This window comes from Budorcas taxicolor, chromosome 25 (genome assembly GCF_023091745.1).
Source record: "Budorcas taxicolor isolate Tak-1 chromosome 25, Takin1.1, whole genome shotgun sequence".
Classification (NCBI taxonomy): domain Eukaryota; kingdom Metazoa; phylum Chordata; class Mammalia; order Artiodactyla; family Bovidae; genus Budorcas; species Budorcas taxicolor.
The window spans coordinates 40,819,488-40,887,076 of record NC_068934.1 but is presented as its reverse complement, the minus strand read 5'-3'; the positions used below and the strand labels follow the sequence as shown (position 1 = coordinate 40,887,076).

At 59.9% G+C, this 67,589-nt stretch overlaps 1 protein-coding gene across 1 annotated transcript; it reads right to left on the bottom strand.

Annotated features, from left to right (window-relative positions):
- Nucleotides 1-7,056: 7,056 nt before the first annotated feature.
- Nucleotides 7,057-65,311, bottom strand: DAGLA (diacylglycerol lipase alpha). Its single transcript, XM_052661853.1, has 21 exons — nucleotides 65,281-65,311; nucleotides 64,781-64,824; nucleotides 33,677-33,815; nucleotides 33,115-33,326; nucleotides 31,488-31,589; nucleotides 30,499-30,637; nucleotides 27,143-27,230; nucleotides 24,995-25,129; nucleotides 24,371-24,448; nucleotides 22,453-22,577; nucleotides 16,272-16,425; nucleotides 15,669-15,752; nucleotides 15,481-15,558; nucleotides 14,918-14,998; nucleotides 13,773-13,915; nucleotides 13,149-13,217; nucleotides 12,732-12,804; nucleotides 11,338-11,534; nucleotides 10,492-10,621; nucleotides 9,778-9,965; nucleotides 7,057-8,188 (listed from the first exon to the last, which is right to left on the bottom strand). The coding sequence occupies exons 3-21, from the start codon at nucleotides 33,769-33,771 to the stop codon at nucleotides 7,234-7,236; spliced, it is 3,126 nt and encodes a 1,041-aa protein (XP_052517813.1). The 5' UTR covers nucleotides 33,772-33,815; nucleotides 64,781-64,824; nucleotides 65,281-65,311; the 3' UTR covers nucleotides 7,057-7,233.
- Between the last annotated feature and the right edge of the window lie 2,278 nt (nucleotides 65,312-67,589).

The following is a 67,589-nucleotide window of genomic DNA, read 5'->3' as shown; positions in this document are numbered from 1 at the left end:
AAAACCTGGGCTTTCCCTTTGCACTCAAAACAATATCTAGGCCCATCCATGTAGCTGCAAATGGCGTTATATTTGTGGATGTATAACTGATAGACTTCCTAGTTGGTGCTAGTGATAAAGAGCCCGCCTGTCAACGCAGGAGACTTAAGAGACACGGGTTCGATCCCTGGGTTGGGAAGATCCCCTGGAAGAGGAAATGGCAACCCACTCCAGTATTCTTGCCTGGAGAATCCCATGGACAGAGGGTGCTGGTGGGCTAGGGTCCACAGGGTCGCAAAGAGTCAGACATGACTAAAACGACTTAGCACACACACACAAGTATACAGCAGAAACCAACACAACATTGTAAATCATACTCCGATAAAAATTTAAAAAACAAAAACAATATCTAAACTCCCGCCCTGGTTTTCCAAGGCCACATATGACCTGCTCCTGCCTGTAACGCTGACCTCATCTCCTACTTTTCTCTCCATTGCTAAGTCACAGCCACCAAAAGTCCTCTTTGCCATCACTCAAACATGCCAGACTCACACCTGCCACAGGGCCTTGGCACATGCTGTTCCATCTGTCTGCAACATTGGTTCCCCTGAGCTGGTTCCTTCGGAGTAGTTAGTCTCAGCTCATTCATCACCTCACTGGCCATCCTATTGAAAGCAATTCCCCCTGTGTGCATAAGTGCTAAGTTGCTCAATTGTGTCCAACTCTTTGCAACTCCATGGACTGTAGCCCACAGGTTCCTCTGTCCATGGGATTCTCCAGTCAAGAATACTGGAGTGAGTTGCCACGCCCCCTTTCAGGGGATCTTCCCAAGCCAGGGATCGAAGCCTGCTCTCTTAAAGTCTCCTGCATTGGCAGGCGGGTTCTCTACTACTAGGACCACCTGGGAAGCCCAGTTCCCCCTACCTAGCCTTCCTTTCTCACCACAAAAAGAGATTTGTATCTGCTCTTTGTTATCATTCTCCTCGGTCAAGAATGAAAGCTCTATGAGGGCAAGGGTATTTTCTGGCTTGGTCAGTGCTCTAACTTCAGCACCAAGAATGCTACTTGGCACACAGTAGATGCTCAAAATAGTAATAGATGTGATGAATGAATGACTAGGGTGGTATCTTCAAACTGCAGAATCTTAGAACTCTGAAACCTCGGAAGCAGGGATTTCTGGAATCCTGGACCCAGAGAATCATCTCACTACAGAGTGGCTCCGCTCACAGCCTCCCTGGGTCCTCAGACACAGCACGGGGGCTGGAAAAAAATCCACTCGACTCTTGTTGTTGTTCAGTCGCTAAGTTGTGCTCTACTCTCTAGGACCCCATGGACTGCAGCACACCAGGCTTCCCTGTCTTTCACTATTTTCCGGAGCTTGCTCAAACTCGTGTCCATTGAGTCGATGACGCCATCCAACCATGTCACCCCCTGTCACCCCCTTCTTCTCCTGCCTTCTATCTTTCCCAACATCCGGGGCTTTTCCAGGAAGTCAGTTCGTTGCATCAGGTGGCCACTGTATTGGAGCTTCACCCTCAGCATCAGTCCTTGCAGTGACTATTCAGGCTTTGTTTCCTCGGGATTGATTGACAGATGACAAAACTGAAACAGCGGCCAAGGAGGGGGTGGTGGGAGGACTCACTGGCAGATCAAGATGCCAGTCTAGCCAGCCCACCGGTGGCCCCTCAGAGGACAGTGGGGGGTGGGGGGCGAGCTGGGCTACCAGGTGGACGTGGCAGTGAGAACCTGCAAAGCGGTTTCCACCTGGGCCAGCCTCCTCCTCCTCCCCAGTGGCCAGCCTTGGTGGGGGTGGGGGGGACAGCCGGGGCCTGAGCCCCAGATGTGGCCCAGTCAGCAGGCCCGTGGTGGCCCGCCGAGGAGGGTCAATGCCACGACAGTTCTGGGGCTGGGGGAGGGGGTGCCCAGGCCGGCGGGCGCCTCACAATGAGGTTTTGTCCCCCGGGGGCCGATCTCGGAGCTGTTGCTCTTAGATATATAGAAATGGATTTTGCTGGAGGCCCCAGCTGTGTGTGCTGGCCGGCGCTCCCCCCGCAGGGGCCCGACTGAGGGAGGGAGAGGGCCACACTGAGACGCCTATTCTTTTCCAGCTGATACACCCCAGAGGTTTTTCCCCCTCTGCAGCCTCCCTTAAGACAATTGTTATTCTCTGCTCTGCCCCCTCCCCCACCCGGGTCAGGCCCGCCCTGTGGACAAAGTAGACACCCGCCTACACCGAGTGATTTTTTTAAATGAATTTATTTTAGGAGTTGCCCAGGACCGCCTGGAAAATCAGCTTCTTTATAAGCCTCCCCCATCCACAGGTCTTCCTGCCACATCCCACGTGGTGCCCAAAAAGTCTACCGTTAGAAGACGGTCCCCATCCGTGAGCGATGCCTTGCCCTGGCAGTGGGTGGATGGGGCTATGTGAATTTTGTCCCCAGCACCCAAGTCCTCAGGCTGGGTTGTTGGGCCTTGAAGATGCATGCGGTGGGGTGGGGCTTCCTGTTCATCTCATGGGAGCTGGCCTCGCTCAGGGGGTTCTCGTCCAGCTGACTCCACTAAACCACTGAGCGAGGGAGCAGTGGTCCCCCGAGATCTTCGTCTCTCTGCTGGGGGAGTAGGGTGGCTGAAAGGTCCCTGACTCCAGGGCTCAGCGAAGAGTCAAGACTGCCACCCTCCAACTCCATAATGAAGGAGGTTGAGGCTGGTGAGGGAGCCCCAAAGAGCCTTGCGTAAGCAGGACCTTGAGGGAACCCATCCGTGGAGAGGAGTCCCTGCCAGTACCCCCTCCTCACCATGCCACATGAGTGAGGAACCGAGATTTCTGTACTGGCCGGGCAGACATAGCTGTCCCTGGGGCTGGCTCAGCCATTCTACAAGGCCTGTCCTCTGTACCTTCATCTCTGAGTCAACCCATTATTCCCACCTCACGGTGTAGGTAAAGTACCAGGGAGGTGATTGATAAATGAGGCTTTCTCTGATTCCAGGTCAGTTCCCAGAGCCCAGTGCTGGCCCTTGAGGGGGCAGTCGGGTTAGGAAGAGGCGGCCACTCAGCAGGCAACCCTGGGGAAAGGGAGGCAGGGACATGAGGGTTAATGAGTAACGGGCTGGAGGCTGGCCCAGGGGAGGGTGGAGCGCTGTGGACAGAACCCTCCCTACTGCAGCCTGCAGGACTCTGGGCCTCCTGTGGACCCACACAGCCCTTGGCACCTGCCCACTTTGCAGAGGAAGAGAGGAGGGCCCAAAGGGTAGTAAGCGTGAACCCAGGGAGTCAGCAAGTGAGGGGCCCCTCGCGAGCAAGCAGGGTCACCTCTCTCCCGCCTCCCTCCTAGCTGAGACGGGACAGGCCACCTGGGGGGCCAGGTGGGGTCTGGGAGGCAAGGCACTGCTCCAGTCCGTCCCCCATCGCTCCTCATGAGAGCCTCTCCCCGTTCCACACTCTGGCTGTGTGAGTGACCTCAGGCAAGTCACAGAACCTCTCTGATCCTCAGCTTCTGCTTCTGCTCCCCTGATAGGATAATTTGCAAACCAAATGAGACCACAAGGTGTGAAGAACCTCTGGAAACCATTAGGCGAGTGTGGAGGCAGGCCACCGTCCAGGGCTGGGAAGGCCTGGATTTTAGTCCTAGATCTGCCCCTGGGCCTGAGTGCCCTCGAGAAAGTTTCCACCTGTATGCAGCCTCAGTTTCCTCTGTTCAAAGAGGCCTGGAGGAAGGCAGAACCACTCTGTCACCCTCCCCAGCCCCTCAGTCTGCACTCAGAGCTGGGAGGGTGGGCAGTGTGGGGAGGGAAAGGTCCAGGTCTGGTCAGACCTTGGCTGGTTCAGTGTCTGGGCGGCACTGGTGCAGGTCCCCTCGGGACTGGCTGGAGGAACAGCGCCATCTGCTGTGTGGAGGGGGCAGACCTGGGCACCGGGCTGGCAGGAGGCCTGGCCACCTGCCCACCCTGGCCTTGTAGCTGCTCCTCAGGCCTCACTGGCCTGGGGCCAGGCTGGAAGGGGGTTCCTGGGCCTGACCAGGTCTTTTGCACTCTCCCTAGGGAGGGTGGGCTAGGAGGTCTCCATGATGGTAGACCCTGAGTTCCAGCCTGAGTGCTGCCAAGACGGGCTTCCCTGGTGGCTCAGACAGTAAAGAACTTGCCTGCAACATGGGAGACCCGGGTTTGATCCCTGGGTCGGGAAGATCCTCTGGAGAAGGGAATGGCTACCCACTTGCCTGGAGAATCCCATGGACGGGGGAGCCTGGCAGGCTACAGTCCATGGCATCACAGAGTCAGACATGACTGAGCGACTAGACACTTTCACAGGGAAGCCCTCCGCAAAGACTTCCAGTGGCCCCTGCACTCCAGCGCTCCACCAACCGGCCACCCCCTACCCTTGGCTCACGGCAGTCAGGGTTGGGGGAAGGGCAGGCACTGTCAGACCTGCCTGGTTCCCCATCCTCTCTGGTGTTGGGCAGTTTCCTTACCCTCTCTGGGTCTCAGACCCCTCAGGGGGAAGAAAGGGCCCTAAAGTGGTCAGACAGATCCCCTGGCACGTGTCTGACACAGGCAGGGCCCAACAAGGAGCTGCCCCCATTCAAATGGGGCTTCAGGGGTTTTCCGGTCTCTCACTGAGACTCCGAGGGTGGTCCTGGACCAGGGCATTGACAGTGGTGACAGCCGACCTCAGGGGGATCCCTCCTGCCACTCTGCCACTGAGACCCACCCCACCCAGCCTGCAGGGAAGAGAGGTCACTCCAGGCGGCCAGCATGCTTCTACATCCAGTTTATACACAGCTCTATACAATATACAGAAACCTTTATATACAGACATATTTATAGAATAAGCTATATTAATGTCTCTTTTTTACAGCAATATTAGTTTGGATCTTTCATACATTAGGTACAAAAAAAGTCATGGGAGGATGGCACGAACAGTGCATGAGTGTCTGTGGGGCCCAGCTCTCACTACTGATTGCATATGGAGGTCGCCCAGGCCCCTGGGAGGACGGGCCGGTGCCGTCCGGGAGACCTTGTGCTGCGGGTCTGGGGGACAGAGTGGGGGGTCGGTCTGAGCCGAGCTGGGCTGAGGGGGGTGGCTCAGACCCCCCCAAGTGTGGTGCGTGGAGGAAGGGAGACACACGCAGCAGGCCCATCCTCCAGGGGCGAGGTGGGGAGGGGTGGGCTGACCCGGGGGCGTCCAGGGCTGAGTCCGAGCCTGCCCCAGCCCCAAGCCTGCAACCCTGTGCGGCTGCAGCCTTGGGGGTGGGGAGTCTGTCCCTGATGGCTCAGTCCTGGGCATGGTGGGCACCACGCCCCCTCAGAAGTCCCAGGCCCACCCTGGTGGAGGAGGAATTAAAAGGCCAGATCCCAAGCCCCCCTGCTATTGGCTGGGTTGCTAGTTGGAACTTTACTCTGATTTATGATTTGTCTTTTTTTTTTTTAAACTCTTACAGCCACTGATTCCATCTTGCTTCTGTGCAGGGTGGGTGGGGGCCAGCCAGCAGGGGCAGGAGATTGATGGTGGGTAAAGGAGATTGATGCAGGTGGGAGTCACAGAGGCCAAGGGAGGCCCAGCTCCCAGGTCTCTGTCCCCATGTGGCAGGGTGGGCAGGGGTCCCAGATACCAGTGGTTGTGAAATGGGGGTCTTGGTGAGGGAAGCCCTAGGCGACCCAGGGAGGCCATGGGTGGGCCCAGAGTAGGGGGGACCATGCCTCCGAGGAGATGAAGGCACAAGCAGGCGGTCAACGCCTCGGCACATGCCTGTCTTCCAAACCAGGGGTTGGAGTGGCCGGCGAGACAAGAGGGACGATGTATCAGAAGCTGAGCTCGTCCCGTGGCCCCTGCTGCATGGCGCCTCTCGTGTTTGCCGCCTGTTGTTTCGGCAGGCTGGGGCGGGGGGCAGCAGGCAGGGCGGGGAGGGCGGGGAGGGCGCCCCAGCCACCCCCGGCCCTGTCCTCAGGGACGGCGCACACTCATGCACGTGCACACACACGCCCCCCCCCCCAGCATGCACCACCCCCTGCTGGGCCTCCAGGGACAGGCAGGGTCTCCACCCCATCCCCCATGCTTCCCCAACCCAGCAGGGAAGGAGCCCCTCCAGTGGAGGCTGTACAGGCCTCAGGTTAAGCCCCTCGCCCTCCCGGGTGTCTAGCCAGGTCCCACAATACCCTACTCTTGGCCCCACTTCCTGACAACAGGACATGGCAGGTGGGAGAGGAGAGAGCCCAGCTCCCAGGGGAGAGCCCAGGGTGGGGGCCAAGGAGAGGGAGCTGCGGGGAGCAGAGGCTTGTTTGGTTTCAGATCCCAGGGCCTGGGGTGCCGAGGCCTGGGGGAGGTGATTAAAAGGGGCGGCGGGGGTTGGTGGGGCCTTTCTCTGCCCAGGGCACTGGCTCTGTAGCCAGGGCTTGTCATACCTGTGCCCTCCACCCTTTAAGTGGCCAGGATCCTGGGGGTAGAGGGCAGACCAGGAAGGAACGGGCTGGCGGGGCAGGCAGGCCTGGGTACCCGGGACCCATCGACGGAGGGATCACCGTGAGGGACATCAAGCAGAGACGGGTGGGCCACCTCCAGGCCCCATGGCTGCCTTGGGCCCTGTGGAGGCTGGCCCCTGCCTGCTTAGAAAGGGGCGGCTGAACATACGATTGCAAGGGCAAGGGGGGCTTGTAAGCCCAGGACACTTCCTGAGCCCAGCCCAGCAGCTTCTGTAAACATACATGGCACTGCAGGCCACCTTGGTGGGGGGTGGTCACCCCACGGGGCTGGCCAGCAGGCACCAGATCTCGGGGTGGCCAGGGCAGATGCCAGCCTGGACCACAGATGAGAATATGTGGGGAGGGGGCCGCTCTCCATCTCGGCCCTGGGAGAGCAGCCAGAGGGCAGTGATGGGGAGTCAGCATACTCACGGCCTGTCCTGGAATAGGGGGTGCCAGGATGCCCCTGTTGGGGGGCAGTCAGGCTGGGAGGGCAGAGTATGGCCCTGCCCCGCCCCCCTTTGGCAGGCTGTCCCTGCAGCCTCCTCCCTGCTCCACGGCCCTCCCTGTCATTCCCTATCTGGAGGGCCCAGATCCCAGCTGCCTTGGCTCCGGGGGGGTCCTAAGCTGAGGTAGGGAGGCGGACCCCCCAGCTCAGCAGCAGTGCTCAACGCCTGAGGCGACACTGGCCCGGGAGCGGCCTCTCCCCAAAGCTGCCCGGCCCGAGGGGCAGCCACCAGGAGCCTGAAGGAGCCACCTGCTCTGGCCCAGGCCACGGTCGGTAGCCACTCCTGGGTGCTGCTAGCGTGCCGAGATGACCAGGTCGTCCTGCTTGGTGGGGCTGGCCCCGCGGCCAGCCGGGGTAGAAGTCCGGACCTTGTCCACTGCCAGGCACTCCTGGCTGCTGAGGCCTGTGGGGGTCAGGTCCATGAGCTCGCCCGAGGAGCTGAGTGGGAAGGAGGGTGACAGCGAGATGCCCGAGGAGGGGTCGGCTGAGCCAGCGAAGAGCCGTGGGGGCTTGGGCACCAGATTGGGCTCGAACTGGGCTCGGAGCAGGATCTCCTGCTGGCTGGGGGACTTGGGGCCCTCGGCGTAGTCGCTGGTGGGGCTCTCAGGCACCACCATGCAGTAGAGGTCCTGGAAGGAACTGCTCTTGCTGTCCAAGTTGAAGAGGCTGTCGATGAACTCGGCAAACTCCAGCACCTGCGGGCTGGGCGAGTCCCCCAGGCGCCCCTCCTGCAGCGCCAGCTCTCCACTGCGGGGGGCTGCCCCTCCGCCCGCTTCCTCCGGCTCCTCGTTGGCCGCGGCGCTGGGGGGCCGCTCGGGAGTGACGCCCCCGCTGCCCAGGGCAGCCTCCAGGGGCTGCGTGTCCTGCGAGTGTTTGGACAGGCTGTCGGCTGCCAGCAGCTCGGTGCGCGAGCTCAGGGATGGGTTCTCCTCGGGGATGGCCGGGTCGATGTAGAAGAGGTGGCCCTCGTCGCGCTCCAGCACGGCATGGAGGCTAGGCGAGCCGCGGATGCTGCGGAAGCCGGAGGAGCGGCGCGAGTCGAAGCTGTACAGAGACTCCGTGTCCGACAGACTCTCCATGGTGGCCAGTGGTGCCCGCCGCGCCTGCAGCTCGGCTGCCAGCCGCTCCTGGGTAGACAGCAGCAGCAGCTCCACCGGGTCCTGGCGGGCCGCCGAGGCCGCGGCCACGGGAGAGAGCAGCCGCCCCTCCGAGAAGCCCTCCAGGCTCATCTCAGACTGGGACTTGCTCCTGCAGGTGGGGCAGGGAAGGGTGAGACTCAGAGGGGTGGGGAGACCCACCCCCAGCTCCTCTGGCTGGAGGGAACTTGGGGAGGGGAGGAGGAGAAGGTAGTTAAATGGTCTGGGGACAGGGAACCCTCATTTTTAAAACCAGCTCAGGAGACCCCAAGATAGAAGACAGGAGGGTTGATGCAGGGCCAAGCGGGGCAGCGGTGGTGGGGGGGGCACTGGTGCCCGTCTCACGGTACCGACAGGAGACGGAGGCCCAGAGAGACTGGCTGCCCCAGGTCCCTGGGGGCAGAGGTGAAGGAGAGAGAGGGAAGGAGGGAAGGCAGGGAGGGAGGCGGCACAGCTGAGAGCCGCATCCACTGGGTCCAGCACGCTCCGGGCCAGCACCTAGAGGGGGTCCTTTCTGAGCTGCTGTCACTTCCTTCCTCACCCTGGGGTCCCTCCCACCTTTCCCAGGGGGTGTAGTCCTTTGCTGGATGGGGCCCCGGAGCCCCAGGCTCCACACACCGGCCTGCAGGGAGTGACTGAAGGACCAGGGATGGGGAGGCAGCGGTTACTGTGGCTGCACGGACACTGGCTCCCCCGTCTACTCAGCAGCAGGGAGAGATGTCCAGGTGTGCCCACCAAGGGCCGGGAAGCCGCCAGCACCCTTCTCAACAGCCTTGGGGCCAGATTTGCCACCTGGGAAGGAAGGGTCCCAGAGGGGAAAGAGGAGCCCCACCCGCCTCAAGAGCTACTGCCTCAGAGCTCCCAAAAAGTGCGCATGAAAGCGGAGTGTGTGCACACACCTCTGTTTCTGTGTGCAGCGTGCATACCAGGCAGTCGCGTGTCAGCCGGTCCAGGTATCTGAGTGGCTGGGTCTGGGCACAGTGCATCCCTCACTTACACGCATGGCTGCCTGTGCAAGTGTAGCCGTGTGTACACAGCAGTGTGTTGGCTGTCTTGATGTGTCCTATATGTGAGTCTGTCTGTATGCAGCTCTGTACACTCAGAGCTACTATCCGTGAACACAAGTATATGCACATGGCAGCTTTAATACATGATGCAAAGAGCCACCTCACTGAAAAAGACCCTAATGCTGGGAAGGATTGAAGGTAGGAGGAGAAGGGGACGACAGAAGATGAGATGGTCGGATGGCATCACTGACTCAATGGACATGAGGTTGAGCAAGCTCCAGGAGATGGTAAAGGACAGGGAAGCCTGGCGTGCTGCGGTCCAGGGAGTCACAGAGTCAGACACGACTGAGTGACTGAACAACGACAAATGTGTGTGTTTCTGTGTAGGTGCATGGGTGTCCACCTGTTTGGGTCTAAACGGCTAATGAGTGAATCTGTGTTTGTGACCAGGGGTGTATGCATCCCTAGACACCCACTGGCCCATGTGGGCTTCAGTGGTGGCAGGCTGAGGGGCAGTGGAGGGCAGAGCAGGAGCGACCCCAAACAGGGGGGCAATCCTTCCTATGCACACGGACAGAGCTGTGTGAACATACGAGGGCCCAGGGTGTGTATACGAAGGTCCACAAGCATTCACGCTCTGAAGGCGCGTTTGGGGCCCCTGCACGCACTCTCTGGGCTGGGGGACAGTGCTGACCTGATGCTGCTGTCTCGGCGGTCTGCGGCGGGCAGCTCCAGGGCCAGGCCGGCAGGCACGGGTGGCCCCGTGGGCAGCGGCTGCTGCTGGAAGATGAGCTCGGGGGTCAGGTCCACCTCTGTGGGGCTCACCATGACCTTCGCAGCGGACAGCAGGGCGGTCTTCCCCTTGTTGTAGTTCTCCAGCACCTGGGGATGGGACGGGGAAGCGGACAGTGGCTGAGGCGTGACAATCATGTGTGGGCGCAGGGTGGCAGGCCAGGCTTCTCAGGCCCAACAGACCTTCATGGGGTCAGCTGGGCCCACTCTCCTTCCTACCAGGTCCCTGCTCCTCCAGGAAGGCCAGAGACGGGCCCTGTGATGGAGCCTCGCCCCACACATGGGCCAGATTGGAGCCTCCCTGCGGTCGGCCGTTCCATGGCTGGGAGATGGCCAAGGCGGCCCCTGCTTGGCTGTGTATCCGCCCAGCGCCAGGTGGCTTTGGGGTTTCTGAGCCCAGCCTGCTTCAGGGACAGGTCCTCACGCATCTTCTAGACCCTTCCACCTCAGGACCACACGGTGGTGTAGACAGAGCTGGGTGTGGGGGCCAGGACACGAAGGGGCTCCCTGGCCCACTGGGTGTCCAGGGAGTGCACACTTCTGAGTGTTGCCACCCCCTTGTGTGTGATGCGGGGACGGCCCGGCCAGCGGGGGGTGGGGGTGGGCGGCAGCTCACCTTGTTGAGCCCCTCCATGACCACGTAGGGGAGGTGCTCGTGCAGCATGGCCGGCGAGATGATCACCTCGTTGAAGGCCTTGTTGTCGCCCCAGATGGCGAAGTATGTGGGCTCCTCCTGCTCACAGCAGCTGAGGGGTACAGGGGCCAGAGGGAAGCCAGGGGCGTGGGCGGCAGCCTGGCCTTGGCCCCCAGGCCCCTGGCCCTGCTCTCGGCCCTGGGTGAATTTGGAGACCCCTTGTTTGGCCGGGCCAGCCAGGCTGTGTCCCTGGGCTCCTCGCTCCCCACCCGCGCCAGGAACGTCTTTGCCAAACGGAGCCAGAGAGGCTGACCTGGGGCCTCAGTCCTGACCCTCACAGAGTCTTTGATCAGTTGTGGTCTCGGCCATTCCTGCTCCACCCCTGGGGCAGGGTCCCAGCTCATAGCCCAACCCTCTGATAGAGCAGAGTTGGGAGCGAGGTGGGAGAAATCTCTCTGATGCCCCCCTTCCTCTTCTCTCTCCTGCCCCCACCAGCTGACTGACTGCCAGCTGATCCCAGCAGTGATGCCAGCTGACAGCTGAGGTGTGGGCCAGCCAGGGCCTTAGGGTGACCCTCCAGGGCATTTGCTTTTAAATGGACGCAAGTGGGGAGAGCTGTCCTGGGGGAACACCAGGGAAGAGCTGACGCTGGGGGCATGGCCTGGCCAGTCATTCCATGTCCCAGGCCCAAGGCTGGGGCAGCCCCATGGTGGGGGCCCTGGGCCGTAACTGCCCAGCCTTGGTGACCGAATGAAGGTCGGCCCATCCCCTGCCCCCTGCCCCGGCCACTGCCACCTCCCAGTGGCCTGGGTCCCAGGCACCACCTACCAGCACTGCTCCGCTGGGTGGTTGTGGACCACGTGGATGATGCGGCCGGGGGGGTAGAGGGGAGTGCTGGCTGACAGGGCGATGGTCAAGTCACTGGGGTGAGTCCAGAGCCGCGTGCTGGCCAGGGTGGTCACCTCCACCTCCTCGGGCAGTTCTGACTTGGGGATGCATTTGGTGGCCCCCACAATGATTCGCCACTGTGGGGACAAGGGGAGGGCTGGGGTCAGGGCTGAGCAGCGCCAGCCAGCTGGGGAAGTGCTCAGAAGGAGGGTTTACAGGTGATGGGGGAGCTGGGAGGGGGCAAGGGAAGGGCAGCACCCACTGAAGAGGCAGGGGCTGGAGTGCTTGGTGGCCACGATGGCCAAAAGGTGCCAGGGACAGCTGGGGTGGGATGGCTGAATTTTGGGTCTGCAAGGCCAAGCAACCCATTGTGGAGCGACGGGAAACAGGCCCAGCGAAGAAAAGGGACTTGCTCTAGGCTGTAAGTCAGAGGCAGAACAGACCCTAAAGCTCAGGCCAGCTGCACCCGCTTGGCCAGGTCAGCGTCAGGTCCCCCCCCACTGCCTCCTGAGCCAGACGAGTGCCTGGGAGGGGCAGCTCCACATCCTGGAAGCAGGCTCCTCCTAAAGCTCTGCTGCCTGCCCACCCTAGCAGCTGGTACCTGGCCCAGCGCCCTGCCTGCCAGACGGTCCTGGGCACCAAGGCTGGGAATGGTCCCACCTGGGCTGAGAGAGTGAGTGGAGCGAGGGCCGGCCTGGGGGCACAGAAGCCCTTCCTGCCTTGGCGTGCCTGGCCGCAGCCTGCCCACCTTTGGCTTAGTACATTGAATGCCAGCTTGCTACAGGAGAAGCCCCCAGTGTCCTGCCCTACACGGGCCTGAGGGGGGGTTAGGAAGGGCTGGCCGTCTCCTCTCAGCTGCAGGCAAAAGCAGAACCCACTGCCCCCAGGTCCCCTCTGCAGGTGAACTCCAGCCTCCCTGAGCCTGGGGGATTGCGGTGGGCTTTGGAGGAGGACTTCCAGTCACACGGGACCACTGAACCTTGGGACGGCTTTGGCCTGACTGCAGGTGGCTCTGGGCCCAGGGGCCAGGACTCAGGAGTCCTCAGCTCCAGTCCTGACTGTGTTACAACTGGCTGTGTGAGCAAAAGCGAGCCCCTTGCCCACTGTGGGGCTCAGTTTCCCCATCTGCACAAGGACAGGCAGGGGGCAGCTAGGGGGAGCACAGAGATGCTGAGAGTCTATGAGCCTGAGGTCCCCGAGACACCAATCACACCCCAGTCGGGCCTCCTGCAGCGGGGGCCTCGTGTGCTTTGTGCTGAGGGGTGGGTGGCCAGCAGGAGGTCAGGGAGACTAGAGCCCTGGGTGCCCAGGCGGGAGAGAGGGGACGAGCTCACTTTGGGTTTGGTGCTTCGCTGCAGGACATCCAGGAGCTGTCTGCGGAAGCCTTCCAGCTGGGAAAGGCCGATCCTGGGGGAGGGAGCAAGACAGAACGTCAGCCGGGGCTGGCCAGGGATGGGGAGGTGGGGGTGAGGGGCAGCTGGAGCCCCAGGAACAAGGAGACTGGTCCATCAGGGTCACGGGGCAGGTGGAGGAGGGCCTGCAGCTCAGCAGGGCCCAGTCAGGAAGTGAGGCCAGGAAGGGGGGCGGAGCAGGCCGGGCCCACCTTGTCCTCTCACCCTGGACACGAGTGGCGGGGGTTCTGGGGTCCCTCGAGGAGGTGGGAATCTCAATGAGAAAGACGGGCCACCTGGGTGAGGGCCTGAGGGGGAGGACAGCCCAGAGCAGGCCGGGGGAGAGAGGGACCAACTTGCCTGGGAACAAGGTCTTTGCCCAGAACCACAGCCGTCACAAATTCCTTGGAGTACTCCATGGCATCCTCGCTGCAAGGGAAGCCAACGGGGGGGTAAGGCAGGGGAGGGGCGAAGTGTGTTTCCTGGGGGGGCTCTGCTCCAGCACTCCTGGAGCCAGTTTCTTGACTCGAGACCCTCTGGGGGGAGACTTCCCTGGTGGTCCAGTGGCTAGGGCTCCATGCTCCCAAGGCAGGGGGCCTAGGTTCAATCCCTGGTCAGGAAACCAGATCCCACATGCGGCAACTAAAAAGACCTCGCAGGCCACAAGGAAGCACAAAGACCTCCAGTGCCACAGCTAAGACCTGGCACAGCCAAATAAAGAAATTAAAAAAAAAATAAGATCCCTGTGGGGAGTAGGGCTGGGGTCCCTGCCCCGCCTACCCTGTCAGCAAGGCGCTGCTGGAGCTGGATCCCACTGTGGGCCTGGCATTTGACAGAGCGCCTGCTTCCACGCTGCAGGCCATCCCCAGGTTCCCCATGACCAGATACCAGCCTGCCCAGGGCAGCCCCCGGCCCAAGCCAGCTCCCCCCACCGCCCACCCTTGGCCCCACCAGCCCCAGCCAAGCGCCCCCTGGACCGCTTACCTCAGCAGACCCCCTGGGGGGGAGTAGGCAAAGCACTTGAGGGTTGGGTACTGGGGTCTCAGGAGGAAGGAGAGGATGGCGGCGGTGCCTGCACCCAGGGAGTGGCCCACCACAATCAGGCCATAGTGTTTGGTTCCGCGGCCCTGGGGGCGGAGAGCAGCCCTGAGCGCCCCACCCTGCTGCTGCCAGGCTGACCCCAGGGAGGCAGAGGGCGCTCCCCAGAGGCCTGGGATCACGTCTGTGCTGTGCTGGGCACAGGAAGAGCCAAGCTAGACGCCCATGGAGCAACTTCTTAGAGAGACTATTTAACAAACTCTTACTCATCCTTCAAAACCTTGCACAGAGGAGAAGCCTTCTGCAAGACATTGTGTCTGTACCTGGGACTGTTGCTATTGTTCAGTCAGTTAAGTTGTGTCTGACTCTTTGAGACCCCATGGACTGTAGCCCCCCAGGCTCCGCTATCCATGGGGTTTCCTAGGCAAGAATACTGGAGTGGGTAGCCATTTCCTTCTCCAGGGGATCTTCCTGACCCAGGGATTGAACCTGGGTCTCCTGCATGGGCAGGTGGATCCTTTACGACTGAGCCACCAGGGAAGCCTGCACCCGGGACAGACCTTTGTATGAGTGATTACGCTCTATTACGACCATGTGGTCACCTGCTCCCATCCCTGGGCCCCAACAGCTGGACCAGGTCTCCTGAGCCCAGGGACGGCTTGGCTTTGGGAAGGGCAATTGGGAGCCCCTCAGGAGCTGCCTGCCTGCACAGGGAAGGGTGGGCAGTGGGCAGGGCTCAGATCAACCCAGCCACAGCAGTGCCCCTTCTATCTGCTCTGCAATCACATTCTGTGTTCTTTCTGCTCAGCATCTCAGAAGCCCAGGACCTGAGCCATCTTTGTGCCTCGGGTGCCCGGCACCATAACGCGGGTGGGGCTGAGCAGAGGTGTCCAAGAGGAGCTGGTACCAAAGAAGAAAGGGCCAGAGAGGGTGGGAAGGACTGAGCAGCGAGGAGAGGGCTGGGGGGCTGGGATGGAAGGAGTGTCCGAGTCCGGCTTGTGGGGGTGGGGTGGGGAGGGCGCCATCATTCACCCATTCTGTCCCCGGCCTGTCGCCTCGTGGGAGGGCTTGCGGCATGAAGAACCCCTTACCAGGTCTCGCCCAAAGGCCTGGGACAGAACCATCTCCTGCTCCAGCTTCTTCTTGATGTACTCGGCCGAGAGGACCATCCCCTGGTTGAGGAGGAACAGAGGTGGGTGTCACTATCATGGGGAGGCATGAGGGCCCATCAGGGACCAGTGAGACCAGTGATGGGAAGCTCAGCAACCCTGTCCCGCTCACGTCCCCCTTGGGTCCTCAGGACAACCTGGCGGGGGGCTGGGGGTGCCGGTGGACACTTGATCACATCATTTCCATTTCACAGGTGGGAAAACTGAGGCTCAGAGGGATTGTGGGTCTAAGAGGAACCAGTGAGATCCCTTCTCTGTTGCCTCCTTGAGCTCTCTCTTGTGGGACAGGGTCTGGGCTGTGCAGGGCTTGGGGGTCCTGGCAGGTGGGGGGCAGTGGATGTTCCAGACTGATCCACACCACTCTGACCGTCTCTCTCGGTGAGAGGAGCGACTCCGGAGGAGGCCCTGCCCCAACCACGGGCCAGGCCTGCCTGCTGGCAGCAGAGAGGAGAAACGTGGGGGCCCACGAGAGCAGGTGGGGGTACCTTGTGTCCCAGCCAGGTGCCGTGGTGGCCCTCCACGGGGAGGCGCTCGGCGTCGCCAGTCAGGTCTGTCAGGGCGTCCTGGGGGCAGGGAGGACGGTGAGGCGTGGGACTGAGAACGGAGAAGGAGGTGGGCGCCCCCAGGGGCTGTGAGGGGGCCCGGGGTCGGGCGGGGTCCCTGGGCGGCGTACCTTGGGGGACAGGGTTCCCCGGATACTGATCACCACCTTCTTCTTGTCGTGGTCCACCGCCACGTAGAAGGGGGTTTCATAGACCTGGCAGAGGGCAGCGCGTGAGCCGCAGGGGCCCCTGTACTGGGGCCGGATGCGGGGAAGTGACGGGAGCAGATCTCCTTCGGGCCCGAGACTCTGGCTCCACTGGCCCCTGAGCCCGAGGCTTGCAAGGGTCACAGTAGGTCCCTCCCAGCCCAGCACCCAGCCTGCCCTGCCCTCCCAACTCCGCTGACTCGGGCGCCCTGAGCACTAGGTCCTGCCTGCCTGGTCCGAGAGGCTGCCCTCTCCCCTCCCCAGTGCCTCTCCACGTCCCTCAATTCCTTCCCCCAAAGGCTGGAGCCAGGAAGCCCCAACAGCAGGTGCAGGGCTGGGGTCCACTTCCTAGCTGCAGAGTGGGCACAGGCCAGGATGTGGGGAGAAGGTGATGGCCCAGCTCTGGTTTGCCCACCTAGGGGAGCGATGCCAGCCAGGCCAAGGGCTCCTGCCACCGCGGGCAGCCCCGCCTGCCCCCTGCAGCCTGTGCAGGACCCAGGCTGTGGACCAGCCTGCCTGGACCCTCACCGCGTCATGGCAGGAGGTGTAGACGATGTCCACCGCGGTCATGTTCTCATCCAGGAAGTGGCGTCGAATGGCGATGGCATTGCAGCCGCAGCAGTTGTCTTCCTCGATGGTGACTCCGGGGGCGAACCGGGGCCGGGCAGGGCACAAGCAGCACCTGGGCGGGTGGCAGAGGGCTCAGAGCCCAGGACCCCGATGGAGCCACGGTCCCCCCCCATCCTCTCGGGAACCTGTTCTTGCAGCCAGCCCCACGCCCTCTCTGAGAGCCTCCCTTGCAAAGCTCTCCAGCCCGTTCCCCAGTCCTCGCCTTATTCGGCCTCTTGACAACACGTGACCCAGGGGGTCTCTCCTGCCCCCTTTTACTCTCTCCATTCGGCGGGAGGCACCCCTCTCCTGGGCTGCTTTTCCTCATCCGTGTCTTCTCACTGAGACCAGAGGACAGCCCTGGACCTCCTCTTCTTTCTAATGACACGAGCTCCCAGGGCCTCACCCGCTCTTGGGCTTTAAATACCACCTGAGTGCCAAAGAGCCCCCCAGAACTGCTTGCATTCATCCGCCTATGAAAACCCTCCTCCCAGATGTCCCCCAGGATTGCAGTTCCCTCAGCCCCAGATCCCAAGGGCCTAGCCCCCTGTGCTTCAACAGTCCCCCACACCCACCCCTGGGCGTTCAGCGCACGCTTAGAGCCAGCGGGTCCTCAACCCACCTCATATCCCGTATCATCGGTCAGCACATCCATCAGCTGTGCCTTCAAATTCACATCCAGATGCCAAATGCTTTCCGTTTCTTGCCCCCATCCCCCCGCCCTGCTCCAAGCCACCTTATCCCTGCCTCCCTGCCTCAGAATGTCACAGGGGCTCCCGACTGGTCCTCCTCACTCACAGCCACCCCTTACGTTCTCAGCCAGTGACCTTTCATGATAAAAAATGAGGCGGCATCCCTGGTGGCTCAGTGGTAACGAGTCTGCCTGCCAATGCAGGAGACATGGGTTCGATCCCTCGTCTGGGAAGATCCTACGTGCGTAGGACCAACTAAGCCCATGAGCCGCAACTATTGAGCCTGTGCTGTAGAGCCTGGGAACTGCAACTATCAAGCCCACCCTCTGCAACAAGAAAAGCCACTTCAGTGAGAAGCCTGCATACGGCAAGGAAGAGCAGCCCCCACGCTCCACAGCTACAGCAACTAAAACCCAGCGCAGCCAAAAATAAATAAATAAAAGAAATTTTTTTTTTTTTTTAAGATATAAGATGAGCTACATCACTGCACTCAACACCTTCCAATGCTGCCCTTCCTGCCCAGTATAAACGCCAGAGTCCAAGCAAGCACCAAGGGCCCAGCTCCATCTGGCTCCGTTCTCTGGCCTGTTGCCTCCCATTCCTCTTGGATGCACTGGAGATACATTCCTGCCTCAGCATCTCTGCACTGCTGTTCCCTCAACCTGGAACATTCTCCTCCTGGATACTGTGTGGTCAGACCCCTCGCTTCTTGAGGCCTCTGTGCAGTTTATACTGCTGTGAGATCCTCTTGGGGCCACCTCATATGACAGCTAGCCCCTGCCCAGTGTTCCCCAGTTTGACCACACAGTCAGCTCAATTTTTCTCCAAAATACTCCTATGCTCCAAAGCACTGCATTTCCTTGTCTGTGCCTCCCCAGCACCAAAAACACAGTTGTTGCTCAGTCGTTCAGTCGTGTCTGACTCTTTTCGAGCCCATGAACTATAGCACGCCAGGATTCCCTGTCCTTCACAATCTCTCGGAGTTTGCTCAAACTCACGTCCATTGAGTCGATGATACCATCCAACCATCTCATCCTCTGTTGCCCCTTTCTCCTGCCACCCTCCTCAGTCTTTCCCAGCATCAGAGTGTTTTCCAATGAGTCGGCGCTTCGCACCAGGTGGCCAAAGTATTGGAGCTTCAGCTTTAGCAGCAGTCCTTCCAATGAATATACAGAACTGATTTCCTTTAGGAGTGACTGGTTTGATCTCCTTGCAGTCCATGGGACTCTCAAGAGTCTTCTCTAACACCACAGTTCAAAAGCATCAGTTCTTCAGCACTCAGCCTTCTTTATGGTCAAACTCTCACATCCATAGATGACCACTGGGAAAATCATAGTCAAAGCTATGGACCTTTGTTGGCAAAGTGATATCTCTGCTTTGTACTACTTTGTCTAGGTTTGTATACCTTTTTTCCTAAGGAGCAAGTGCCTTTTAATTTCATGGCTGCAGTCACAGTCCGTAGTGATTTTGGAGCCGAAGAAAATAAAGTCCGTCACTATTTCCATTTTTCCCCCATCTATTTGCCATGAAGTGATGGAACCAGATGCCATGATCTTAGTTTTTTGAATGTTGAGTTTTAAGCCAACTTTTCCACCCTCCTCTTTAACCTTCATCAACAGGCTCTTTGCTTTCTGCCATAACGGTGGTATCATCTGCATATCTGAGGTTACTGATATTTCTCCCGGCAGTCTTGATTCCAGCTTGCACTTCATCCAGCCTGACATTTCTCACGATGTACTCAGCCTATAAGTTAAATAAACAGGGTGACAATATACACCCTTGACATACTCCTTTCCCAATCTGGAACCAGTCCATTATTCGATGTCCAGTTCTAACTGTTGCTTCTTGACCTGCATAAAGGTTTCTTAGGAGGCAGGTAAGGTGGTCTGGTATTCCCATCTCTTGAAGAATTTTCCACAGTTTGTTGTGATCCACATAATCATAGGCCTTAGTGTAGTCAATGAAGCAGAAGTAGATTTTTTTGGAATTCTCTTGCTTTTTCTATGATCCAGAAGATGTTGGCAATTTGATCTCTGGTTCCTCTGCCCTTTCTAAATCCAGCTTGTACATCTGGAATTTCTCACTTTACACAGTGGTGAAGCCTAGTTTGAATGATTTTGAGCATTACCTTGCTAGCATGTGAAATAAGTGCAATAGTGGGGTAGTTTGAACACTCTTTGGCATTGCCCACAACACAGTTCAGTTCAGTCGCTCAGTCGTGTCTGACTCTTTGCGACCCCATGAAATGCAGCACGCCAGGCCTCCCTGTCCATCACCAGCTCCCGGAGTTCACTCAGACTCATGTCCAACGAGTCGGTGATGCCATCCAGCCATCTCATCCTCGGTCATCCCCTTCTCCTCCTGCCCCCAATCCCTCCCAGCATCAGAGTCTTTTCTAATGAGTCAACTCTTCACATGAGGTGGCCAAAGTACTGGAGTTTCAGCTTTAGCATCATTCCTTCCAAGGAACATCTAGGACTGATCTCCCCAAAAATGAATGGGTGAGCTGCTGAGCTGGGGCACCCAGCCTGGGTGCAGTTACTCCTTGGGCCACTAGAGGGAGCGAGCGCCCAATATATGGGGTTCAGGGACCCAGAAAGCATGTGACCCAAATCCGCCTGCTTTGCTGTTGCCGTTCAGTCGCTCACTTGTGTCTGACTCTTTGCGACCCCATGGACTGCAGCACGCCAGGCTTCCCTGTCCTTCACCATCTGCTGGAGCTTGCTCAAACTCATGTCCATCAAGTTGGTCATGCCATCCAACCATCTCATCCTCTGTCGTCCACTTCTCCTCCTGCCTTCAATCCTGCCCAGCATCAAGGTCTTCTCTAATGAGTTGGTTCTTTGTATCAGGTGGCCAAAGTATTGGAGCTTCAGCATCAGTCCTTCCACTGAATAGTCAGGGTTGATTTCCTTTAGGATTGACTGGTTTGATCTCCTTGCAGTCCAAGGCACTCTCAAGAGTCTTCTCCAACACCACAGTTCAAAAGCATCAATTCTTCAGCGCTCAGCCTTTTTTATGGTCCAACGCTCACATCCATACATGACTACTGGAAAAACCATAGCTTTGACTAGACAGACCTTTGTTGGCAAAGTAATGTCTCTACTTTTTAATATGCTGTCTAGGTTTGTCATAGCTTTTCTTCCAAGAAGCAAGCGTTTTTGATTTCATGGCTGCAGCCACCATCTGCTTTCCTGATCTGATGGCTAAGATTTTACTAAGAATCCTAAATTTAGGTGACGCGGAGAGGTCTGTCTTCACCGCAGCAGCCCCTGAGGGACTGATGCAGACCTCCCAACGGAAAGAAGCCTCAATGGGAAAACCCAGGGTCAAGCCATGTCTTGGAAGTGAGAGGGCCTGGGGTGGGCAACCACCTCCATTTACTCCGGGAGACCCCTCCCCTCTCCCCTGCCACTGCTGGTCCAAGTGGACACAGCTCTGGGTTTGTGGGCCAGGCTCTCATTTTCAGGCATCTATCTCCGCTCTCCAGCCTCAGCCTGGCCCTCCAGCACTGAGCAGGTGACTGCCAGCATGGCCTGGGAGACAGAGACCCAGGCTGGAACCCTTGCTCTGGTGGCCCTTCCTGACTGCAACGGCCTGGGCGGCAGGTGCCGATAGCTACTTCACAAGGCTGGGGTGAGATTAGAGGCCCAAGATGCAGAAAGAGCCTGGCACACAGCAGCCACCAGGGAGAGGACAGCCCCTGAGTCAGTGACCTGGGGGCTTGGGGAACCACGAGAGCGGCAGGGCCAGCAGCCTGGGAGGGAAGGGCCCATGGCACCTTTGAGGCCAGCACTCCCACCTAGAGGAGGCTGGGTGCTGAGGGGCTCAGAGGCCATGGGAGCCCTGAGCACGTGCTTGGCCTTTGTCAGGGCCTCTCCTGCCCACAGGAGACCAACCACATGTCCAGGGCAGGGCTGGGGCTCAATGGGGGTGTCCCCAGGGTTGCGGGGGGGGGGGGGGGGCATAGGCAGGCCTGGCTTGCCATGCTCTGCATGGGATGGGAAAACCACTCCAGGTGACAGGCCTGGGCCTGAGGCAGGTGGGCAGTCCTTCATCTAGCCCATGCTGGGAACCTGGGCTGCTGCGGACAGGCTGGGCTCGGAGAAGGTAGCCTGACCCTCTGGGCTGTAGGCTGAGACTTCAGGCCCGCCTCTTCTCTGCCTTCCAGCAGCCGGCTCTTCTCAGCAGGGACCCAGCTGGGCATTCCCGGGTCTGAGGTCTTTCTGCTGCCTCTTCTGGCAGCTCTGAGAAACTGATATGAATGCAGCCTTGCCCCTGTTGGCAGAGGCCCTTAGACGCCCAGACCACCAGGGACACCACCCCCCCGTCCCGGCTTCTGAAAGATCCTACTGGCAGGAGAGGCCTGCTTGTGCAAATGACGTCCCTGCCCTGCCAGTGAGTAGTGGAGCAGGGCTGGGGGATCCCAGGTCTCAGGACCCCTCAGGACCTCTCAGTGGCCTCAGGGGCTCCAAGGATGCTGTTTGTGGGTTGGCAGAGACAGGGAGGGGCGTGGGGTGCCCTGGTTGGCTCTATCAGTCACTGGGGGATGGTGACAACAACCCAAAGAGCCCCCTGGCTTTCTGGGGAAAGGACACTGAAGGAGGGAGTGGCTGCTGTGGGCCCCAAGGGCAGGCGTGTGGTGGACAGAAGCTGCCCGCCCAACATGCCAGCCTGTCTGAAAGAAGGAACCCGGGCAACCATCCTCCTTCTGCCAGGCTTGGGCAGAAGGTGGAGATGCCAGAGAAGGGGAGGGGCCCTCATGGAGCCGAGCCCTCCTCTGGCACACTTAGGAAGGCAGAGTCCACCCCGGCCGCCCCCCACCACCCCGCCCCCGAAGTTGGCCAAGGGCGGCATCCAGCTGAGGTCTTGCCAGCTCCTTGTGAACAGCATTGGAGCCGTTCACAAAAGGCCTTCTTGCTGCCTTTCCAGAGGCTTCTTTGGATTGGGTCTCTATCCAGAAAGGCCTTTCTTGCAGAAAGGCAGAGCACAGGAGGGGAGTTGGGGGAAGGGAGGAAGTTGGCAGAGGGGAGCGGTCGAGAGGGGTGTGGAGGGAGATGAGAGCAGCTCCGGGAGGTATGTGTTACCATCCCCATTTCACAGATAAGGAGACTGAGGCTTGCAGAGGTATGCTGACTTGCCTGACTCTGAAAGTGACAAAGTATGGGTTCAAACCCACAAAGTGTGCTTCCAAAACCCCAGCCAGGATAACACAGAAGCAGAAAGGCCCCGGCCCAGAGATGGTGCAGAAGAGCAGCAGCGTGGGCTGCAGGGGGCACGGGGGCAGGGGGCAGGCCCAGTCGTTTCGGGAGACCCCGCCCCACCATGGGCTAGCCCGGCACGGTGACCTCAGCCCTTCTGCACTCGCCAAGGGCAGGCGGGGATCCGGGAAGGGCTGGGGTACTCACGAGCAGGACCGGGCCAGCTGGCAGAGGCCGCAGGCAGGTTTCCGCATCAGGTACATGGGCCAGCCGTAGGCAGCCAGGGCGAAGAGCATGTAATAGCAGACCTCCTTATAGCGGAGCATCTCGTGCTGGAAGTGCAGAGGCAGAGGAGGGTCACCTCCTGCCCTTCCCGCTGTAGCCTCGGCACCCACGGGCTCCCCTCCGTGGAGGCAATGGAGGCGGGAGCTGCCCTCCCCACAGGCTGCAGACCACGCCACCCCCACCCCGCTGGAGGAGGGAACACGCCTCCAGATGATAATTGCATTTCCCTAATTAACTGCAAGCAACCAGGGCACGAAACCTCCCGAGACCTGTCCTGTTGCTCCAATCTCAGAATTAATGGTCTGGGGACAGAAAAACACTCAGAGCACTGGATCGATTTCCTTGCAGGTTTCCCAAGAAGGGAAGAGAGGGAGAGGTGAGAGACACAATCACCGCCTCGGCCATCAGGCCCGGGGAAGGGCAACTGACCCCCCCGAGAGGCCTGGACCCTCCCCTCGGAGCAGGATGCCCAGGCCAGGAACAGCAGGGCGGGCCCTGGAGATGCAGACACGCTGGGGGCCAGACCAATCCCCCCCGCCCTGCTCCGCACTCAGGGAGACCCTGGCTTGACTCAAGGGCGTCTGGGGCAGTCGGGATGGTTCTGAGAAAGGCGCCGGTTTGAAAGCCGGTGTCTGAGGCCGGTGGCTGCTGTTATCAGCTAGACTGGCCAGGGAGGCAGGCGGGAGGCACACGTGTCCCAGCGAAGCCTCTTCTCCCCAGTCCCGGGCGCCCCAGGCGCTGGGGGACTCCTGCACTTAGAGGGAATTAGTCACCTTGTAAAAGTTAAAGACGGTGATTAGTCATCTCGTGAAGTGAAATAAGCAGCACCTTAATCGGGGCCCAGAGGGGTGGAACCGTCCCGGCCGCTCGTCTGCTCTTCAGGAAGGCGCAGGGGGTAATTAACCTCTGGCTCGCGCCGGAGGGCGGGGCTCTGGCACCTGGGGGCTCGGCGGCCCCACCCCCGCCCTGCCCCTCCGCAGGGGAGAGCGGGCCGGGAGGACATCCCCGAGGGAGGCGGGGACCGGCACCCAGGGGGCCTGCTACGGATGGGCTGTTTGGAGAACGCATGGAAATACCCGCCCGCTTTGTAGAGCGGGGTGGGGCCGTGGGGTGGGGGATGGTGGCGCGATGGAGAACCGGCGTTTCCAGGGGAGTCAGATGCGAAGGCCGAATCCTTTCTTACTCTGTCCTGACGGGCACCGGTGTTCACTCATCCCCTCCCCACCAGGGCTCTGGGTGGAAGGCAGGCCCAGCACCGCTTCCGCTGCAGGAATAGGCTCAGTGGGGTCAGGGACTCGCTCAAGGTCACAGCCCCCGGTGCGGAGCCACAGATTAAATCCGTTTGCTGTCTGGCTGCAGTTCCCGCCCTGGGTGAGGGGCTCCCCTAGCCTAGGACCAGCGCCTCCTTCACTGGGACACACTACGCCAGATTTTCTACTAAAGGCACTTAAGAAGAGCTCCTGCTACTCAAAAAAAAAAAAAAAAAAACCCTTGGAAACCAAGTGCTATGTCTTGCTGCCTTTCATAACAATAACAACCGTGGCAAGAATAACCGCAGCTCAGCCCCTGGAAGTAGTTGACAATCTCAGGAGGCCAGGGCCAAACATTCTGAGCTCAGTGGAGCCGATTCAAGGGGTTTGCCTGTAGAACCAGAGCAATGTGCAGGGGGGCAGGTCAGAGGGTGTTTGGGAGGAAGGGGGCTGCTTGGAGAGCTGAGGCGAGACCCACAGCGGAGCAGGTGCAGCCGGTGCCTCAGGGGCCGCTGGCAGGCGGTCTGCTCGGGTGAGCCCAGCAGAGGGAGAGAGGGACCCGGCGCGTGCTGCGGGTGGTCCTGACTCACCGAGCTTTTGAGGTCGAGGTACTTGGTGTTTCGGGTCACCGGCATGCCAGACAGGAAGGCCAGGATGTCGTTGTTGGCCTGGAAGACAAGCACGTGAAGGTGGCTACCCCGGGCGCAGCCACACGGCCGAGAAAGGGGTCCGGGCCCGGGCTCTGCACTCTGTCTGCCCCCCAAGGCCCTGAGACCCCAAAGGGGTGTGTGGTTTCTAGCTCTTCCACGACCCGGCCCGCTTTCCAAATCCAAGGTCTCCTCATATTTCCAGTTGCTTCCCTTCCACCCAAAGCATCCATGCGGGGGGAGGGAGCCAGCCCAGGCCAGGAGAAAACATATTTTATACGAGATGCTGGGAGACCCCAGCTAGGACTGGCGAGTTGCAGGGGGGCGGGTGATGAGGCAAGTGCAGAAGCCAGAGCACAGAGCTGGGTGGGTCATGGGGCCCCTGTGCTTAGACGGTAGATGGGTGGAGACAGCCTCTAGGCCCTGCAGAGGGAAGCAGCTCGAGCAGAGACCCTGGGCGGCTAGCTGAGGGTGAGCTGGGGCAGGGAGGGGAGCGTGGAACCCGGGGGTGGCAGGGACAGCCTCGGTGGAGGGCAGAGTGGGGATGTGACCCGCGTGTGGGCTCACCTCATCTAGCACGGCATTGCGCTTGGCCCGCTGCCGCTGCCGGAGCAGCACCAGGCCGGCGATGATGTCCGACGGCACAATGTCCAGGTCTCGGAAAAACTCGGCAAAGAGGTAGGCGATTTCCGAGTAGGCGTCCTACATGGTCCGGGGAGGCGGCGGGGGGCGGTGGCAGGGAGCAGGAGAGAGGACAGAGGCCGGGCGTGAATGTCCGGGGATGGGCATCCGCAGGGACCCTTCTCCGGCCCCACTCCCCGCCTCCCCACCCCCCCTCCCCGTCCTTGGCACTCCTTTGGCACTCAGGCACTGGCCTGATGCCCCTGAACCATTTCCTGCTCCAGGACTAGGAACCAAGGCCTGCAGGCCCGGCCTGTTTCTCCTTCCGCCCTTCCCTCCAGCAGAGGAGCCAAAACTGAGCTCCTGGCTGCTTTTCTCCCACGCTGTTTCTTCCCACCTCCCTCCAGCTGTGACCCTGAATGGCCCCACCAAGCGCCCTTTGGAGCCCACGGTCTCAGGCCTCCCTGCCCACCCCCCCCATCCCCTCCAGCCCCCCGCTCCTGCCCACAGCTGGAGGTGCAGGGACCCCCACCATGTGCCTGGACCTGGAGAAGGGGCGTGTGATGCGGGGGCCCTGGCCCCCAGCTGGCCTGCAAGCTCTGTCCTCAGGACACCCGTGCTTGGGGCCGGGGGCTGGGGGAGGTCGTGCGGACAGAGGCAGCCCTGCCAGCCCTGTGCAGAGTCCTCTCTGCCTCCCGACACGTGGGAGCCTGGAACCTCTTCCCTAACCTGTCAGGAGAGGCTGTGGTGGGAACAGACTCATGGCAACCCGCTTTTTCCTGCTGGGTTTTGAGTGTCTGGCACTTGTGAAAGAAGAAAAATCAAGGGCTGCAAACTCAAACGCCTAATGCAAGGGCCGAATCTAGAAATACTGAACTCGACACAAACGCCCCCGATTTTTAAATCCTGGCATCCAGTACAAATGTTTGATCAACACAGCATGAGCCGATCAAAACTCTGGGCGGGACCTGACCTGACCTGACCACCATCAGTGTTTGGTGGGACCCAGCTTCTGGGGAACCCCCTGCCTTTTTTGAGAAAAGACTTCTGCCTGTTCCCCAGGGTCCAACACCAGCCCCCAATCTGCCTGTCAGGAGGGGTGGATGTGCCCTGGATGAGACCCCCCAGAGAGCCTCCTGGGGGTGCTTCCCACCCACCAGGGAACCTCCGGGGGTGGGAGGGGCTTTCTTACACTTGATTACTCACTCTATGGCTCAGCAGGGGCTTCAGGTGGGTAGGAGCCACTGGAGCCTTTTCTGGTGGCTTCCATGGAGGGCACTGGCTGTCTGGCTCAGGCAGGAGTGGTCTCCTGACCTCACTGGCTCTGCCACTACCTAGCTGTGGGACGCTGAGCAAGTCACTCCACCTCTCTGGGCCTCAGTTGCCTGATCTGCAAAATGAGGGGTGGGGCTAGATGATCCCTAAGGACCCTGCCAGCACAGGAGGGGGCAGCACTCCACGGAGGGCTCCCCAGGGCCCTGCCTCCCCTCCCCCACCCGGGGGCCACCCACTGCTGACCCACCTTCCTTCTGCAGTGCCCTAGTGGGTGCAGAGGGTGAGGGCCGCACTGACCTCATGGCAGCTGATTTTACAGAAGGACTTGCAGCTGGTTGTGGTTTAGTCTGACTGTTCGGCAACCCCATGGACTGTAGCCCGCCAGGCTCCCCTGTCCATGGGATTCTCCAGGCAGGAATACTGGAGTGGGTTGCCATGCCCTCCTCCAGGGGATCTTCCCAACCCAGGGATCGAACCCATGTCCCCTGCATTGGCAGGCGGATTCTCTACCGCTGAGCCAGTGGGGAGGCCCTTGCAGCTGGCTTTTCTTTGTCTTCAGGTCGCCCTGATACTTGAGTACCTCTTCTCCTAGACTCATCTCTAAGTTCCAAGGGGGTCAATAAAAGGTCTTCCCATTTTTCTGTCCCCTGACAAAGGAAGGGAAGGGCTGTTTCACATGCAGGAGGGAGTTGGGCAGTGAATGACAACAGGTCCTCTGAGGAGCAGGCTGTCCCCTCCTGTCCTGCTCAAAGCCCAGCCCCGCCCCACCCGGCAGAGCCAAGGACCTGAGCCCCAGGGCGGCGACTTCCCAGTACTTACTGACTGGGAGTCCTTCGTCCGAGTGCAGCAGAGGAACACTTTGAGCCGGCGTGACCAGCTGGTGGCCTGACCCTCTTCTAAGCGGTGCCTGCAGTGGGGGAGAGTTGGTATGTGTGAGGTCAGAGGGCTGGACCAGAAGAGCTGGGCCCAGACGTTACAGAAACAGGGCAGCCTGTTCCCAGGGCCCCAGCAAAGGGCTCCCCGGCAGGAGGGTCTGGGGGGACAACAGGCCTGGGCCGGGTCAAAGCCGAGTGGCCAGCGAGCTGTCAGCCTGCAGGGCTTTCCCTGAGGGGCTCCTGCTGGCTGAGGCTGGGGCCTGTGCTTCTGGCTTCTGACACAAAGACACCAGCACACTCGGGGGCTTCGGAGCTGGGAGCCCAAACTGGGGGCCGCCCTGAAGCCCATTCCAAAGGCTCCAACCAAGGGCCCTGGGAAATGGCAGCAGGGTGCTGGGCCTCCCTGCCGATTTGTTCCACTTTGGGAGCAGACCTGCTGGCCAGACCTGTTCCCCTCTCAGAAAGGATTTCTCTCATCTCTGTACTTGGGGAAGCTTAAGGGGCTGAATGAGTTTAGCATGCTGCAGCACCTTAGATCCGTTATATTACAGGGGAGAGGGCCCTGCCCTTCATCTGCATGGCTGGCTCCTCTCCATTCCCCCACCTCCACCCCCAGCCCCAGTGGGTATGGCTGCTCTGATGGGGAGGCAGGGTACCCAGGAGTCTGCACTCAAAGCGAGAGTGATTGATTGGCCAGTTATCCAAGGAGACCCTTCCAACGCTGAGTGTCCAGAGGTCGGTGTGTTTTGAGCATAAAGATCACAGATCCAACATTAAAAATGTACATTTCCAGACTGAGCAAGAGGGGCTGGCTGGCTTTTGTGACATGCGCCCTCCCCGCCAGCCCTTTCAGAGCCTGGTGCTGGGTGGTCAGGAGGGGCAGGCTCTGAATGACCCTGGATGCCTGCAAGGCACTTAGCATCCATCAGGAGTGACAGGCCAGGCGGTCGCTGCCTCCACCTCCTCTCTGCAGCTAACAGCCGCTTCCTGCTCCCATCCTGGTGCCACGGCGCTACGGGCCACAAGGACAGGGGAAGCCACAGGGCCATCAGGGCGACAGGAGGGGGTTAGGAAACAGGGCAAGGGACTTGCTGTTTCTGGAACCTGCCAGCGCTAAGGGACTTGGGCAGCCTCATATCCTAAGCCAACGTCCCCCCTCTACTGGGGGCTGGATGAAGGGACAGCATGTCGGCTAAGCTGAGTTCCCAGAGCATCGCGTTCTTTAACTCTTTCTAAACAAACTGGCTGTCAAACATTCAAAGACAATTTCCTCCATTCCCTCTGGCAGATTAAGTCCGGTATACTCTACTGCCCTGGTGGCTCAGATGGTAAAGCGTCTGCCCGCAATGCGGGAGACCCGGGTTCAATCTCTGGGTCGGGAAGATCCTCTGGAGAAGGAAATGGAAAATTCCATGGATGGAGAAGGCTGGTGGGCCACAGTCCATGGGGTCGCAAAGAGTCAGACACGACTGAGCGACTTCACTTCACTTCATAATCTACTGCAGTACACTTTATGCCCACCAGGGGGAAGATGGAGCCAATGACATGTTTGGCCTAATGCCTCTGTCCCTCTGGACAGAAACTTCATGGACCCGGCACCCCTCTGCCCTGGGGCTCACTAAAGCAAAGGGAGGGCAGACACTCCAGCAGAGATCCAAGGTCAGGTTCCCAAGGAGCAGTGGTGGGAAGAACCCATCCCAAACCCTACCAGATTTCACTGGAAGGAGAAGGGCCCAGGACTTGAGCAGCTCCCTGACTCCCAGAAACTAAAATAACCCACTGGTGTGGAGCAGCACGGCTTGTGCACAAAGCCAAACCTGGAAGCGGATGAAGGGTCAGCAGGCTTGAAAAACGTCCTTGTTAAGAAAAACTTTCCGTTGGTCTTAGAGCAGAGCAAGGGGGCCGGGGGGAGAGCCGGAGAGGTAGTCACAGTAACCCGTCCGAGAGCTGGAGAAGCTGCGACAGGTGGGGGTCTAGGCGCTTGAGGCCTCTTACCACTCGCACAGGGCCCAGAACCGCTGGAAGACTTTCTAATTCAGATGACAGCCACCGCCAACCACCTCCACTGTAAAGGCATTGGCTGCACTGGGCCCCAAAGGCAATTATCCAGAGTAGGGGAGGGGAATTCCCCCCCACCCAGGGCCCCAGGAGCCCAGAAACCAGGTCAGGTGGGGGCACGTGCTCAGAATGAGCAAAATGGGACAGGCGGTGGTGGCCAGCTGTGCCGCTGGGAGGAACAACGGGCTCTGGGGCCTTGGCTCCCAAACCTGGCATTTGAGGCTGGGAGGTGGCCAGTCCAGGCGTGGGTGTGGCTCTGGTTGCAGGGCCCAGCTGACGTGGAGGGCCCAGCGGGGCTGGATGGAGGGGCGTGGGAGGGTGGGGTGGGGGCCTGGGAAGCCTGCTCCCCTGGGTTGAGGGCTCCCAACCCTGCTGCCCTGGGCTGGGGGTGGAGTGCCAGCTCCACTCCCCAACCAACATGACCCGGGGCATGTGGTCTGCCCTCCCTGGGACTTGGACCGCTCATCTGTAGAATGGGTCTCACAGCTGCACCAGGGTTGGCCAAAGGATGAAACAGACTGCGGGTGGAAGTGCAGGACCTAACCCTGAACAGAAGCTCGATGAACAGGAGCGACTGTGGCCTAAGCTGAAAGCCCCTCTGCTCTTTTTCTTTCAATAAACAGGAACTCTGTGACCATCCTGGACGCCCTGCCGCATTTTCTCTGCCTCCTTCCTTCTCCAAAACACTGTGCAAAACATCCCCCAACACCACCGGCAAGAAGCCTGCCTTGGTTAACCTCCTGCAGCCCCCTTAATCCTAGAGGCAGCCTCACCTAGTGGTTACGAGCCAAGGCTCTAAGGCCAGACTGACTGAGCTTGATCCCAGCCCACTGTTGGCCAGCTGTGCTACCTCAGGCAAGTCACATAACCTCTCTGTGCCCCCATTTCCTCATCTGTATTATGGGATGACATGAACAGCGACCTCAGGGAGTTACTGTAAGTTAATATGCACACTTCCGGGCTCGCTCGTCCGAGTGCTTCCTATTATTACTCTGGTGTTTTTAATCCTGAAGATGATCTGAGCATGAAGCTCCTGTGAGCGCCTGTGTTCATCACTCTGATAAACATCACGGCAGCTGCACGAGGCAGGAATGATTGCGTTCCCACTTTACAGACCAGGAAGCTGAGGTGAGCCTTGGGCCAGCACCTGGGGCTCATGCAGGTTGAGATGCAGTGAGGGAGGCGTGGGGCCGGCCTCTGCCTGCCGGGGTCAGCGAGTCCCACCCCCGCCCGGCCACTGACCGCAGGTTGTAGGTCCGCAGGTTGCGCTGCCGCCTCTTGGTGGCCCTCAGCTTGACGAAGGTGCGGCCCGTGGGGTCGAAGACGCAGAGGACTGTGATGCACACGCTCAGGATGACCACCCAGTTGCAGACGACCATCCCTGCGGAGGAGCGGTGGGAAGCCAAGGGGCATGGCACTGGGGACACCTCTCTGACCCTGAAGAAAGGAGCGCTGGGGCCTTCCTACCTCAAAATGTTCCTGGGGCCCTAGAGTCAGACTCCAAAGGCCCCAGCCCCTGCCTCTGGCTACATGGCTGTCCCCTGGCTGAGCTGTGACCACCCCCACACCCCACGCCAGGCCCATCCTTGGCACAGAGCAGACGGCTATGTGGGTTTCCAGTGCCCTGGTCAGCTCTGTGCCTGCTGCTGTGCACCCCCAGACCAGGGCCCGCCAAGGCGGGGACAGTGGACCTCGGGATGAAGGCTACAGCCTCGCCCAGCCAATCCATCAGCCAAGCTCACAGAAACTGTTTCCTTCTCAAGGTATCTGAGCTTACTACCCTTGAACCTGGTCCCTAACCCCAGATCTTGGGTTAGAGTTAGGGCTGCCCGTGTCCCCTGCACCTCAGGGTGTGTGAGTGCTCAGGCACTCGGTCACATCCGACTCTTTTGAGATCCCATGGACTGTAGCCAGGTTCCTCTGTCCATGGAATGTGTTGTTGTTTAGTCACTTCAGTCGGGTCTGACTCTTTGAGACCCCATGGACTATATAGCCAGGCTCCTCTGTCCATCGGATTTCCCAGGCAAAAATAATGGAGTAGGTTGCCATTTCCTCCTCCAAGAGATCTTCCCGACCCAGGGATCGAACCCTAGTCTTCTACAGTGGCAGGTGGATTCTTTTACCACTGAGCCACTGGGGAAGCGCCCAGCCCAGGGTTAAGGACGCTGTGTCCCTCCCACTGCCCTCTCTAACCTGGCCTGGCCCCTCCACCCCAGGCCCGACCAACATACCGAGCGTGACGTTCTTGGCAGTGAGGTCGTTGCAGGAGGTGTAGTACTGGGTGAGCCAGACGATGCCCACGATGGCATAGATGAACTCGATCACCAGGATGGCTGCAAGCAGAGCAGGGTCCCGGCTGAAGGATGGGGAGGCCCTGGAACCTGGGCCCGGTTCCTCAGCAGCAAACCACCCACCACCCCTCTCTCAGGCCTCGAGATGCAGAGGCCCAGGGAGTGTGGCCGTCCCATCCCCTGGTTTGTGTGCCCGCAGGCCCTGACACCTCTTTGAGAAGGTAACTGGAAAGGCAGATGAGGAAGAGACATTTCCCTGCTCTTTCAGGAATTAGAGTTGTACCTGTGAACTTTGGAATCAGACATGGGGCTTTCCTGGTAGCTCAATGGCAAAGAATCTGCCTGCAGTGCAGGAGACCCAGGTTTGATCCCTGGGTTGGGAAGATCCCCTGAAGGAGGAAATGGCAACCCACTCCAGTATTCTTGCCTGCAGAATCCCATGGACAGAGGAGCCTGGCAGGCTACATTCCATGGGGTCGCAAAGAGTCAGACATGACTGAGTGACTAATACCGTATCTTAGGCAAGTTACCTAATCTCTGAGCCTCCATTTCCTCCACTGTAAAATGAGAGTGATGAGGTCCACGGTTCAGGGCTGTGAGAACTGGGGGACAGGGTGTTCATTTCATGGAAATGGCTGTTCCCAGGGAGGCGGCCTCTACCACTTGAGGCAAAAAGAGGAAAGGGGCGAACCAGCTGCCCAAGGCGCCCTGTCCAGGGCTGAGCCCAGGGCTGACATGGGGTTGGGTGTAGGGAGCAGGGGGGAGGACAGACGCCCCCCCAACCCCCGGGACAGCGCTGGAAGCCCCAGCTTCACAGGCAGCCCCATGTGGCAGCCAAGAGTCCAGGCTTTGGAGTCTGACAACCTGGGTTCAAATCTCTGACACCTGCATACTTGTTAGCTGTGTGACCTTAAGGGAACTAATTAACCTCCCTGGTCCCAGATTCTTCATCTGCAAAATGGACCCACAAAGGGCTCCTCCCTGAGTTAACACAAGAAGAGGGCTAAGCCGAGGCACAGGAGCACAAAAGTGTCCAGCAGGAGTGACCGGGGGAGGCAGCTGAACCGGCGTCCAGGAGGAGGGGACAGGTGGGTCCTCAGGGAGCTGGTCTAGGCTCCTGAGGGGCCTCCCCAGGATGGGGAGGAGGGGCTGTTTGGGGAAGGATCACAAAGCAGCTGAAGAGACACACACAGCCTAGACAGAACAGGGGTCGGCAAGCTTTCTCCGTAAAGGGCCAGAGAGTAAATATTTTAGACCTTGTGGGTCATACTCTCCATCACAACAACTCAGCTCTGCCACGGTTGTGCAGAAGCAGCCAGAGGCAATAAGTACTAAATGAGTGAGTGTGGCTGGGTTCCAATAAAACTTTATTAAAAAAAAAAAAATAGACAGCAGGCAGGATTTGGCCCTCAGGCTGCAGTCTGCCCACCCTTGGTCCAGAAGTGGGTGCAGGGAGTCTGCCTGTTCGCTGCTGGCCCCCGGTGCTGGCTGAATGAACGTTGGGCACAGGAGGGGGTGGGGGTGGGGAGGGCCGGAATAGCCCCCGCCCACGGTGGGTGGCCCTTACCCAGGCGCACGTAGAGCACGTACTGCATGGATTCGCGGGGCTCTGTGTAGAGGATGCCGCCGCGCATGCTCAGCCAGATGATGGCCATCTCGGCGATCATGCAGCTCAGCAAAATGCCCAGGTAGCCGCGGCCGTGGTCCACCAGGTTCAGGGAGCAGGCCTCGTCCGGGTTGTAGACCAGGCCGAAGAGCACCACGGACAGGATCACAAACCTGCGGGAACGCACACATGAGAGGGCTAGGTGGCCCCGCCCAGCCTGGACTCCGAGGTGGAGGGCTTCACTGATCTGGGCAGGGGACCACCGTCCACCAGGCAGCAGGGCCCTCTGAGGACACAGGCACCCAGGGACAAGGCAGTGGGAGCAGAGAGCCCAGGGCTAGGTCAGCTCCTAGAGTGGCCAGGCAGGGTCTCTGGGCTCTGCACGGGTATTGCCCTAAAGGGGGTGGATGTTTCAGCACTGACTCCTGGGACAGGGTCAGGACAGAGGGTCAGAAGGCCTCCCCCAAGCCTGTGATGCAGCCCCCCCTCACCCTGCCGGCCTGTGCATGGCCCTGAGACTCACCAGGTGGTATGCAGCAGGAAGAGGAAGATGGCTGGCAGGACGAGGTCATCGCTGCCCACAGACCAGCGCCGCCGGAACACCACGATCCCGGGCATGGCTGGCGGCTCTGCGGAGGCTCAGCGGGCCTGGCGCTCACCTCCTGAAACAGAGCAGAGGACCCCCAGGCTGCCTGGGCCACGGCCACATCCAGGACCACCGTGCTTCTGGCCAGGCAGGCCCAGCAGCAGGCGCATCCTCCCAGTCTGACATCCCCAGGGCTTCAGTCCCATCCCTGGACAGGACCCACCTCCCACCATATCCATCCCCCTGGAGCCAGTATCAAAAACTGCAGTAGCCAGACACTGGCTTCAGTCTAATCCCTGAGGACCTGCCTGTCCCCAAGAGTGGCACAGGCCCCTTGAGATCAGCTCAGCCTGGGGTTGCCCCGATAGGAACTGCTTAGCTCCACTAAAGACCTGGGCTTATTCCTACCCTCCTCCATGGGATCAGGGGACCCCCACCCACATATCCAGTGCCTGCAGTCCTTGGCATGGGGTCGGGGTTTCCCAGCCCAAGCCTGAGCCTGTCTCCCGGCATGAGCTGAGCCAGGGAGGTGGAAGGCTGAAGGCACTGGGGAAGGTGGGCTGTGAGCACATGCGTGGGGCTGACACACACGGAGGATGGGAGCACCCAGCACATAGTAGGTGCTCAGTAAATATCTGTTGGATGAGGTCTTCCGTTTTGTGCTTTGCTGGAATGCTGGGAGGACACTCTATGACCTGATTTTGTACCCATCAGACAGAATCCCCAACAACAGCGACGCCCCTTGGTAGGGAAGGACCTGGTTGAGACGGGGCGGGGGCGGGGGAGGTGTCAGGAGTGTGGCTGGGGTGCCCAGCCTCTCTGCTAGAAGGGCAGTGGGCAAGCCCTGGGGGTATCCCATCCTCCTGGCAGCTGCCCTCCACCCTCCACGCTCCCCCTGAGCCATGCAGTCTCTACTGCCCAGATCCCAACTCTCTGAAGTAGCTGAATTCAAATTAGCCGCAGGGAAGCTTGGGGAGAAAGGGCCCAGGAGTCCGGTCCCCCCCTCCCAAGAGCCCCAGGAACCAGGGCAGTGGCGCGACACTGGGGAGGGGCTCAGGGTAGCCCCGCACTTAACTCAACAGAGAAACCCCAGCGACTGGAGGCTAGGTGCTGGTGGGCCGCTGCCCCCAGGCTGGCAGAGGCTTACATGGCACCTGGTCCTGGGTGGGCGGCAAGTCTTCCTCTCCCCGGTGACGGCTCCAGGGAAGGAGAGCATCCGTGGAGACCAGCATCACTCGGCAAGTGGCCAAGTCTCCCCTGCCGGTGGGCACGGCTCTTAGGGTGGGCCAGGGGATGTGGGGCCAGGTGGCCAGCCCAGCACATCCGGCCCGGCTGGTCTCCGTCGCCCTCTCCCGGGTGCAGCCGCTTCATCCGGCCGCTGCCAGGCTGCTTCCAGCGAGGTGGCGGCCTGGCGGGCGGGCGTGCTAGCCTGCTGGGGTCGTGCCTACTCCTCCCCCCACCCTCAGGAAGTGACATCATCCCACTCTCTCCAAGGAGGAGTCGGAGCGCGGATTCTGGGAAGCGGGAGAAGGATGGAGAGCCCGGAGCTGCGTGGCGGGGCGTCCGGGGGCGGGGGTCTGGGACCGCGGGAGGCCGGGGCTTCCAGTCGCCTGTCGGTGACAGGGGCTGACCACGCCGCCGGCTTCGGCTTCGGTTGGAAGGAGCCGACGGGCCGGGTGGGAGGGGCAGGGACGCCGTGGGCGGCGGCGGGCTGGGGGGGACGGAGCTGCCAACAGCTGGGAGGGCAGCCGCCAGCCCCTCCCCGACGCCAGGTGGCCCCCGGAGGGTGAGGAGGCGCGTGGGGTTGGGCTCAGGAGTCCCTCACACCCACGTGAAACCCGCTGCGAGGTCCCAGCAGGTGCAGCAGCCGCTCTCAGCAGGCCAGACCCCAGCAGAGGAAGGGGAGGGCTGTCCCAGAGAGGCTGGCATGGGCTGCCCTGCCGGGAGCCCAGGACATCTTGCTTTCAGGGGTACACCCAGTGAACCCTTCCCAACCGCCTCCTCTCCCAGCCCTTCGCCTCTTAGAGTCTAGAATGGCTAAAACTCCCTCAACTCACATGTTATCACCTCATAACCTCACGCGCAGCCCCACCGTCCGGCTCTCAGGTAGAAGTGGGGGGGCAGGGAGCCTGGCACCCCTGCAAAGGGGGTTGAAGATCTGTCAAGACCCCTGTAGTGATATGACGCGTGGCAGCTTCTGCCCCCCAGCTCGACGAGGAGGGGCGCCCAGCTGACGGCCAGGTGGTCAGTGCCAGTCCCACCTAGGTCACATGGCAGGGCGGCTGCAGGCTGACCCCACCGGGGTACCTCGTAACAGGTCTGGGGGCCACACCCCCGCAACCTCCAGGGCCAGCTCGCCACTGCAGAATCCCAGGTCCAGCACTGCCTGGCTCCCAACCCCGGCTCCACCACCTACTCACAGTATGACTTACTAGTTGTGCCTCAGTTTTCCCATCTGTAAAATGTCGATGGTCCCCACCTGCTAAGGGTCTGGTGCGGACCATATGAGAGGCCTTGGCAGCGCTGGACGAAGCCAGCAGCGGTCTTAGCTCAGGAGGGTGAAGCAGAGAGAGCGCGTGTGAACCGGGTGGATGAGCTGTGCCTCTGCCCAGGCTGGCGGATTCTCCGGCTGGTCACCACCAGGTCATGGGAGGGGGGTGGGGGGTGGTGATGACAGGGCCTGTGCTGCTGCTGGGGGGTGGTAAGGATGGGCCCCGCTACTCCATGCGGATTCATAAATCTCAGGACTGCTATTTTTGAGGGCCTGAAAGACGCCCTTTCTCTCGAGACCCCAGCCCTTCACAATGGGGGCCTGTTCCCCTGCTGGGGATGTGATTTCATCTGGAGGAAATGTCTCAGGATGGGGGAGGGCAGAGGCTACTTCCTGGTCTGAGGAGCCGCAAAGCATCTCCTCTGGCTCTCCTCCCCCAGGGAACAGGGGCCTCAATGGGGCAGGGGGCATCCAGACCAGTGGCACTTCCAGGGGAGGGGATGTGCCCCCTTCAGCGGCGGCAGAACAGAAGCATTGCTGGGTGCCTCCCATGCCCCTGGCTGGACAACTCCCCACCACCACCACCCAGGCAGGTGTGAATGCCCAGGACGCTCCCCACGCATGGGTGGAATGACTTGAGTGGCACTCCGAGGCCGGCCCCTTCTTCCTCCACTCACAAAGCCCAGTTTCCTTGATAGAGATTCAGGCCTTTGATTTAAGTATGAACCATCCTCAGAGTTCCTCTTTCTAAAAATGCAAAACTGTTTTTCTAAAATGCACGGGCTGATCCCTACTTTAAAAACCGTCCATGGCTCCAGGGGTCTGCAGGATAAAGTCCAAGCCTATCAGGCAGCACCTAAGGGCCGCAGCAGCTGGCAGGCAGGCTGTGCAGCCTTGGGCAGGGGCCTTGCTCTCTCTGAGTTCTGGAGCAGGAAGTCACTCCCCAACTCCTAGGGATCCAAGGCACAGACAGGCACAGGGCTGCCTTCTGGCTGGGGAGGCACTCCAGTACCCCCTCACACTCCCTCATCCTCCTTTCCCAACCCCCAAACTTGCTGCTCCCTTAAAAACACCTCATTGGAATCTGTGTTTATCCTAGTTCCTCTGACAGGCAAAATCCTACTCATCTTTATAAGCCAACTGAAAGCCAGTCCTCTTTGAAACCCTCCCTGACAGCACCCCCGGCCCTTCACAGGCCACGCTCCCTTACGGGAACCCCTCATCTCAATACCCTGGGTACCCTGGCTTACACTTGCTGATTCCTTGTTGTCCATCCTGGTTTTGCTCAATGGAGAGTCCCGGGGGGTGGAGGGGGGTGTGGGCCAGGCAGCGCTGCTCTCCTTCACACCACACCCCCTCTTCTCTTGCCCCTGGAGTGTGAATACGGCCCCTCTCCCCCTGGGCAGCCCCAGCCACTCCAAACCACTGCTTCATCCTCCTGAAGCAGCTGCCATAGGGTGGGAGACATGACTCCCGCCCCTCTTAGCTCAAATCCTTCACTTTGGAGGAAAGGTCCCTCCCCAGCGACCCCACCCCGATCGCTCTCAGAGGACCTCCCTCTGCTCTGGCTGTCTTAACTATTCTAGGGCTTCAGTTTCTCCAGCTGCAAAAGGGGGACAACCCCAGTTCCCCAGAGGGCTGCGGCGAGAGCGGGCTGGGACAAGGTCACAGAGGTCTGCATGGGTCCCGGCAGAGCCCAGGCTCCACTGATGGGTGGGTGGGGGGATTGTATCAACAGGGTTTCTGGTGGCTTCCTGGCAGGGTGACCTGTGACAGGTGCCAGCGTCTGGGCAGGCGTTGCTGGGATGCCCTTGATTGGGTCCAGCTGATCAGAAAGAGCTGAACTGAGCTGACATGAGTCATAACAGGGTCCCCTGCCCTGCCATGGGCTTTGGGGGGCTACTATTTAGAGCACCCGGGCTGGACCTCATCCCCTGACCCAAAGGTCCCCTTGGGCTGGGCCCTGGCAGCAGGCTTCAGGGAGAAGTGCCCCTCAGCAGTGGGTCCCAGCTGATGGGGTGCTGAGAGCTCCCGGGAGAAGGATGAAGGCACGGAGAATTCCAGCTCGAGCTGGCGGGAGGTGAGACATCACCTCGCTAGCCTGCAGTGGGGCCACGGCACCAGAGTCAGGCACAACCACAGGGGACAGGATGATGTGCTGTGGGAGGCCCATCCAGCAGCCTCTAGGTGAGCCCATGAGATTTCCTGCCTGGCAGAGGTGGCCTTGGGCATCTGGGCCCAAGGATAGGCTGGAAGTTGAGCCTGAAGGAAGGGATGACAGCCAGGTCCAGGCCACTAGGATACATCTGATATCAACTGAGCACCTTCCACGTTTTGAGTCCCAGATGAATAGCCTGCCATCCTCACAGCAGCGATGCAGGGTGACAGCCTTGCTCTCACTCCACATGGGTCTGGGTCCTGGCTCTGCACGTCATGGCTATGTGACCGTGGACAAGTTACTTAACCTCTCTGTGCCATGGTTCCTTATTTCTAAAATGGGGCTAAGAACAGCAGCTACCTCGGAACTGTCACAAGGGTTAAATGAGTCACATACACTTAAGTCAGCACCTGTCACAGATGCTCAGCAAATGCGGCTCTTCCGCTAACATTTTTGTTGAAAATTAGGAGGCTGAGGCTCAGAGACCCTGCCCCACACCTTCTGAGGAGCAGGAGGCTGGGCAGGCAAGAGACTCAGGTCCTTCCTCCTGCCATCCAAAGCCCACATGCACTGCAGGAATGTCAGGCTTAGAAGGGATCCTGGAAACAGTCTTGGGGCCCCCATTTATAGGTGAGGAAGCAAGTTCAGGAAGGCCCCAGAGGCTCCCAGCTTTCCCATTATGTCCCTCCCAGCAGGAGCTGGACATGCAGCCAGAGTCGCCGAGCCGGCCCGGCCCTTCCCTGCCACACAGCACACACCTTCTCCAACTCCTGAGAGCCGCTCCCATTAGTAGAGTGTTGCCCCAGGGAGCCTGGACTGAAATCCTCTCTCACACTTTGGATACAGAACCCTCTCCAAAGCCGGCAAAATCCACATGAGCTCCCTTGCTGGAGATCAACCCGCAAGAAGGCATCAATCACTTGAGCAGTTTCAAGCAGACTCATCGGCGGCTAGCTCTCCACCGCCCGGCAGGTGGGGTCCCTGCAGCTCTGCAGCTCAGCTGGCAAAGGAGAGGAGGAGACCTTAGCCCCGAGCCCACCTTCCCTGGATCCTGAACAGCCCTGCTGGTTGAGGCTGGTGACCGGGCCAGGTCCAGCCACATTCCAGAGCTGCCAGTCCCAGACCAAGGGCAACATCCCCAGGACAGAAAGTCACCACCCCTCCAGACCTCAGTTACCTCTTCTGAAGAATGAGGAGCCTGGACTAAGGGGAGGCTGATGTTTTTGTATTTGTCAACATTCATTTGCATCCAAAGCTGCATGTGCCTATATAGAAACCCAAAACAATGAAAAGGTGGAATATAAATTTAAAAACAAACGAGAACAAAAACTAAGTAAATTGAAACAGAAGACTGGGGAAATCATTGTAGATGTGCGAGACATAAAGCCCATCGTAGAAGCTGCATGTAAAACTAGCGCTCACCTCCATGCTTCCTGGTGGCCAAAGTGAAAAGGGAAAGTGGGCAGTCGGCACGCACTCTTTAAGGGGTTCCCAGGTGGCACAGTGGTCAAGAATCCACCTGCCAATGCAGGTGATGCGGGAGATGTGGGTTTGATCCCTGGGTTGGGGAGATCCCCTGGAGAAGGGCATGGCAACCAGCTCTAGTATTCTTGCCTGGGAAATTTTATGAACAGAGGAGCCTCGTGCACTACAGTCCATGGGGATCACAAAGAGTTGGACATGGCTGAGCATGCATACGCATGCAAGGCCTCTTTCAACACTCTGTAAGGTGCTGTATTCCTTGGGGCTCTGAGGGGAGGGCCCAGGACTCCCATTCCCATAATGAATGGGATGCCCCCATGCGACCGGGCTTAGAGAAGATGCTCCCAAAACGGTGAAAGGGACCTGCTGGGTCTGTCTTTGTTGGCCGATGAGCTTGACTAGTCTTGAAGGGTAGTCATCTGACTTGGAGGACTGACCTAAGGGAGGCTGGGCCCCTTGGGCAGCCTGCAGAGCTAGTGCTGGCCCCGCAGAGGCTCAGTCTCAGCTGGGGCAGGCTCACCAGGGGCTGCCCTCTGGCCTATATGGGCTAGCAGACGCCTCTTACCCTCTTTATGTCTGTCCAGAGCACGGGCTCCAGGGGTGGTGGAATCCTGGCAGAGCCACTACTACTCAGCTGTGTGGCTTGTTAGGCAGCTCCTTAACCTCCCTGCTGGCTTGTGAGACTTAAACGCGGAGCACCCGCAGAGGGAGGGGCGCGGCACCTCGTAACCAATCGTCTCTGAGGTTGCGGGGCGGTTCTGGGTGATGGAGGAGAGCTCCGCCCATCGCGAGTTGGGGACTCCACCCCATTCTGCGACTTCCAGCATTTGTCAGTTGCCTATGGAGTCTTGGGCCTCCTCTAAGCCCTTTGTGCACATAACTCACTCAGTCCTCATTGGAGGCACTGCTATTACCGTATTTTACAGATGAAGTGATTTGCCCCGGGTCACCTAGCCTAGTTCCGCAGCCCGTGTCTTAACCGCCACTTCAGAGGAGCAGGAGCCAATTAAATGCTTTTCTGAACCCTGGGAGCGGGCTACTCATGTTCCCCAACCCGGTGGAGGGAGGCGCCAGGGCTTTAGGGACTACAACCCACTCTTTGGGTCTTCCTCTGGCTCCAGACTCCTGGTCCCACCACTAGGGATACACTGTGAGCATTGACCCCATTCCCAGATGAGGAAAACTGAGGCCGAGGAGAGGCTGTTCCACGGGCTGCCTGCAGGTGCGTGGGCTGCGGCCCAGAGCTAGAAACTTTATGTGTCCCCTTACTCCAGCTTCATCAGGCTGCACGGCTGGGATTTCAAAGCAGCCTCCTGGAGTTACTTCAAAGGAAACAATGTCTCTGCCCCTTGGTCTGATTCCTGCTTGCCCTTCGAGTCCCTCTGTCTCCCAAGTGTGAGGGTCCCGCAGAGGCTGGGCTCTGAGAGGTGAGGGGCGGCGGAGGGCGGCGGGGGAGGCAAAAGAGAGTGAGAGTGAACATGGGTGGGCCGGGGGCGCAGGGGCCACCCACCTGGGCCCGGGTGTGTGCAACCGGAGTCTGGGCCTGAAAGCTGTTGCTTTTCACACGTCAGCTGTGCTGGAGCAGAAGATAGAGGCGAGCCTGCCCAGGGCTGGGGACGGATTTCGGCAAGAAATGGGTCCTCACACGCCCAGGCCCTGGGAGGAAACAGGTGCCTGGTGAGGCCCGCGGTGGGGCAGTGTCGGGGACGCTGCTGTCTCTGCTTTCACCCCACGCTGCCCCACCAGGGTCTCAGGCTCATGAGCACCTTTCCTGCACCGCCACCGCCCCCAACCAGGGCAGCCTTGAAGGACCCGGGGAGGTGCCTCCTACTCCCCTCACTAGGAGCCTGTGGGTGGGCAGGACTGTTTTCATGTCACAGATGGGGAAACTGAGGTTCCGAGGTTAAGCAACCTACTGAGTGAGGGGCCAAGTCAGGCTTTGAAGCCGGACCTCCCTGCGGTGTCCTCTCCACACCCACGAGCATACATGTGTTATTCAGTCGTGTCCGACTTTGCGACCCCTTGGACTATAGCCCACCAGGCTCCTCTGTCCGTGGAATTTTCCAGGCAAGAATACCAGAGTGGGTTGCCATTTCCTTCTCCAGGGGATCTTCCTGGCCTAGGGATCGAACCCGGGTCTCCTGCATTGCAGGCAGATTCTTTACCATCTGAGCTACCAGGGAAGCCCATGAGCATCCGTGGCGCCTCACAAACCAGCACTCTGGGGCTTGGGCACAGAGTTCAGGGAAGAGGATGGAAAGAAGCAGCCCCACTTACTGGGGGCCACACCTACAGTCATGCTGGGCTGGACCTGGAGATGGCACCAGCAATTATTCTATCACCAGTTAGTAGAAAAAAAATTCTTACATAGCATTTCCTACATGCCAGGTACAGTAGCAAGCAGTTCATAGGTATCACCTACTTTAATTTCATCTTTCTAGCAACCCTATGAGCTACGTGTTATTGTCAACCCCATTTTACGGATGAAGAAACGGGCCCAGAGAAGTTAGGTCCCTTGCCCAAGGTCACTCAGTGAGAGCCGGGCCGCGAGCTTCCAGTCTGTGCCCTCGGCCCCTCCCGACGAGCCCTCATCAGGGCTCCATTTAGCACAGAGGCCCCAGCTTCTCGTTCTCACGCTAATTATTTTCCACTCGTCTACAACAAGCAGAATTTGCCATCTGCCACGGGCCCTGTCACTGACACCAGCCAACTCCCTGGGAATCAATTGAGGCCTTTCGTTTCCTGCTAGTTCTGGGAGGGAGGCTGGCTGCTGGGGGATGAGTTGGGGCGGGGGTGGGGGCACTGCCCTGAGAGGCAGCAGGATGTGCCCCCCCACCCCTCCTTGCCCCGGGCATGGCAGAGAGGCCGGGCCTTCCTTCCCCCCTGCAGTCTTCCCTGCTCGTCTCCTCCAGCTTTGTCCTGGGCCAGAATGGACTTGCTCTGGAGAGCAGAAGAGATTCCCCTCTGGCCAGTCCAGGTTTTGTTTCTGAATTCTTCCCTGGAGACGGTTTCTGTTCTTGAAACTAGGAATGGCCTTTGCCCCACCCTTATTCTGGGGCCCAGGGCCGAGGTGCCCTGGGGCGGCTCAGCGAGGCAGGGCTCTGGTCTCCCAGCCCCTGGCCAGTTCCTTCCGCCTGTCTGTGCATGCAGGCAGGTGCCCATCCCAGGTTTGCTTTTATTTAGGCGGAGTCTTTCCTGCGCTGCCCCTGCGGTGGTGCCACATCCCCCTTCCCCTGCAACCCGCAGTCTCAAATGCGCACACCTGGAGGGTAATGGCTCCTCCAAGGAGCCCACCGCTGGCTTCCCTCCAGCCCTGAGGTGGGGCAGCCCTGAGTTTGCATCTTGGTTCTGTTACTTCTAGGTGTCTGTGACCTTCATTTCTCTGAGCCCCTGTTTTTTCATCTGCAGGAGAGGACAACGAAGGACTCCCCGCTTCACCGGGAGTCGTGGAGTAAATGAAATAACGTATTGAAAGCACTCAGCGCCTGGCAAGTATTCGTTGCCACCATCATTATTTATCCATCATCTTCTCCTGAGAGTGCTTAGACCTCATCCTCACGGCCCAAGTCCTTCCCTGCCCAAGCTGTGGCAGGGCTGCTGATCTCTGCGAGCGAGTCAGGCTTCCTGCACAGAAAGGCCCTGCTCTTCACCCCTGTGCACCAGGGTGACCCATGCCTGCCCTCACCCGTGCCAGCCTACAGGAGGCCCTGACCCACCTTCTCGGGCAGGGATGGCAGGAGTCCCACCTGCCCAGGCTGAGGCCTCACCGGCCCTGCCTCCTTAACCCAGGATGAGCCACGGAGATGAGAATCACCATCCCACAGCTCAGGTCGGACAGGGGAGCTCTGGCCCAAGGCCACTCCGTGCTCCTGCAGACGCCCCCGGTCATCTGTTTGTCTCAGAGGTTCAGTGGGGCCCCTGGAGGCCCCTTCCCAGCCCAGACTCTGGATGCTCTGAGGGGCGGAGGCCCACCGCTCATGCCAATGTGCCCACTCCAGCGTCCTGCTAGCAGTGCCCCCGTGGACCCCCTGTCCCCTCACCTCCCCCAGGGCCTCTGCTCTCTGGCGAGCCAGTCGCTGGGAACCCCACCAGGCAGGTCATCTGCAGCACTCTGGCCGGGCTTCCCAGAGCTTCCGAGAAGAGATTCCCTGTTTCAGGTGCTGGCGACACCTCCGAGAGGATTTCGCACCTCCACTTCATGAGGAGCCCCCTAGCAAGGCTGCTAATGAGTCTGCTAAGTGGGCACACCTCACCTGACACCCTGACACCTTCCTGCCAGGAACCCCGCCACCACGCCCTGCATACCCTGTGCCACCACGGTCCTATTGTGCCTGCCTCTGCAGCCTGTACTGGGGGGCTCCCGACTCTGGGGGTGGGGGCTGCATGGGCTATGGAGGATCCACAGAGGCGGGCCCCCTTCCCGGGCAGCACGGCCATCTAGGGCACAGCCCTGCGCTCGGCTATTGAGTTTCACGCCAACCATTCCCTGGGCATCGCAGAAGCAGGCAGGGATCGAGTGACTGAGTAACACAAGCTCTCTCCCAGGGGACGAGGTCAGCAGAGTCCCCGTGCACCACAGGAGCATCGCTGGAGGTGGCAGGTGCTGCTCTCACGGGCCCCGGGGCCTCGGCCCCGGCCCAGCCCCTCTGCCCTCCTCTCCTGCGCCCAGCGAGTGGATGGCAGCGCTCTCTGAAGTGGGTTTCTCAGGCACCCCCAGATGAGGGAAGGGGGTCACAGCAGGCTGGGGCTTGCAGGCTACGCTGGTCAGAGTGGCTATTAGCTTTTTTACCCACTGGGGCTCCTTGTGACATTGTGTTTGAGCTAAACGGTCTCAGGGCTTAAAAACGTTTGAGAAACCCCTGGAAACAGCCTGACCTCTCAGGTAGGCCCACTCTGGCCCTGGCTTTTAGAGTTCTACGTGCTGTTTGGGTGCTGGAGAGAGCCTGGGGTCTCCATCCGGGATCTAGACTAATTCAACCATCACGCGTGTCTGCCTGGCCTGCGCCACAAGGCGCCGAAGGAAATGGTGACCCACCCAGGTGCTCAGAGACTCCCTCTGGCCCCCTCACACCTCCTTGGGCATGGCAAAGCCAGGCCCAAGCACGTGACCCCAGGTCTCCAGGGAGGGCTGGGGGCTCCGAAGGCCACCGGATGGAGAACAGGGTAGGCCTGCCTTTTGTTCCAGGGTCTCTGACCACTCAGGCGTGCACTGAGCAATGACCTTCAAAGTCCGGACGAATCAACCACTGCTTTCTCCTCCTCGGTAAAGCGGGGCTGGTGATGACAGTGCCTACCCCGTGGGAGATGACCAAGTGGGTTCAAAGTTGTGAAGTGCTGAGTGCTGGGTCCTTCATACAGGGGATGCTGGGTAGCATTGGATACACACACACACATCTTTTTACAGTTTTAACTTAAATCAACCCCCTCCTCACAAGTGCATTAAGACTCCTAAATTGCCCTGTTGTTGTTACTGTTTAGTTGCTAAGTTGTGTCCAACTCTTTGAGACCCAGTGGACTATAGCCTGCCAGGCTCCTCTGTAGATGGGACTTTCCAGGCCAGAATACTGGAGTGGGTTGCCATTTCCTTCTCCTGGATCTTTCCAACCCAGGGAGCAAACCCACGTCTCCTGCATTGCAGGCAGATTCTTCACCACTGAGCCACCAAGGAAGCCCCTAAATTCCTCTCAAATAAGATGACAACGCCCAACCATTAGCTATCGAGCTTTGCACCAACCAGCCCCTCCAGCCCTGCTGTTGGGCAAGCCCGTTCCCTGCACCCATGTCCCTCTCCTGCTCATCAGTGGAGTGCCCAGTCTGGTGCTTCCTTCTCTCCGGACACCCGCTCACTTCAGGGGTTCCTCCCTGGCGAAGCCCGGGGCCCATACGGTTGGCCTTAAGCCTCGGTCCTCGTTGGTCAGCCCACAGCTCATCAGTGAAGTTGCAGCCCACCATCCTATAGGCTCTGGGCCTGCCTGCCTCACCTTGTCTGTTACACTGGAGGCCCCCCAAAAGGTAATCCTGGCCTCCCCCTTCTTCTCCCCCCGGGCTAGGGGATGGGCCCAGTGGCTCAGGGCAACATGGGGGTGACTCCATCAGGCCCCGAATAGAGGTCAGCCTTCTGCCTCCTCAGGCCTGGGCAGGAGCCAAGGGCCAGCTCTGTATCTGGGCATGTGAGGCCTGGGAGGGAGCAGGGCCCGACCTGGACTCCGGAGTAGGGTGTCACTTTCCTCCCCAGAGGACTCACCCTCAGGGCCTGGGGCCCCAGGCTGATCTCACTGTCACTCCTGGGGCCGGGGCTTCCAGGCCTGCTCCCTGGGGTGGAAGGAGGAACAGCCCTGGTGACCGCAGGCTGCCCGCCCTTCCTGCCCCCAGTGGCACTCCATGGCCATTTCGCAAGGTCATGGCAGGGAGGTGACAGGCATTCGGCGGGGTCTCCGCCCCGTCAAGCTGGGGCAGGCGCCTGTGGCCCCATTAACTGCTCACCACCGGCAGGGATGCACCTGGCAGCCCCAGGGAGGCTGGCAAAGCTGCCGGTGACTCCAGGGCCCAGACCTTTCAACCAGAGCTGACGGCACCACGGAGACAGGCCGGCAGGGCGGGCCGCTGAGTGCTATAACGGGATGCCCACCTGGGGCCCAGGAGACAGACAGGGTCCTGGCCAGACTGACTGGGGCCGAGGCTCCTGCCAGGCAGAGAGTGGCACCATGTCCCCGCCGGGGCTTGGGGAGGAAGGTGACAAGGCCTGTTTCCTCAGCAGGCCCAGCCCTTCGCCGCTTGCCCAGGAAGCCTCTGGAGTCGGGGGTGGCGGTGGGGGAGTCGGCGAGAGCTAGGGGACTGGAGGAGGTGGCCTGCGTCACGGCGCCTGCTGACTGCCCCACCCTCGGTGGCCGCTGGCTGCTATAAATATGGCTCCTGCCTCCGATGGTGCAGGAGGTGACCTAGAATTGTGGGCTCTGGGGCCTCCTGGGCACCCCTCCCCGCCAGCATCAGAGGCAGCAGCCTGACCAGAATGTCCTTGCAGCTCGAGAGCCCACCCCCACGGTGAGCACGGCCCCGGCCGGGGCTGGGGAGACCCCGGCACTGAGGGGGACGGCGGCTGCAGCTTCCCAACCCATGTCCCACCACCGTCCTTTCTACCACTCGGCAGCAAGCGCCAGGGATGCCAGGTCCCCCGAGATCGAAGGCCTGGCCAGGCTGCAGAGGAGACAGATGGGAGGCCCGAGACCACCCACTGAAGCCTCTACCCTAAAGCCCAAGGGCAAAGGCCCTAAGGCCATTTGTTCCGGGTCCCCCACCCCTCCCTCAGTCCACAGTTCCTCGGCAACGCCACCTGGCTTGCAAACCTGCCACGGCCCGGAAGCCACCCTGGATGGACTCGACTGTGACTGTCCTCCTTCCAGTCGGTGGCAAGCATCTGAGTGAGCCCGTCCCGCCCTCGAGGGACCCCAGGCGGGCCCAGGCCCCAAACCCCAGGGCTGGGCGGGCCTGGGAGCAGAGGACACAGCATGGCCCCAGGCCTGGCTGTTTCAAGGACCCCCCAACCCCCACATGTGGCCAGTTTGGTTCCAGACTCCCTGGCTCAGGGCAGCGCTGGGACCTAAGAGGAGAGGAAGCCAGGATCAGCCCCAGGGGTGGGGCCCCAGGGTGTGAACACAGGTGAAACCTAAAAATTAATTTCCCGCACACAGCCATCCTCCACCTTCCAACACACAATCAGAGAGCCCACTACGTGCCAAGGGGCCACAGCAGTAAGTAAAGTGGGGCCAGCCCTCAAGGATCCGACAGGCCAGAAAGGAAAGACAGGCTGGAAGCTGATCTTCACATATGATTGTGAAAAATTCTACGACTTGTGCTCAGAAGAGGGGTCCTTGTCGGAGCCCCAGCAAAGATCTGAAGGGCAGCTGCCTGAAGAATTGGGAGCAGGAGCTGAGATCTGAAGGATAAGGCGGAGTAACGTGGCCACATGGAGAGGGCGGCAGGTCCATGTGCGGGGCGGGTTGGGGGCGGAAACGGAGCCTGGAGCGTGGAGCAAAGACCAGAACCAGCCAGACGGGAGCAGAGGGGAGGGACGCGCTGGAGAGGCTCCTGGGGTCTTGTGAGCCAGCTTCATCCTGGAGCTGGGTGGGAAGCTCCGGGCCACGGCAGGCATGATGCGGGAGAGGAGTCGGGGGCCAGAGATACAGCAGATGGCGGTGACCGACAGGCCGGGTGCTGCCAAGGACGCCCCGGCCTGATGATGGTGCCCCCGGACAGGCCGAGGGGCCGACACCGCATCAGCCCTTAGAGCCTTGAGGGCTGCCCGCCTGGAGCACTTCCTGCCCAGTCTCTTCCTGCAGGCAGGGGAGGATGGACCACGCCCCGCTCCACCCGCTCCTGGGGGAACCCACTCCCCAGTCTCAGCTCTGCCCAGTCGTGCCCTCAGTGGGTGCGGCAGGCCAGGGCATTCGTCCAGCAGGCACCCACTCAGGGGTGGTCCCTGGGCCCCACTCCCACAGCCGAGGGACCCCCATAGTGAGCCTGAGGCTGGAGGCATTCCTCCTTCCGTGCTCATCTCCTCACTCTTCCGGCCACTGGCTCTGACCACAAATGCCACTGCGCGGGGGAGGGGGCGTGAGCTGCGCTAAAGCAGGGAAACAGGCTCGGAGAGAAGTCTCTGCCAGTCAACCAGCCTCCCCCCGCCCCCACACCCCATTTCCAGTCTCCATGCAGAGCTCATCACACGTGGAAAACACTCTCCTTCCTCTGCCGGCCGGCCTGCCCTCACCTCCACGCTGCCCTTGCTCACCACGCCCCAAGCACGTGGGCTCTCTCTCTGTCTCTCAGACAGCCGGGTGTGTCCTGTCTCCTGGACGCGCCATCCCCCCTGCCCACCCCATCATTCCGATCCCAGCTCACGCATCCCTCCTCCTGCCTTTCTGCCCAGCCTCAGGGCAGCCCGAAGGCCCTCTCCATCACATTACCATTTTATTTCCCTCTCAGCACTTTCCACCATCTAACCCTCTCTGGTTTATCCCTGTGTCGATGTGTTTACTATCGAAGCAGCAACCCACTCCGATATTCTTGCCTGGAGAATACCATGGACAGAGAAGCCTGGCGGGCTGCAGTCCATAGGGCCACAGAGTCAGAACACGGCTGAAGTGGCTTAGCATGCACGTTACGGTCTAAGTCTCCCCACCAGGATGTGGCTCTTGGGCAGGGGCCTTGTCTGTCTCCTTCCCTGGTGTGTCCCCAGCCCTCGGCAAAGGGCCTGGCAGGCGGCACATCTAAGCACAGCCTTGCTGAATCCAGTGCAGAGTGGAGCCCAGAGCCTAAGCTCCTGATTTCCAGCCCCAGCCCTTCCCATTCCACCCACACGCCGTGTGCCTTGAGTCCCAGCTCGGGCCTGGACAGCTCTCCTACAGCAGAGGCCATGAACGGGGTCCCCTGGTGCCTGAAGACCACACTGCAGGCGAGGCAGGGGAGAAACGCGGCACCATCATTGCTTTGATGATGCAGAAATGCAGGGTCGGGGTGCTGGTGATCTGCTGGGGCGACACAGTGAGCAGTGGAGCCAGGATGTGGCCAGTTGTCTGGGGTGTCCTGTTGGCTAAGGAGCTTCACTGCATTGATGAACCTGCTCCCTTGGCTTCCCAGCAGGTGCCCAGGCCTTCCTGTCCATGGGAGGGTGGCCTGCGGCACCCTCCGCCACAAAGCCTGCTGCTGGAGGGAGGGCACACGTCAGTGGGAAGAGCACCAGGGCTTGTGTGTTCTCGGGGTGTGGCGAGCACTTGAGGCCCCTCCCCATGACAGGGTCCCTGAGAGACCCACATGCCTGAAGCCTGGGGGGCGTGGGGGGCTCCCCAGGATCTTGGGGATACTGTCAGCAAGAAGGAAAGGGAACGAATGGAGAACGACTCTCCTCTTAGGGCCTCAGCGATCTCCCATTTGAGGCTTCCCAGGTGGTACAGCTGATAAAGACCCCCTTGCCAGTGCAGGAGACACAGAGACACAAGTTTGATCCCAGGGTTGGGAAGATCCCCTGGAGAAGGAAATGGCAGCCCACTCCAGTATTATTGCCTGGAGAATTTCATGGACAGAGCCTGGCGGGCTACAGTCCACGTGGTCACAGACAGGCAGACACGACTCAGCACACAAAGCACAGGATCTCCCATTTTCCCAGGCCTCACTTTTTTATTCCCCCTGAATGCTCACCTGCCAAGGGCCTTCAGCCTCTGCTTTGCAGACATAATCCTAGGAAAGATGCTGAAATATCGATACCACTGCACGGCTACCCTGGGTGGGAGATGGGCCGGGAATGACCATTCTAGGCCCAGTGTTTTAGATCAATCAGAACCAATGCCAAAACCTAGGCCATCGGTGACTTGCCCATGACTGTGGAGCCTCAAAGCCTCTTTCCTCTCCAGACAATGGGCACGGAAACAGTGGCTGCCTCCTGGGCTGGGGGCTGGGGGTGGGGGGTGGTGACCAGAGGTGACCGGGGAAAGGGCCTGCCCTGCAGATCTTCATTCTGCCTCCTCCCTGTGACCCTCATCTGCTCTCTGCCAACTTCCTAGGAATGCGAGGAGACAAACAAGACAGAGCAGAGGCTTCTTAGAAGGAGAGCACTATAAAAAGCCTCACAACATGATTACTTTCCTTTAAGACAGAACCCTGGGCTTCGACACCCCCGCCCCCATGGGGCCTCATCGGGCTTCTCCCAGTGTCCCCGCTCCTCCTGCACGATCGGGAGACTGAGACCGGAGGCTGAGGGCAGGCCCAGCGGGAGACACGCCCCAGCGTCCCCCTACTAGACGTAGAGGACCAACCCGGGTCTGGACGGTGGGCAGGCTGGCTCTCGGCCCCGTGGCCGGCTCTGTGCGGCCCTCCCACCCTTGGCATCCGGTGTCCTCTCAGCTCTTCTGGGCCTTGGGAGGACACATGAGATCACATCTAGGAAGTGCTCAGAGCTCCTCAGAGGAAAAAAAGCCAGAGGGATCCAAAGTGGGATGGATTATGTATCAATGGGCTCATTTATTAGCACTTTGTTTCAGGTCGGGGCAGAGGGGGGAGACACATGGGGTTCACTGTCAGAGAACCCAGGCTTTGTACTGCACTCGGCTTCTACTACCTGTGGGCAAGTTGCATCCTCTCGGAGCCCTGATTCCTATAAAAGGGGGAGGGGGACATAAGATCTGAGTGATGCTGGTTAAAGTACAGCCTGCAAACAGGGACTGCCAGGGTACCAGCCTCACAGTGTTCCCATGGGGGTGACAGTCGAGGGCTTGGCAAGAGACCGCATGAAAATGATGTATTTTAGGGAGCATCCTTCTGCTGGGGAAGTTGAGTCATAGATGAAAGGCCTGAGGATGGGGCTGTCTGCAACGTCACTTGAACTTGCAGACCCTGTGTCCATCCCCAGGCAGAAACTGACCTGGACCAGCAGAAGGAGAGAAGGCTGAGCAGGGCCTGGCAGCCTCTGTGACTTAAATCAAAACCTCAGAGGACTAGCACTCCCCTCTTCCACGCCGGTCCTGCTCCCCAGATAAGAGGTGGTGGTAGAGACACCAGGCTGCCTCCCTGGCTCCAGCACACAGCCAGCTCCCCCAAGGCCAGCATGGGAGTGACTGGACAACCTGATACAGCCGCACCCACCTGGGAAGACCGTCCCCAACTTGAGCTAGGATGCGCTCCTGGCTGCCCATTGGGTGCAGTCCAGCCACTTGGTGACAGCCTGATGGTCCTCACGGCTTGTCTGGCAGGCACCAAGGGGTGGAGTGACCACGGGCCACAGCAGAGGGCTTGCTAAAGGCCACAGTGCAAAGCAAGGTGGGCACCCCGTGGTGGGGCAAGATCCCTCATTCTCCCAGGACCCGAGCCACAGGCAGGACTTCAGGGAGCGGGGTGCCGGCTCCCTGTCCAGCTCATTCAGGCCTCTCCCTGGGGTCCCAGCTTCGGGGGAGAAACGGCTACTTCTCCACTGGGATGCCAGACCCTCCCAGCTTCTGTTTACCTAATCTGTTCTCCTTGGTCCCAAAGATCCAGCCTGTGACTTCAGGGAGCCACCAACACATTCCCCAGCCGGTGACCGCTCTCAGAAAGAGACGCGGGGTGGGGGTGGGGTGGGCGGGGGCCGGCCCGGGCCCAGGACCAGGGAAGTTTCTGGTTCTGATTCATCTGAAAGGGGGTGAGGCCCAGGGCAAGGCAGGCCTGAATCAAGGCAGACTCTCCTCGCTGGGAGGGAGAGCAGGGCCGTGGACAGGTGCAGCTGCCCCAGGAAAGGAAGGGACAGAGGTGTCCGGTGGGATATTCCCAGCTTAAGCCACATGCTCCTCTGCCCCTGGCCGCACAAAAGCCCCATTGATGCCAGGCCTCGCCTCCACGCTGATGCCCTGACTCAAGGGTTCTGGGGACCTCTCCTGCTCCTTGCTGACCATCCAGCTGCTGCTGCCGCCGCTGCCCTGGCATGCCAGGCATGCTGGGCCCAGCAGTGCAAAGTCACATGCTGTGCGCGGGCGAGGCCAGGCACTGCTGGGGCAGCGTCGGATTGCAGGGTGTGGCGCTCACGGGCAGCGCAGCCCTTCTTGGTTACTCAGAAAAGCTGGACACCAGAAGCAGTGGACCACTCGTCTGCCCTGCCCTCCAGTCCCACCTACTTTCCTGGAGGGCAGATCCTTGGGCAAACAGTCAGCCAGGTGCTGACGGCACGGCAAAAGCAGGGCTGGGAAAAGCAAACACTGCGGGCCACCCCCACCACCACCTTGCACACCAAGCCTTCTCCAGGGGACAGGGTACACAACCAAGCAGGAGGCTGCCAGGGAGAGTCAGGCTGACCTGGGCCTGGACCTTGGCCAGTTCCTGACTGGGTGACTCTGAACAAGTCTCAGGGCCTGGGGCAATGCCCACATGCGCCGCTCTTGTGAAGGTTAAATGGGAGGAGGCCTGTGTGGGAGCACTAGGCACGGTTTGGCATAGACTAGGGTCTTGATTCATGGAGGCTCTGTCCAGTGCTACATGGATGTGGCGTGAAGTGGGGCAGGTCACAGAACGAGGGGCAGCACCTATGGAAGTCTGGGCACCACACCCTCCGAGGGCATGCTTACTCACAGCCCCCTTGTCTCAGCCTCTGGGAGAGACTTCTGACAATGGCCCTACCAGCAGGGGCTGCTCCACCAGCAAGAGATGCTCCACCAGCTGAGGCAGGAGGTGCTCTACCAGTGGGGGGATGCTCCACCAGCAGATGCTCTACCAGCAGGAGTGCTCCGCCAGAAGGAGGTGCTCTACAGCGGGAGATGCTCCACCAGCAGGAGTGCTCCACCAGCAGGAGGTGCTCCACCAGCAGGAGTGCTCCGCCAGAAGGAGATGCTCCACCAGCAGGAGTGCTCCACCAGCAGGAGGTGCTCCACCAGCAGGAGTGCTCCGCCAGAAGGAGATGCTCCGCCAGCAGGAGTGCTCCACCAGCAGGAGGTGCTCCACCAGCAGGAGTGCTTCGCCAGAAGGAGATGCTCCACCAGCAGGAGTGCTCCACCAGCAGGAGGTACTCCACCAGCAGAGGGGTGCTCCACCAGCAGGGGCTGCTCCACTAGCAGAAGATGCTCCACCAGTAGGAGGTGCTCCACCAGAGTGAGGTCCTCCACCAGAAGGAGGTGCTCTGCCAGCAGGGGATGCTCCACAGCAGGAGATGCTCCTGTTGGCCCCAAACTCAGGGCAACCATGAGTCAGATCCCAGAACTCCCTCCAGCGGCCGAGGGCCCCACTGGCCCCCCATGCAGTGCTTCTGCTTCAGGCTGGCCCCGCCCACAAGCAGCCAGAGGGTCACTGTCTGCTCCTCCCCACAGACCCTACTCTGGGGTTGAAGAGCACACGCTGGCGAAACAAGCTGGCTTCATCCGCTCTATTACTCACCACGGTCGAGTGCTCTGCGGCATCAGAGTTCATCGTGCCTCCGTGCCTTTGCACAGGCCATTCTCATGGCGTAGGATGCCTTTTCTAATCCTTTGACCCGTGAACTCCTCAACCTATGAGGGCTTAGCCTAAACACGCCCTCCTCTGTGAAGCTCGCAAAAGCCTGCCAACCCTGAGGCAGATCTGACTGGTGCCCCTCCATTTCTGTCCCAGGTACCCTGGTTCCCCACCAAGCTGGGAGCTCATAGAGGGCAGGACTGCATCTTCTGCCCGTGTCCTTGGCACCCAGACTGTGCCTGGTGCCTCGCAGCTGCTCAAGAAACATCAGTCCAGGCCCAGGCCCTTGTTCTTCCGAGATCTCACCAGTGGCCTTTTTGGCCAAAGAGACTCAGGCAGCGTGTGGGAACCTAGGCAAGACAGCTTCCCTCACGAAGCTGATGGGGGCTCGAGGATTCTTCGGCTTGGACGCCATCCGCGCTCTGCGCACCAAGCTTCCCCACAGTCAGAGGCGGCTTTGGGGGCTGCAGGCTGCCTCCCCGTCTCCCAAAGCAGAAAGCAAAGTTAACAGGAGGGCGAACACAGGGAAGGGAAGTGCAGCCGGAACTGCAGGGAGAAAGGGAGTCATGGCTGCCATCTGCTGTGCACAAGATGTTTGGAGAACACGCACTCCTCGGCTCGGAGGTCTCCCAGCCAACTCTTGGAGGGCGGCCGCCCCTCCGCAGATGGGCACCGGCGGGCTCAGCCAAGCCCGAGAGGGGCCAGGCCCCCTCCCACTGCCCAGACTTTCCAGCTGCCCCCGCCAGACCTCTTGCTTCTCAAGCAGGCTGGTCCGGGGGGTGAGGGGGAGACGATGCCAGCCCAGGACGCGAGCCACCTCTTCCAGGGAGCCCCCCACAGGCTCTGAGGGGACAACTCCATCACAGTGATAATAACATTGCAGACATCATGATAACAAGGGTAACAACACCAACTACTGTTCAGTGAGAGCTGGATGACCTGCTGGAAGGCCTTGTGCTGGCAGCTCGCGGCCACGGTCTCATTTCAGCTGTCACCCCAGGGAGGAGGGAGGAGGGAGGAGACATGGAGAGTCCAGGAGAGCACCTGTGCTCTGCCCCAGGGTGTGGGGTACCTGGCCACCGAGGCCCATTAGAAGACGGTCCTCGGGCCCTCCTTTATTCTCTAAGCTGGAGGGCTCAGTGAGCAATAGGAGAACATCTGGGTGAGAAGGAACCTTCTGGGCCACGGAGTCACATACCCGCATTTCAGGGAGGGAAGCAAGGGTTAAGGATGCAGAGACCGGCCCCAGGCCACCAGAGGTCAGTGGGAGGTGGGGGACATGAACCCTGGCCTGGGACCTGGCTCCTGGGGCCTCAGCAGGCTCCCGGGGCCTCAGTAGGCTCCCGGGCAGGGCTGTCCTTTGGCCTTTAAAGAAAGCGGCCCTCGGAGGGCTCAGGGGGCTGGCCCTGCCTCTAGGGCCCATCCCCGTTTGGACCAGGCCTCCCTTACCTTCTGTGCCCCAGGCTGCAGCGGGAGGGCCGAGCTGAGAGCCAGGGAAGGAGAGGCCTGTCTTCCTGGCTGTGCCTCCAGGCCTGTCCTAGACCTCCCCCTGGGTCACCCTGCCCAGAGCCTGCTCACAGAGGAATTCATGTGGCCAACAAGGCTGGGCATGCTTGCAGGGGTGCTGGGTGGCCCGCTCACCAGAGACGCTGGAGCTGCCCCATGGCACCCGGCCAACCACACCCGTGGCCTCTCACCAGACCAGGAGGGTGGTTTCTGCAGGTGGGCTGTGGAGAAGCCTGCCCGCCTAGACTGAACTGTGCCAGGGCTCTGAATGCCCCTCCGTGGACCTCACTCAGCCCTGGGCAGTCCGGCCCCTGGAGGGGTGGGTGGGGGTTTGGGAGGCTGCCGGCCCCTGCCATTCCAGCCTGGAGAGGTTAGGGGGCAGCACCCTCCCCTCCCTTCGGCACCTGGAAGGCAGGATTTCCGGGGCAATCACCCAGAACTGTGCCTCCCATCCCATCCCCAGCCCGGCTCGCCCCACGCAGCCTGCTGCAGCCGCCCCCACAGGCCTGCTCTCCAGCCGCGCGCTCCACGTTTCTGTCTGCTTGGTCCCCCCCCCAGCACCGCCCACCCCCATGCCATGATTGCAACACCTCCATCTCGCTGCCTGCTCTCTGGAGGGCAGCACAGGCAGCTGGTGGCCAGAGGGTCTGAAGACGGGCTCCGCGGGGCATCTGTGGGCCTGGAGATCGCGCACTGGCTTGTGTGAACTCTTCCGGGGGGCAGACTGCAGTTTTCTCTCCTTCTCCAGGGGCTCTTGGCCCCCGGGCTGGGTCACTGCCCTGGCCCCACTTCCTGCCTCTCAGTCCCCACCGGGTTGCCCTGGCTCTGAAGTGCCCGGGTGGATCAAGGGAATCAATGGCTTCTCTGTTCTCCGGAGGGAAGGCATTTCATCACCCTTGGGGGGAATCTTTCAGGGAGGCAGGGAGCAGCCAAGCGCCGGCTCAGGACCCCCAAGGCCTTAAGGCTCCTCGTGTTGGAAAGTGGGAGCCCTGTGCTTGACGGAGATGTCAGGGCTGGGGGTGGGGGGGAGGCAGCTGGGTGCGGGGGTCTGGGGAGACCTGAGGACTCCGTGGGCAAATCTGCCCCTGGCCGCCCGGGGCCCCTCGGCCCCAGCTCCCCTGGTTCCTGGGACACCCTCCGAGAGAGCGACACCTTCACAAATGGCTCCCGCCTGGGCTGAGGCACAGGCAGGCTGGGGTGAGTGAGTCAGCCAGGGGAATCCCAGCGCCCGCACCCACTGCTGGGTGACAGTTCCGCTGACACCTCCGGAGCGGGGCACCCAGCCCCTCCCAGCGCAGGGCGAGAGGAACACCCCAAGGGCTCCCCACCCCCAAGCCCTGTTCCCTGAGATGGGAGCCTGGCTGCGGGGCAGGGAGGAGTGACTGCTCAGAAAAGCTTTTCAAGTGGGGGCTCTGGGCCTGTGACATGCTCTGCAGCCTCTTCAGGGCTCTGGTCTCTCATCCTTGGTGCATCCGTCAGGAAGGAGGCGGGAGCAGGGTCACCACGGCCACCGCCAGTTCCAGCCCAGCGCCCATCACCCTGGCCTCTGGGTATTCTGCTTCCCGGGGTCTCAGTATCTCCAGAGCACGTTCCTGGTATCCTCGGTATCTCTCCCTTGTCCCTGGGGGGCCCTGGCTGGTCTCCAGCCTGGGCACCCCCACCACAAGCTGTCCTGTCCAGGAAGGGCAGGGTCAAGGCTCTGTCCAGGAAAAACGAGGCACAGCAAAGCGAAGAGCAAGGCCAGCAGCCTGAGCAGGGAGGCCAGAGAGGACGGGCACAAAGCCTGCTCCCAGCAGGACGTCCTGTCCCTCAAGAAACCCAGCCAGGTCCCCACAAACCCGCCAGACCGGTTAGCGGCCACCTCACTGCTGCCGGCCGCCTGAGGGTGCTGAGGTGGGGCGGCCCCATTGGGCAAGAGCCTGCCTAGCGGGTGCCTCACTGTCGACTCCGCCCACTCCGTTATTCCATTCCCTCCCAGTCTGTCACCTGCCCAGGGAGGACCACCTTCTGGGCACAGGTAAGGGCAGGGAGATGTTCTGAGCATGCTCGACTCTCTGCCTCAGGTGGGCTCTCAGACCAGGGGTGGGAAAGCAGACACCGGCCCTGCCCTGCCCCAGCCGATGCACTCAGTGGGATCTTAAGAAGGAGCCTCGGGGCTGTGAACATGAAGTGAAAAGCCCCAGCCCTGAGGAGTTCTTGCTGCAGAATGATGAGGACACCCACACGCGGGTCTGTGAATACAGAGTTCTAATGCCAGGGACCCCGCAGCGAGGACAGCTGCTTAGCCCAAAGCAAGATAGAGAAGGCTTCGAGTCGGGTGCTGATGGCTGAGTAGGAGTTCACCACCAGGCCGAAAGAGGGGGTAGGCACTTGCCACACTTGTCCTCCCCCTCCTCCGGTGCTCATACACACTAGCCTCCCGGAACTCCTGGGGGGCAAACACAGCCTGAGCAGGGGCTGGGCTCCAGCCAGCACTCAGCCTGCCCCCATCACCTCTGCCCTGGAGGCGCTCTGGGCTGAGCATCAGGGCTAGCTCCCAACTCGGGCCTCTGGGTTGCTGCCAGGCAGGGAAGCTGGTGATGGGAGAGACCCAGAAACCCATCCGTTTCTTTCAAAGAGCACTGAAGAGATGTGACCACAAATACCATGAATTTACTGAAATGTCTTTAAAGCAAACGGCTTGAATGGATCTCTCCCACCCTCTCTCCCCGCTGAGCCACTCACTGAAAAATAGCAGCTCATAAGGTAGAGACTTGGGGCTGCTGGGCCTGATAGAAACGGAGTCTCAGCTGCAAAGCCGGGCAAGAGGCACTGGGATAAAGGCAGCTCTGGGCAGGAGATGAAGAATGGCATCCGACCACGGGCAGAGCAAAGGTGATGGAGGAGGGCTTGTGGGAGACCAGTATCAGATCCAGGAACGCTCGGATCGCTCAAGCCCTCGACTACTGGTGGCTTTCCCAGCACCACGGGTCTCCCTCTGTCCTGTTCCTCTCTTCACCCTCGCCTTGAGGGCCCTGCCCCGAGCAGCTGCTTCTGCACAGCCTCACTGGGCAGCTAGAACGGACAGGTGAGATTTTCCTGGACAGCACAAACTGCTTGCAAACCCAGGGAAAGGAGCAAGAGTGGGAAGGTATGTGACTCACCAGAGATAAGAGCTGGAAGGGCCCACGGAAATCAGAGTTCAAGAGTCCCTGAATCTTAGTGGTGAAGATTCTAATAGGCCCCGAGAGGTACGCTGATCTACTTGAGGTCACACAGCTATGGGTCCTTGTCCTGTCCCTGGCTTCATTCCAAGACTCATTCATTTCAACCATTACTCCTTGAGCACATCCTAGGTGCCTAGACTCTGGAATTTAGTCTTAGGCTTTTCCTAGATGATGCCCTGATGAAAACTGAAGTCTGTCCCCTGAGGCTTGCAAGCCAGGGGGCGGGGGGCCTCCCATTGCTTGGCTGTCTCCTCCCCACTCATTCTTCCTGTGTAAAGAGGAGGAGGTGCCCTCCCATCATCAGGGGAAGACTTAAAGAAGGGAGGAAGGGAAAAAGTGGGAGAAACAGTGGGAAGGACTGGGGAACACTGGGCACAGCCTGAAGGGGAAGGGAAGAGACCAAGGCGAAGGACACTCCAGAGGGGGCAGGCTGAGCAAGAGAGACACTGTTCTGGGGGTCCTGGGCTGCTACCGGCGCCTGTGGCCTAAGGACCCTGGACCAGACATGATTACCTATCCTTCTTTTTCCTTCTTATCACAAAGAATATGTTCTCCATAGAAAACAGAAACAAACAAAAAAAACCAGAAATCATCCAGGATCCCTCCAGGAAAATTATTAAGATCTGCTTCCCTGTTCAAATACAGGAGCATTCCATACCTGCCACATTTTTTTTTTTTTACTGAGCCAGAGAAGGTGAATATTTCTCATTAAACATTTTTCTAGCCCAATCTTCCCTTATTATTGTACAGCAGTCCACGTGCCTGCAGTATGTGAGTTTAATCAACCAATTTCCTACCGGTGGCCATTAGGCTGTTTCCCCTTCTCGCTGTGAGAAAAGCCCCACAGCTGGACACAACGATGAGCCGCTCTGGGCCCCCAGGTGGGATGGTGCTGGCTACTGGGGGCTCCTGGCCCCCATCTAGTGTCCTTTCTCCCCCAGCAGAGGCAGAGCCTTGTGTGCAGTGTGGGGAGGTAGGTACAAGGGTCTTGCCCTTCTCCACCACTCTCAGACAAGGAGTGATTTCCAGTGACTCTCAAACTTGAATAGGCAGAGAGGAGGTGGGTAAATGCAGGTTCCCAGGCCCCACCAGGCATTATGAAAGCTGGTGGTCCAAGGTAGGGCCCAGAAGCCAACAGCTGAGCCCATCAAGGGCATCAAGGTCAACCCCAGGTGATTCTGAGGCTGGGTGAGCTTCCTGGCATTGAGAGATGCCCTCCGGGAGAGGATGAGGCCCAGCCATGGTTCTCTTCCCTGAGTGAGCCGAGGAGGCACCTCAGAGCTGCTCGAACTGCAGAGTCCTGGGCCCCCCTCCAGAGATTCTGATTTAGTGGGGAGGAAGGGCCCCTGAGATTCTGACCTTTCTAACCTGTTTTCAGGCCTTGCCACTGGTGCATGGGCCACATTCAGGAGCACTCAAATTAGACTGGCGTGGGCACTGTGTGCAAATGCAGCGGGCAAGTGCAGGCGCTGGGCACCGTGCCTGGAAGGGCAATCACAGCAGGCACTACACGAGCACTTCTGAGGCCTGAACACTGCCCCGGCCGTTCAAGCTGTGGTCCGTGAGCCTCGTCCCCGGGGCCAGGTCTGGGCCCCACCCGGCCTCAGAGGCAATCTGCGGGATCTTAGTTCTCCAGCCGGGGATGGAACCCGTGACCCCTGCAGTGGAAGCGTGGGGCCCCAGCCACCGGACCACTAGGGAAGTCCCTAAAGCAGCACTTTGCTGAGACCCGAACCCCGTCAGCCTGTGTCATCTTTCTGATACTCCTCCGATGCAGGTCAATTCCCGATTTTATAGCCAAGATTCTGCAGCTGTGAGGTTACGCGATGTTGTTACGGTCTCCCATGTGCCACCAGCAGGGGCTGCAACAGGAAGCCAGATGGTCCAGCCCCAGAGCCCGGGTTCCTTACTCCAACTCTCAACACCCCCTGCAGTTTTCTGTTCAAGCCCCACCATTATGGCAAGAGGTGAGACCTCAGAGACCAGGGGAGTCAACCCAACTCTGAAGTGCTCCCCGAGAAATGCAGGCAGGGCTGGGGGGTGGACTGTCTGCTGTGTCCATGCCCACGTGCTTCCCTCTGGGCCCACTGTGTTGGTGGCCCTGGTCTGGGTGGGGGTTGTGCCTCTTGAAACCTACAGGCTCCGTGGACACGGTCGGGGGTGGGGGCGGGAGCAGGAAGCGGGAACTGGGGCGGAGCTACCAGGAGCTCAGTTTTGTCTCAGGACATTCTTTCTTCGCAGCCAGACTCAGCTCTGTGTGCCTTTTGAAAGGCAGCAGAGAATATCTGTGCTCAGCCCAACGAGGCTGGCCTCTTTCAACCTTCCCCTTGCTGCCATTTCCAATTACAACTTCAGAGGCGCCTGTAATTTATACATCTCAGGATGCACTGCTCCAGCTGCTTTATGATGGGAGTTCATTACACCATTAAGGTTAAACTTTTATAAAGTACTGAGCAGGTGGTGGGCTGGGCGCCCGGCTTAGTTACCACTGCCGGAAGCCTGCTGAATAGGGTTCACCTGGGGTGGAGGGGGGATCAGGTTCTCTGAAGGGGCCAAGAAATGGAGAAGGCGGTCCCAGAGAATGGGGGCCCTCTGTTAGCCATTTATTACGCCACACAGTGGAGCAGGCAGGCGACAAGGAGAACAATCTGCAGCAGCTCAGCAAGGCTGGCAGGGGGCGTGGGGGTGAGTGGAAGCCCCCGTGCGGCCTGCCAAGGCACAGGGTCTGAGCCCGGACGGGCCCACACGTGGGCAGTGACAAAGGAGATGGGAGGCTGGTCCTCTCAGCAACAGGGTGGCTCTGGGGGGGGAGGTCTTCCTTTAGTAGGAACCTGTCCTTCCTGGGGCTCAAGGGGTCCCCCAACCCGATACCAGGTCGGGGAGCAAGAAGGAACACCTCCTGCCCCCCCGAGAGCAGGGGCCAGACGAATGGGGGTCTGAGGCCCAGCCGGCCAGCTGCAAACACATGGCCTTGAGCAGGTTTCTTCAGTTCTCCAAGGAAGCTGAGATCCTTAACCCATCCCTCAGCTGTCAAACGCACGTGCCTCCCTCCCAGGGCACGGCCCTAGCACAGAGCTGGGCGAGCGCCCACTGCACCAGAGCTGTGTCTGTTCTTCGCATTAAATGAGTTAAGGGCAGACGGAGCACTGAGGAAGGTGTGCCCAGCAGGGAGAGGATTCTTGGCTCTTTGTTGCTCTTGTTACGTGGTCTGTTTATGTATCCGGCCCTAACCTGGGAACTCTCTGAGGAAGCGGTGGTAACTTTGCTTACTCCCAGCTCCAGGCACAGAACTTTGGCCTGCAGTAGCCGCTTGACCAGGGTCCCTGAGAGCGGGTGGATGGGAGTTTTACAAGTGGTGGGGCTGTTCCTGGCTCTGCAGGCTGGCCTGGGTCCCGGGGACGGTGTCGGGCGGAAGACCAAGTTCTCTCAAAGGTATGAGGCTGAAGCCACCTCTTGAGAAACATTCCTTGACTTCCTAGGAGGAAAGAGACTCCAGATGTGGCTGGGTTTTCTGGCTCCGGGACACGGGGGTTGACTCCCATTCTCCTTCCACAAGTCCCCAGAACCCAGGAGGATGAAGCAGGGTCTGCTGGCTCAGGAAGCACCGCTGTGGCCGCGCAGGCTGGCCTCCTCCAGTCGTGGGAGAGGCTGCCCCAACCGACAGGCTCCCAGGGCTGGACAGGACCGGATGGGACTCTGGACTTGTCAAGGTCGCCAGCGTTCTTGGCTGTGAGTCCAAGTCATGACCCCCATGCTCGGGGTGCATAGTCTCACCCACAGTCCATCTTCCCACAGTCGTGGGGAGGGGCGGGGGGATGGCCCCTTAGCACAAAGGGGTCAGAGACTCTCTAACGAAAGACTGGCCTCTCCCAGAAACCTCAGGGGAGGAAAAGGTGGATGAAAAAAAAGAAAACAAGGCAGCCGGATGGAAGAGGCGCCAAAGGGAAGGAAACCAAGCTAGGAGAGGAACCAAGAGGGACGGGCCGCCTCGGAGAGTGCTGGGGTGGGAACAGGGCTGGATGCCAGAGGGCCGGCGAGCCACTGCCAGCCCTGAGGAGCGCCAGGGTTGCCTGGCTGCAAGATGCAGCCTCACGAAAGTGGGGGGGTGGTCCCCTGGGGGGACAGATGAGCGGACGGCAGGTAACATTTACAGTGCTCCCGGCACTGAGCGGAACGTCCAAAGAGGTGGCATCTCATTTGACCCCAACAGCTGCCCGGTGTGCTGTGTTCCACTAGACACCGCCCCCCCCCCTCCAACTTTAGAGACGAGTAAACTGAGGCTCTGAGAGTTGAAGGACTTGCCCACATATCAGTGGACTTGAATGGAGCTTTATGCTAAAGTCCATGTTCACAGGCCCATGTTACATTGACTTTAAAGAGAGAGAGAATGAATCAGAGCTGGGAGATTGGAAGAATGAGAGGGGCAGCGTGGTCTTGGGAGGCTTGGCCATGCTGAGCGGGCTAGGTGGGCAGTGCCAACCAGGAGGCAGCATGTCCAATGAGACTGCAGAGGCCAGGACGGCCCGCTGGGCCCAGGGCTGCCGGGAGGACCCGGGCCAGCCCGAAACTGCAGCGGGGCAGCTGGCCCAGGGCAGCGCAGAGCTCCTATGAAGCAGAGTCTGATGTAATCCCCGCCTGCAGAGGGCGGAAACTTGGGAAATGAAACCAGCCGTCACCTCGCTGCAGCCCGGCCACAGATTTCCAACGGCCATGCCAGGCGGGCCTCGCCCCTGCCACAGTCAAAGGCCTCTGCCCTCCTCCCCAGGGCCCGGGGGAGCACCCCCCACCTTGCCCCCAGACCTGGTCCAGCACTGAGACGTGCTCAGAGTAATGCTGATGAGAAATCAGAGGGTTTCTAGCCCACGCCCTGGGAAGCCTGCCATCGGGAGGCTGACGGTCTCACCGCCTTCCGGAGCAGACGCGGGGCTCACCTCTCCACCAGGCTTTCCGCATACTTGGAGGGGTGACAGGAGGTACCCAGGGCGGCATGGTGAGCCATCCTCTGTCCACACCACACCTGCCTGAAGTGACCTGGTCAGGCTGCCCGGGCAAGTGGCAGACGAGATGGGTGGTGAGGTCTGAATTCCAGGCCGGCCCCGTGCACTTCCACATGACCCAAGGCCCCAGGGCAGGCGGGGTGGCCTCCAGAGGACCCAGGCACACTGGCCAGCCATCCGGGACACCAGACTGGGGCCTGGCCCCCTTGAGGGACCTCCTGCCCAGCTCTTGGCCCAGCAGGGTCCTCAAGCAAGGCCTTCCAGCTGGTAAACCACGGAATTCACTAGTCTGTGCAGGCAGCTCAGAGCATGGGTGTAGATCCCTGGCCCAGGTATATGCCCAGTCGTAAGCATTCCTGGCCTTCATGCCAGCTCCTGAAGCTTTGAATCTCACACACAAGCAATTCTAACCCCTGACCAGCAGAGTGTCTTTCCCACCCAGCATTGCCTCTGAGCATGGGCACAGCCAGAGAAGGAGAGTAAATATCATTGTTGCTGTTATACAAATGGGGCAACTGAGGCTTGGAAAGGCTGAATGACTCATCTGAAGTTGCCCAGCAGAGCCAGAGGCAGGATCCAAGCCTGGCACCCAAGCCTGCCTTGCTGTCTCCCTAAAATCACCCATCTTGGGACCCTTGGAATGGGTGCTCCTGGTCCCCACGGCAAAGGAGGCAGCCCGACACAGGCCAACACATCAAACCAGACAAGCGAAAGGTTTGAGGCCGCTGGATAAATACACAGATATCAGATAAACAGGCCAGGGGAGATGGAGAGAGGAGAGAATTACGGGAGCATGAGGCCAGCACCCTGTATCTCAAGGCTGCTGGAGTCCAGGAGGCTCTGCCCTCTGTCAGCCGACTGCCTAGAGCACATTTCCACACCTCACCTATAAAATGGGTTAATACCACCTGCCTCTCGGGTGGTCATGGGGATTAAATGAGCTAATGCATGAAAAGGGCTTAGCATGGCGCCTGGCCTGTTCAGTAAGTGCTATTTGCCATCATTGTTAGTCTTCAGTGAGAACATGCATTAGTGAGGGGGACAAGCCATGAACGTTTAACAACACACGCTCAGAAGGGCGCCTGTGCTCCACCCCCTGACCACGTCACGTAGTACAGTCCTGGTGTGCAATGGCGGGGGGGTGGGGGGGGTGGGGAAGCAAGGCATCACAGTAGATGAGGGAACTGTGCGAGCCTGAAGGAGAGGCAGAGCTCAGGGAGGAGAGGGGAGGGTCCTGGGCTCAAGCCCTGGCTTCCCACCTACTTGCTGTGTGTCCTTGGGCAGGTAACTCACCCTCTCTGAGCCTCCTATAAGACACAAGTGGAGAGGGATGGGGAAGTAGAGGGATATTTATCACAAGGAGTAAGTGGGATTCTCTCTGTGCTATATGCTGTCCCAGGTTGAATTCCCAGCATTCACAAAATGGCAACTATTGTTATTATTACTGTTATTTGGTGGCTGAGCAAAGGCTCCTGGAGACAGATGCCCTGAAGCCTCCCAACTCCTCAAACCTGAAAGGGTCTGGCCCTAAGGTGGGTGGGGGCAGGGAGCCAGAGGAGCGGCCTCCCCGACCTCACCCCACGTGAGGCCTGCCCAGAGGGAGTCGCCGCGTGCTGGGAGGCGCAGGGCAGATGGTATATAATGAAGAGACATCAATAATAAATTAACCTCAAGGAAGTCCAGGAACATCAATCATAAATTAATTAAATGGCTCCAGGAAAGGCAAGGACAAGGGGCCTCTTTGGGGCGGCAAACTGCCTCACCTTACACGGCATGGCCCACCTTCCCGTCCCCGGCCCGCAGGCTCTGCAGCACAGGTATCTCCAGGTGGAGGAGCTGGTCCTCAGGAGCGGCTCCCCAAACACAGGTGAAGCTAAGCCCAGCTCTCCTCCCACCCAGCCTCCAGCTCAGAGAGCTCTCAGACGCCGAGAGGGTTTCTGATGAAACTTCCCAGAATAGTAATCTCCTGGGCTGAACTCGGGCAGGCAAAATTTCAAGGGGTAATGTGGTGAGAAAATGATCAGACGCCTGGCAAGAAGTGCGAGGAACACTGGAGCCCCCTTGGTGGGTGCTCAGGGATGAAGGAGCACAGCCTCCTTCAAGGCATCCCCGACAGCCTCCTGCTTGCACCCCCAACCTGGAACCTCCTCCCCCAAGTCAAAGTAGCTGGAAGGCAAGTGTGGGAGCCGCATCTGAGTCCCAGAAGAGGCTCCGCCCTAGGCCCTGCCTCTTACTGACTCAAATGACAAACCTCATGGCCTCCACCTTCCCGGCCTCCCGAGGGTGGCCACTACCTGAGTGCCAGCCTCCCCATTCCCGCCCCCTGGCCCCTGGGTCCCTGGCACCTGCAGCGACACCTCTTCCCGGCACACTCTCGCTCAGAACACTGTGGTGACGGCCCATGTTCAAGGACCGGACCTTCTGCCTCATGGTTGTGGCTCTTAGGGACCCAGCCTCAGCTCACTTCTCAACCTTTTATCACTTCCATTTCCTGCTCCCACAGTCAAGCCAGACCACAAAAGGTCAGCCCCTCGCTTTCTCAGCCATATACCCTGTTGCTGCCGTTTCCTCTACAGCAGCCAGTCACCTGGCTGGCCCAGGTTAAAGGCCATGGCCACTTAAGTCTCCCCTGATCTCCGTGGTTTGAGTCGCTCTCTCTCCTTTAACCTCCGGTAGCACCCACCTCTTGATGTTACAGTGGAGACCTCTAGGTCCATCTCATAGCTTCTCAGTAGGTTGTAAACACCAGATTCCATACCTTATAGGTGCTGGTATGGCCACTCTGGCTTCCCAGGTGGCTCAGTGGTAAAGAAACCGTCTGCCACTTCAGGAGACGCAGGAGATGCAGGTTTGGTCCCTGGGTGGGGAAGGTCCCCTGGAGTAGGAAATGGCAACCCACTCCAGGATTCATGCCTAGGAGATCCCATGGACACAGGAGCCAGAGGACAGTCCATGGGGTCGCGAAGAGTCAGACACGACTGAGCATGCATGCACGCGTGTCCACTTCATCTTCATGGCCCTCGCTGACCTCCGGCCCTCAGAAGGTGCTCAAGAAATAACTATCAGCTCCATCAGAGTGAGAACATACGCCAGGGGCCACAACGTTATCTTGAGTATGATTCTATTGACAGATACGCCAGATTCCATCCATGCCGAGCGTAGGGTGGAGCTAATTTCTCCTCACCAAGAAAAGGGACATGACCTATTGCGTCTCCCCTGGTGCTAATATATGCAGATCAGGATGGAGCTGCTTGTTTTGTGGGAAAGATCCTGAATGCAGGAGCAGAAGCACTTAGCGAGTGTGCTTCTCACCACTGGGCTCTCTCCACTCACCAGGCATGCAGTCCTCACAACCCCTGCTCCCTGTGGGAGGCTCTACTGTCCCCGTCTTACAGATGGGGAAACTGAGGTATAGAGAGGCACCAGGATTTGAACTTGGGTCTGTTTGCCCCCAGAGTCCCAAGTGCTAAGGCCCATGGGCTGTGCTGCTCTCTTCTGTCACCTGGGTGGACTGTCCCCGGCTGACTTCCCCGGGGGCCTGGGGAGGAGGCAGAACCAGGCGTTATGTGAACACATATGGGCTTTGGAACCACTCCCCCCAGCCTGGGCTTCCTTCTAAGGAATACTGAGAAAGCAGAAAGGCTGCTCCCGAAAGAATCACACCAAGACGTTAAGCTCCCCCTCCCCGAGCTGGAAGGCGACCCCTCCCCCCGCCTCCCACTGTTCTCTCCTGCTTCTTGGGGCTCAGCAACACCCCAGCATGCACACCCACTGACACCAGGCCAGCCAGACACAGGAGCCCACGGGCTCCCCCGCCACCAGGCGCTCCTCCCGCTCAGCCCTCACTTCCCACAGAAACACTTGCTTACGGGCACACGCGGCTTGGCACACGTGCACTCACCCAGCAGCCCTGTGGCGGGAACAGCCCCACCCCTGCCCGTCTCCACCACGATCCTGCTGAGGAGTGGGGTACTCCTGCCCGTGGCCCTCAACGGTGGCCACACCACCTCCCCGGAACCCTCTCTCAGCGGCCCAGAGGACCCCACGAGGAAGACAGTTTCCTGCGTTCTCC

What these genes read in the sequence shown, in the direction of transcription:
- DAGLA (XM_052661853.1), bottom strand. Translation starts at nt 33,771, where the DNA reads ATGCCCGGGATCGTGGTGTTCCGGCGGCGCTGGTCTGTGGGCAGCGAT. An exon ending in ACCTCGACCTCAAAAGCTCG is followed by an intron (nt 22,578 to 24,370) that starts GTGAGTCAGGAC and finishes CTGCACTTCCAG; the next exon opens with CACGAGATGCTCCGCTATAA. An exon ending in CAGCTGGCCCGGTCCTGCTC is followed by an intron (nt 16,426 to 22,452) that starts GTGAGTACCCCA and finishes CCACCCGCCCAG; the next exon opens with GTGCTGCTTGTGCCCTGCCC.